Here is a 72,089-nt window from a genome sequence, read left to right as displayed (position 1 = left end):
TGAAGCCTTAAATGTCCATAAACACGTTCATTAGATTTAGCACGAGCCCTTATTAAACTCACTAAACATTTACAATATACTCATTATATAAAGGATTTTCATCATACAATATGATGAGCATTAGAAAAATACTGAACAAACATCCCGGAAATAAAACAATATTCTAAAACATTACAACTATTACAAACTATTACAGACCCAAATCCATATCATTATACACGTTCACATTTTAATAAAATATGCTGTTGCCAGAGAGTTTGGAAATGTTCCTTAGAGTTCATTGACTTCTACAAGTTAAGTTCATTTTTCACCTACCAAATTATATTTACAGAACACGCTTTTACACTAACTGGTACTGTTTTAGGGAGGTTTTTCCTAGTAATTCATGAAAGTCAGCTGTCTTGGGCAAAAACTGTCAATATTATATTAGCTAAATAAAAATAGTAACATAAAAGTGATGAGAAATTAGGTAATATTTAATTGTACTGAAAACTTAGAAAAGAGAAATTTCTCTAGCTTCCAAAATTAAGTCTCACATATATATTTAATCTGCTAAAATCTGCTAAAAATGTTTACCTGTGTTTTAATTCATTTGATAAAAAGGATGATATAAGTGATTTTCATTTCATCAAAGATGAACTGTAGGTAATATTATTTGATAAAACAAGCAAATTGTTAAAATGTGAACTTGTAAAACAATATACAATGCATACACATGTAAGTAAATATATAGATGATAAAATAAAAGGAGAAGAAAACAAAATAAAAAATCAGTAGCTTTTATATATATGCATAAATATTTTTTAATAAAAATATACAGGCAGATATCTGACAACCGAATGTGTAAGTTCTTGTTACACATAAAATATAAGTACTAGATTTGGCATATAATTTTTCAAAAGTCTTTTATAAGCACAAAATATAACAAAAGGTAAATTATAAACTGTGAATATACATGATAACAGCAAGAACAAAAGTTAATGTGCTTCACTTCTAAAGAACATTTTACAAATCAGTTAAAAGTCTTACTGTCACCTAAGCTTGGATGGATGGATGAGACAACAACAACAGCAACAAGTAGCAAAATGCAGGAATATAAATTAAGGAATAAATTTAAATTGTCATTATTTTTAAAAGTCAATGTCATTTGCTAAATATAAAAATACTCAAACATCACAGAACATTATTTTTAATATGAGATGGAAATCATAAAACTTAATCATTATGCCATCGAGGATGATAAATGAAAACCTGATTGCCCAGAGCAATGAGACTAAATTGTTGGATTTTTTTTCCTGAGGCAATTTAATGTTTCTTTGTAAATGTTCATGCTCACTAAACTTTTCAATTATATTTAAAATTTTTCTCGCAACTCATATTTCAGTATATAAAGAAAATTACAGCAGAAAGTATTATCAGTTTGATCCTTAAAAGAACCAAATTGAAAAGACCCTAATTGCTTTATAAGGAACATAAAGTTTTTTATAAAATTATTGAAATGAATTTAAAGTTAAAGTCTACATTTTGCTCAAATACACCAATAAGACTATAATTTTGACATGGAAAAACCATTAATTTTTCCATGAAAATAAAAATTGAAATTTAAAAAAAATGAAATAAAATTGAGGAAATTTTATAATGTTATTACTTCAATGTCCAGAAAGTTGTTCATCTAAATACTTATATTGTTTCTTGACCATAAGATGACTTTAGTAACTATTTCATTGTTTTTCACATCTTTATTGTAAATATATATATCTTTACTTATGTAAAAAGAAAAAGCAACCTAAAGTAAGTTGAAAAAGGGAAATTAGAATTTCATTAGAATGACATTATAAAAACTAAACCATCTTACCTTTGCAAGACCACTGATATTTTATAATACACTTTTCGTATGGGTAGACATTGTTGGAACAGATTTTTTAAATCAACTTTACAATGTGCAGCAAAAGCTTTATATTTATTTCACTTCTAGAAATCTCCTTTGTTATTGACTTTTTGGGTATATTGATGACATATGTATTATATTAATGAAAAAATGAAAATCCCCTAATATATTATCTAAGAAAAGCAAAAAAAATAGAAGGCATTGATTATACTCATGTTTGGAATATGTTTTAGTGTGTTTCATGCTGCAAGAAAAAAAATTACAGCTTGAATTAGTTTAAATAAACATACTGAGCCTGAAGTTACCAGGAAAGGAGGAAGACAGACACAATAAGAGACTCAGCTTGGTGTCTGTACCATTGACTATAGGTGGGGACATTTCACAGGGACAATGTGAGTAGAGTACTAGGGAGGCCAGGCAGGGCAGCTGCATTGTGGAATTGATTGTATGCATTAACATAAATTAGACGAAGTGTTACCGATTATGGTGTACAGTAAAAGAAGATAAGCTTCATTCTGTCTCGATGATACGTGATTCTAGTGGATATAATAGAAAACTTATTGAGCATTAACTTTATGCCAGGATATTTGTCTAGAAATTTCACATGAAGTTTTATTTCATTTATTCTCATATCAACCTTGTAAGACTTAAGAAATAGTTATACTGGATTTTAAGAGAATGGGATTAAAGTTTGTGGATAACTTGTCCAAATTCACACGTAGGAAGGAGAGGACTCCAGACTCAGACACAGTGGTCCAGTTCTAGAATTATGCCTTCACTTGGGAAAGGCTGGTGGGAATAGTGCCACCAGGTTTGCAGCACGCATTCAGGAGTGGCTTGATACATTATGCTATGTTTACTTTCTTCTTAATGGTTTTCTTTAACATAATTCTTCTGAAATAATGGAAATTATGCTGATTGTAGAAAAAGAAAGCTGTGATTTTAAGAAGAGGTAAATTGTCAAACTTCTGAGAAAATATTATATGATATGAACCATTGTCTAGATGACATATTTTGTGAACATTAAAAATGAGTCTATGTACTGCAGTTTGAGGGAATAAATTTTTATGACCATCTATAGCTTATACCATTTTTGTTATTGTTTGATGGTACTGGGATTTTAATTTAAGACCTTGCATTTGGTAGGAAGGTCCTTGAGCCAGACTTCCAGACTTTTATTTGTTTTGGTTATTTTAACATAGGGTTTTGCATTATGTCTGGGCTCACCTGGAATATGACCTTCCTATTTATGCTTCCCATGACTCAAACACAATCCTACTGATCTCTGCCTCTTGAGTAGCTGAGATTACACGTATAAGTAACTGCTCTGATCCTATAAACATGTCTTTAGGTGTTAGCAAATACAGAACTGAAATTATTATTAGTAAAATGGATTTATGAAGCTGACAGATGACTACTACTTTTATTGATTTAGTTTTAGGATAATAAGATGGAATACTTTAAACTTACTAGTTAACATAAAAGTGTAATTTTGTTTTAAAAAATTAGCAAAGAATCTATTGATTCCATGTATTTCATGAAGTTTTCAAAACTTACTCTTGATTTAGATGGTTTTCAAAGCTATTAATATACCATAAATTTCAGGTACTTAAAAAAGAAATTACAGCTAATGAAAGTAAAAAAAAACTATGATATAAAGATACAAAACAATAATGCCTGACACATGTTTTTAATCTGTAAATGCATTTTCCTTTTTCTATAATAACAGTTATGTTGTTAGAAAATATATTTCAATTACTGTGTTAATTACCTTAATTAACCTGACTCTTTTAATCTTTATGATAATATTGTGAAATATATATTCCCATTTTGTTTTTGGGAAAGTGAAATCTAGCATTTTCCTTCATTTGCTAAAAGTAACAAAGCCTCTGCTATGATGTTTCCTGCAAAATTCCTGTTCTAAATTAACCACCAATACATTAGTGTTAAGTGGTAGAGATTTAGAAGGAGAAGATTAAATCATGAACGCTCCTCCGTCCAAAATGGACTAAGGCCTTTATGAAAAAGGCTTCCTAGAACATTTTGCCTTTTAGCATTTCCATTCCTTCCACCATGTGAGGACATAGCATATGTACCCTCCACAGGATGTAGAAACAAGGCACTATCTCAGATACAGAAAAACATGATGCTAACAAGACAAGGTACCCACTAGTCCCTTTGTCTTAAATTTCCCATACTCCAAAACTGCGGGAAATAAATTTATAATATTGATAGATTACCTAGCATGTGGTGTTTATTATATTTGTATAAAAGGACTAAGGGAGCCTCTAAATTGTGTAGATGGAATGCACAGAGCAGAGGCCATTCAATCCTAATCTCTTTCCTTTCTCTTTTACATATGACAGACCTTTAAATTTAGCAACAATATAATAAACAACTTAATATAGAGATATTTCAGATTTGTAGTCATTCTCTCATTCCTAAAATAGCTAAAAACTTCTTTATTTAATAGCTTAATGACCAGGATATATTCGGAGAAATGTGTCAGTATGTAATTTTGTCAATGTGTGAACTTCAGAGTACACTTACAGAAATTTAGATGATATAGGTCAATCACTCCATGTAGCCTCTTGAAGCAAGCAAGACGTGAAGTAAACCCGATTGTATGAGGCTGGTGTCAGCGTAACAAGGCATACTTTTTTACACTACACCATTTTTGTTTGGTTGGATTTTGGGGTTTTTTTCTGAAGGTGTATGTACAACAATTTTTTAAATTGTTATTAGCATATATTTATTGCACAGTGGAGTATGTTATGATAGTTCTTAATATACACCAAACCTTTATAATAAATACAAGAAGTACACTCCAATATAATGATAAATTTTACCATTTATTACCATAAATCACAATAACAACATAGTAATTTATCATTACCAAGTACTCCCAACTTGCATTATTGTATGTACTATACTTTTACAAGACAGGCAGTGCAGTAGGTGTATTTACACCAACAGCCCACCAACACACGTGAGGCATGTGTAGCATTAGGACAGCTACAATGCCAGTGGACAATGACACTATTTCAGTTCTATACTGTCCCACCATTAACAAAGCATCATTAGATATTGCTTTACTATACTTACTATTAACTAACTAAATGTATCAATGTGTTTTAAAGAACAGTTTTCACAATTTAACCTGGAACTTTTTAAAACTATGATCCATCTGAGCTACATATGCTGGCTCCTTCCTGCAATCAATCCAGCATTAAAGAAAGCAAGGCAAGAGGATTCAAGAGGTCAAAAAGATCTTATGTCAGAAAAACAAGACAAAAACATGATCAGACAATCTAACAAAAGAGTGTGATCCATCTGTTACTTTGAAATAAGAATAACAATATAATTTATTTTAACTTCAAAGTACTAATTTCATACAAGTACTTAAAATTCATACGCATCTAATCTTACTTTCAGAACATTAAATTTTTTCTCCCAGTGTCATTTCATTTGCAAGTCTCTTTGTATTACCCCATGTTCGTATCTGGAAAAGAAAGAACAGGATTTTTTAATGTATCTGAAATAAATATTCTGCTTTAGCTGTAGTTAAAGTGGATATTTAATTATTGTAGTGATAAAGGAAAAGATACTGAATTCTGTTTTAGGTAGCAGAAAAGAGTGCACATGCTGCATTACTAAAACTTACTGTTTTTCAGGATGCATATTTATCACAATGGGACAATAACAAAAAAGCAAGCATATTTTCTTCCTGTCTGGGGGTTTGATGCCAATGGGAGGGGCAAAAATTCAAGGAAAAGGTGTAGGAGGGTGAATATAATGGAAATAATACATACACATGCATGTCAATGCAAAAATGAGACAATAATATTCTGTAAGGAGGAGGAGGGTGGATTGGGGAGAATGATGGAGGGGGTGAATTCAATTATGATATATTATAGAACTTTTGTAAATGTCACAATGTACCCCTGTACAATAATAAATGAAAAATAAACAAGAATAAAATGATATGTAAAGTTATTGAGAACATTGTACAAACAAGGAAACATGCATGTACTCTTTAGATGTCCATAGATTTAAGCTGAAATTGTTGTCTGTGGATGACTCCATGCACCCTCCATGAGGATCCAGAATAGAGGGAAGCTACCTTCATGTGACCATGAAACACACAAATACACACCTTACTTCTCTATATTCTCTGGCTTTGTTCTTCACTCTTTAACAGAATAAAAGTAATTGCAGTGACAAAAACACAATTCTCAGCACATTTGTAATAATTTCTATTCAAACCCAGAGACAGGTTTATTTTCCAGGCACATTCTTTATCAGGCTCAGTGTTTAGTTCTGTCTGTGATTTAGTCTTGTCCATCAAGAATTAGTATCAACAGTGGAAATTATTGTACAGTAATCAAGTTGAAAAGTAGCTACAAATTTGAATGACACCATAAGATTATGTTCCCTAGAAGAGTAAAAATAAACATTGTTAGTTCATGTCACCCAAAATTTCTACCTAGAATGATTTTCAGAAGCATGGGAGTACAAGTAGTGCACAATGGGGATATAAGCTTTCAACTCAGGGTGATGAAAATCTTTGAAGTGCAATTTGACTTTAATTTTCTATTTTACTTACTTGTATTTCATTTTAAAATATTTTTTGTTTTATTTTGTGTTATGAATAAAACCCAGAACTTTGCTGTAAATCATGGTCCTTCAATCCTTTATGTTATTCCTCATCATCCTTTTAAGAGTTTCTTCTAGAACGAAATGTTATCATTCGCTGGTAAATGGATGGAATTGGAGAACATCATTCTGAGTGAGGTTAGCCTGGCTCAAAAGACCAAAAATCGTATGTTCTCCCTCATATGTGGACATTAGATCAAGGGCAAACACAACAAGGGGATTGGACTATGAGCACATGATAAAAGCGAGAGCACACAAGGGAGGGGTGAGGATAGGTAAGACACCTAAAAAACTAGCTAGCATTTGTTGCCCTTAATGCAGAGAAACTAAAGCAGATACCTTAAAGCAACTGAGGCCAATAGGAAAAGGGGACCAGGAACTAGAGAAAAGGTTAGATCAAAAAGAATTAACCTAGAAGGTAACACCCACACACAGGAAATCAATGTGAGTCAATGCCCTGTATAGCTATCCTTATCTCAACCAGCAAAACCCCTTGTTCCTTCCTATTATTGCTTATACTCTCTCTACAACAAAATTAGAGATAAGGGCAAAATAGTTTCTGCTGGGTATTGAGGGGGGGAGCGGGAGGGGGTGGAGTGGGTGGTAAGGGAGGGGGTGGGGGCAGGGGGGAGAAATGAACCAAGCCTTGTATGCACATATGAATAATAAAAGAAAAATGAAAAAAAAAAAAAAAAAAAGAGTTTCTTCTAAAGAAAGTAATTAAAAATTCTGAGCTGAGATGGTAAAAGTTTCCTAAACTTTACAGCTTCACTTTTTGAAGAATTATATCACAGCCCTCCATTTATTATCTCATCTTGTCATCTACCTAGTCCCATTTTTATTTACTTACTTATTTTTATTTTTCTAACCTACATCTAGTAAATTATTAACATTATAAATCAACCTTCTGTAAATCAATGTCCAAATTTGGCTGTATTCCTTGCAAAAAATTTAGTCTTAATTTTAGCAAGTAGCTAAGATATATGTAAAGTAATATAATAACTCAGAATTTGAGCTCTGGGAATTTTCAACTTATAAATCCCTCATAGAGCCTTCTCTGATTTTGTTTCTGATAAAGTTTTATATTATGATTATCTAGTTAAATAACCAGAAACATTTAAAGGAATTCTTTACAGATTTGTATAGCTATTTTCTTTACCTAATTTCTTTCTTTTGGGAATTCTACCCCACAATTTCCCACTGTCTCATTAATTCAGTAAGACCATGGCCACTAATTGTACAGCCATGCTTCTGAAAATCATTCTAGGTAGAAATTTTGGGTGATATGAACTAACAATGTTAATTTTTACTTTTCTAGGGGACATAATCTTATGGTGTCTCATTCCCAATATTTTGAAACCAATTTTTCATTTACTTTGTCTAGTTTTATATTGTTAAAAGTTATATGGCTTCAGATTTTCATTATTTAATATTATTTGAAGAAAAACACCTATCTATTTTACTTACTTATATTTACATCTCACCTTTTACATCCAGACCTACCTTGCTCCACAAGGAGACCTTTATTTTCTTCCTCCACTTACATCACCTATTTCACAACCTTGGTTAAGACTGACTTGCACAGGACCAATGAATGACTTTTGAAATGGTAAAAAATCATATCCCTAGTTTTTACAACATTTATGCATCATCAATATTCTCACTTCATCCAATTGTAATATCTTACCTTTTTAATCTCTGTTTGATCACTAGTCATAATCTCTTCTATATTTACCCTAGATACTGTAGAATATTGACTTGCTTCTCTTTTTTTTTTGTCTTCCTTCCTTCCTTCCTTCCTAGGGCCAGATTCAAATGTGTACCTAATGAGCAAATGAAACTGAACAGTCCAAGATGAAAATCATCAGATTTCATCATTCAGCCAAATGAGTTTTATCTATGTATTTTCTGGAGGATGTTTTTACTTCATTAAATAGCACCAGGATCTATCTCAACTTCCTCCTTCCTTCCAACTTACCAAGTTTGGTCAATAGCATCTTCCAGATAACTTTGAATTCTGTATTTTACAGTCTATCACAATTCTCACAATTCCATGTCAAATAATTATTATCCCTAACCTGAATGACTATAGTATCCCCTCAAATTTTTTCCCTGCTTAATTTCAATCCATTTTCCATACCACAGTTAAAACACAAAATATTTTTCTTAAATATGCATTTAAAGATTATACCATATTACTTCTTCAGTTAAATCTATTAATAGCTTTCTCTCACCCTTCAAAGAAGGAAAACTACTACTATAGACTAAATGTTTGTGTTTCCTAAATATCAAATTTTAAAATTCTAAAACCCCAATGTAATGGTTTTAGTAGGTGTGGCTTTTGGTGGTAATTAGATCCTGCATGAATGGATTTAAAACCTGCATCATTTCAGTCCCAAAGCTATAGTAAAATATCTCTAACAGAGACCTTGTGATTTATGAATAATAGTAATTTTTTTCTCTTGGTACAGGAGAATGGGAATTCCAAAATCAAGGTCACAATATCTCTGCTGTCTAGTGAGGGCTGCTTTCTGCTTCCAGAATATCATCATGAACACTGTGCTCTCTCATGGCACAAGGCCAAATAGAAAACTACCTACTAGTTGAGTTCTGTCCTTTACAAGTTACTAACCACATTTTTCTCATGACTTAACTAGCTCATTAAAAAGCCCACCTGTTAATGTTGTCATATTGGAATTCCAGTTATTTGGAAGGATAAATACATTTAAATTATAGCAATGACCACATAAAAGTGGCTTTAGAGAGCTCTTTTACATTTTCTGCTATGCAAGGACACATTGAAAAAACATACATCCCTGATCCAGGAACTACGCCCTCATCAGACAGGAAGAATCCATAGATAGCTTGATCTTGACCTTTCCAGCCTATGTGAGAAATAGCTTTCTGTTGCTTTGAAACTACCAGTTAATTATACTGATATAGAAACCTGAATGGAGTGAGACAAACACATAACACACTTTGCATTTGGCCTCTATCTACTTCTGTTGCCTTGTTTTTCAAGCTCTGTAGTTTAACCTAAAGTCTGTCAAGCATTGATACTGATGATCTAAGCTGAAGTATTCAGATAAAATATGGAAAAGCAGTGCAGTGTTTAAAAGACAGATTACTTTGAAGTACCAGAATATTGGCATCATTTGATCAATAATTGGCAATCCTATAATATGTGACTTTTTTTTTTGCGCGACTGTGTCTATCTACTCAGCAAGTTTGCGCAGTTCAGGTTTGCATGATAAAGAAACCTCCAAATACAGATGTTCTGTATTTTTATCTCTTGATAGTCTTAGATAGATATCATTAATTAACCTTGTAGTTTAGCTCTGAAAAACTTTTTTCCCAATGTTTATTCATATCTAACTTAAAGGCCAAGAGAAATTTGACTTTCTCTGCAATTTCTAACACCAAAAAGACCTTGAAACTTCTGTTATTAATTCAGTTCACTCTCATTCATTCAATGAGTATTGATAATTTTCAAATATAATGAACAAATAAATGAAAAGATAATATATATTTAGATAATGAAAATTGTAAGAAAATAAAATATTAATGAGAGTTAGATAAGGTGGATCATGGGAACATTTTGAAAAACATAGTTAAGAAGAAAATCTATCTACTATGTATATTCATTCACAAAATGTGTCAACATGGATCTTTCTTTATCTTTTCACTTCAGTCTCACCATACAACTCTTAGATATAAGTGTCCAATGACATTCTTTCCATTTTCCTTCTTGTACCAGTTTTTTTCACAAAGTTCATCTCTTTTTCAAATATTTTTAAAACATTATTTAATTGTAAATACTTGTTGTTGACCTTTGGTTAATAATTCTGAGAAAGTAACATTAAGGGAATTTCTCTTAATAATAATAATTTGTTAGTTTGTTAATTTGTTAATAATTTGTTAGTTTCTCATTTTTGGAGAACTGCTCAGAATGTCTTTTTTTAATGCAGTAAGTTTTGATATTAATGAGGTTTCACAAAATATTCCAAACAAATTTTTCTCTTTGTCAGTCAAAAATGATTCTGGGGAATAGCATATTACTTACATTTATCATTGAGTGCATGAAAAAACAACTAAGTTTACTCTGTAACTATCTCACTGTCAGCATTATCCTTTATAAACTTTTGACCTACCTACCTATTTTCCAAAGTTTCACACAGGAAAATTTAAAAGAAAAATATAATGTGCTAACTGTAAATCATAAGACCAAATACCTGTTATGTATATATACATAGTATACATAATCTGTTGAAACAATGTTTTTAAAAGTCTCTGAATGTAGGAATTAGAAAAAAGTGGAAAATGGAAATCACAAATGCAAGCAGAAAATTAACATTTATATTACTCCCAGTGTTGTCTTCCAAAAAATATTCATAAACTTGTCCTATTTTAATTATTTTCCCTAGTGTTTTGGTACTCTCCACATGGATATGAAGACTTCTTATTCAGATTATCTTTCACAACACAATAGAATTCTATGTGTTAAATAATTTACATGAAGCCTGGAGCATACAGCTGTATCACCAGAAAGTCTGCCAAAACCAAAGATACCATGTTTTAACCAGAAATCATGCTTAAGTTGTTTTCACTAGCAGGCAGAATTCACAAGATCTACAAAACTTCTAATTACATAGATTAATGTTTTAAAATATATTTTTACTGTTTGGTGACCTCATCCTCTTGCAGCAGAATAGAGAGGTTGGTACCTCCTAATTATAGCTATTGGCATTTTGTGGCTATTTCCTTTTACTTCTTGAGGGAGGTGGTGTCTCTAAAAGCAGTGCGGCATATAGAGTAAACGGACAGAGCTTCCTGGCTAGTAGAATGCTGGATCCTTGATAAACAGTGTAAAATATTCATAAAAATCAAAACAAATAAGACACAAATATGTTCACTAAGTTTAATAATGACATCACTGGTGATATTTTTCCAAAACATATTAATTAAGAGAGGCAAATTTAAGCTAAAGAAAATTAAGATGATAAGAAAATCTATGGAGATGTATTACATGGAAGGGAAACTGATTATAGTTAAGGTTTCTAGCCATGAACTTGTAAAAATCAAACAAATTATGTGCTTCCAAAATACAAGGAAGAGATGAGCATAGGACAATCTTCTTCCAAAAGGCAGCAATAGGAAAGAAGAAATGAATGATAAGTTCTGAGAAATTCTAAAACCGAGGGAAAACATCATAAACTTTAAGCTCCAGAACAATCTTCTTTTGCCATCTAAGTCCACTGGTGAGGATGCTCCATCTTCTAGACACACAGGGGCAAGGCTTCTGCCTTTGGAAACAACTGGGGCAACTGTCCTGCTTCCACAACAGCACTGTCCTCAGCAGCTCTGTCCTTGTACCCTATCCCTGTACCAGTTTTCTGCCTATACCACAATGCTTTCCCACCCTTGAGTCTCCATCCTTTGAAATCTGGACGAAGATATCCATGAACCTAGGGATCTACGGCCACAGTATTTACAAATACCACCATTGAGAAATAGGTTTCAAAATATCAATTTTTGAGGAGACAAAAACACTCCAATCTATAGAAAATCTCAATAAACTGAAAAAAGTGTGAAAAGTTTCATGTATTAAGAAATTATTTGCAATTATCTTAGTGTAGATTTATCAGTTCTATGTATAGTCCTTTAGAGGTCTTGCAAAATTTTTTAATAAATTACATCACTTCAATTTTGAAAAAAAATCAGTAGCAGAATTAGTTTAAGAGGAGAAGAGTGATCCAAAACCTGAACATAAATATTTGCTTAAAAAACTTAATAAAAGTGAAAGGTGTTATAGAACATATGATAAAATAAAAAGAGAGTAAGGTCTGGTAGTTACTTGTGTTTAAAAATTTTCAGAATTTAATATAAGATAGAATAAAAAAAAATATATGTAATAGGTACTAACATAAGTTTTACTACAAGTTCAAAGAAATTTGGCAATTTCTCCTTTTTTTGTGATAAAAGCAATTTTTATAAATTATTTTTTGATGTTTTTCATTTCAGTTTTGGATCATAAAACAATCTGAAGTGATGACCAATGTAATCTAAGTTAATATTTGCTTTTATTCATATTATATAAGAAAAAACAGAATTATGACTATAATTAAAAACTGTGTTCTATGCATAGGGAACTTCATATTCATACAGCTGCATTCTCATTCATTTCTATGTCTGGAAGTAGTCATCTTTTATTATGAATTTAAGGTGTTTTAAATTTTCTTAAATCCTGCAATTCAAGATGATATTCTTTAAAATACACAAATATAGTGGTAATGACAGTAATGATAATTATAATAATTAATTGATGCAAGTTCCAAGACAATATCACTCTTAAACATTTACATATGCTGGTACTTACAGAATCTGTTGTGTGTTGTATTGGACCACATAGGTCAACTGTTTTCATTTCAACATTTTATTATTTTGGCTGCTATAATAAATGGTCATTAACTGCACATTATATAAATAGAAGCTTGATCTTCAACATTAAGGGTTTGAAAGAATCAGTCTGGTCTGAAGAAAGTGCGCTTCCTGGTTCTAAGAGGAAGACTTCTACCTTTCCGCTTAGGAGGCAGAGGGTGTAAGGGGTAGCCTCTTAAACAAAGGCATTATTCCCTTTTATGAGGTTTATGAGCATTTGGCCCTCACGAACAAATCATCCTTCAAAGGCTCTACTTCTTAATATATTTTTTTGATGGTTAAGATTTGAATATAGGCATTTCAAGAGTGCACAAATATTCAGACCATATAAAGTCCTAGGGAAAATACTGAACTATTTATAACAAAAGAGAAATTACTTTTTGGAATTGCAATTGCACCTAGATTATCAGGTATTTTATTTCTATTAATGTGTTTTCAATATCTCTTTCTCAAGTGATATTCAAAAATTTCTGCTCTACCTCAGCCACCTCCAAAAACTGTACTCTACAGAGCTCTCCCAGGCTCACAGCTCTGCACAGGGTCAGTGTAAACTTTCTTGGGACTGCATCACAGCTCAGTTTCTCTCTCTGCATTCCAGTTTCTTTCCACATAAAATGTTCTTGATCTTCAGTCTGATTCCCTAGGGAATCAAACCTTAAAAAAATAATAGAAAATGAGGTGTATCTAAAGCAACAGAATAATTCAAATATTTATCTTTGATTTATATGATATTTTAAGATAAATATGCCAGTATAAACAATGTCCAAGTGTGCTACATTTAATATATCAAGTAAAGGTAAAGACAAAGTGTCTAGCATTATGTCATTTTCCTACAAAGGAGAACACATTTAAATTACTAACATTAGTACTAGATATGTGACTCAAATGGTAGAGCCCCTGCTTTGCAAGTGAGAAGCCCTGAGTTCAAACCTCAGTCCCACTAAAAAAATAAATAACAAACATTAATGTCAAGTTTGGATAAACCCTTTTGATTTGCACATTTTTTTACAGAATATTATGTTCTAACAAATATTTAAATACTTTATTTAAAATTTTACTTACTTTATTTTACTTAAAATGTAAATTACATATAAAATAATACAGGAGCTGGTCATGGTGGTGCACTTATTATAATCCAAGCACTTACAAGGTTGAGGGGGGAGGATTGTGAGTTGAAGTCCAGATTGACATACATTGAAAGATATTTTCTAAATATACAAATGAATAACTAAATGTAGATACTAGTGTAAGCTACAGGTTAATGATATATCAAAGCATTTTGTTATATCATTATTGAGATTTTAAACAAAATTCTAGATATATTTTACCAAAATGCAAATACATTTGCAGCTACATTACATGCATATGACACAAAGATGAAAGAGAAAGGTTGAGTACATGGAAGAGGAAGTCAAGAATATGGATGATTTTTTTAGTTAAGAATTGTTCAGAGGGGGGTGTCAATTGCCCATGTCTGTAACCCTAGCTACTTGAGATCAGAAGGATAGCAGTTCAAGGATAGGCAAGACCAATAGTTCATGAGTCCCTCATCTTCAAAATAACCAGAGCAAAATGGACTGGAGGTGTGGCTAAACAGTAGACTACCTGCTTTGCTAGTAATGAAGTGCTGAGTTTAAACCCAAACCCAAGAAAAAGAAAAGAAAAAGGAGGATAAAGGAGGGATAAAGGATAATGATGATGGAAGTAAATTCAATTCTGATACATTGCAAGAAATTTTGTGAATATCACACTTTTCCCCCAGTACAATAAGAAGAAGAATAAAAGAAAAATATAAAGAGTGGGGAGAGAATGTTCTCTAAAGGTTTGAAACCATAGGTGAGCATCTTGGAAGGGTGAAAGCATGGAAAGTGAGAGAAGTCTAACCTGCCTGCCACTCAGTTATCACAAAGAAGAAAAGGGAGACAATTGCTGAATTGCTAAATTGCTGAACTCTGTCTGGACAAGCAGAACAAACTATTCAGCATTTGTTTAACTTTTGAGGTGCTAATTATTCATATAACTTTGTTTTAGATGAAATAATACAAATACATGCAGACAATTTAGTTGACTTTATATTATCAAAATCTAGAGAACCGATCTTTCATATGTAATAAAAGATAAGAAGGGTCTTACTGACATTCTTAGTCATTTCCTCTTTATGGTTCCCCAAAGCCTTCATACACAATAAAATTAGAATATGTCTTTTAAAATTATAAAAAAAGAATCTTCAGCTATGGAGTGAATGTAAAATATTAGCTGATGTGACATTTTTGTTGCTGTTACATGTTTTGTTCTTTATTTTAATAATAAGTAGATATTAAAAAGAAATTCTTTGCATATGGAGTTCTTTTCATTTTGAATTCATCATATCTAAAAGTCAACATGATATATTTTCTGAAGTAACACAATTTTAGCTCATGGAACCATAGCAAGATCATAGCATAGAAGTTTAATTTCACAGTGTCAGTGCTCATACTTCCAGTGATAAGAGAGGCTTGAACCTACTTTCCCCTTAAGTTACTTGTGAGAAAATGACTAAATTCACAAAAATGCTGGAGAGCTATATGGGACAATGTTTGTTTCAATCTAGTATAAAATTCTGGCCTTGAAACAAACAGCATGATCCAGACACCTGGCTATTTTAATACAGGCAGCAAAGAATTAATTTAGAAAGAAGATATTTGCTGCTTTTAATGCAGCAAAATACCTTCAAAAAATTTAAAACATTTTCTGGTGTGGGAGTTGTTAAAGACTACATGGCTCATTTTTCTTGCGTTGACTCATCCAAAAAAAATTTTTTTTATGAATAAAATCCATACTTTGAATTTACTTACTTGTTTGCTTCCCCACTATAAGAATTAAGTTACATTACTATAATACAAATGATATAAATCTTACTGTTTATAACAGCACGTACTGTTTCATACTTATGCCATATTTCTTTTATCATAAGGCACAGTATATTTACTTTTAATTAGCTGTGGACAAAATACCTGAGAAAAATCCTAAAGGAAGAAATGGTTTATTTTCTCTCATGTTTCAGAGGGTTCACTCTAGGGTTCTTTAGCCTCATGATGGCTATAAGAGTATATGGCAGAGACAAGCTCTTTCTTTCATGGTGGGCAAGAAGGAGAGAGTGACAGAAAGGAGCCAGTGACAAGGTACTTTCAAGGCTCTCACACAGTGACTTACTTCCTTCAGTTAAGGTACACCTCCCAAAATCCCCAGAACCTCCCAAATTAATGCCAACAGTTGGAGACCATATCCCCAATATGAGCTTTTTGAGGAGAAACTGCATATTCAAGCCATAACAGCCATCAAAATTTTAATCTCACTATTGTGTTATTATTTCAACATAACCAAGTTCATAGTTAGTTAGTTCAGAAACAATGAATAAACCAATATTTGATCTTAATTACATATCAGCAGATTTGTCTGTTAGTGTGTGTGTATGTGTGTGTGTGTGTGTGTATGTGAAGACAGTACATACACACACACACATGCACAAATAAGACAGGACACATGAGATCTTTGAGTTAGAAATAAACACATTTTTTGACTTTCTGAAAAAGTAGAGCAAAACCTTGATTAACTTCCCTCAGGAACAGTCAACACAGGATGATATGATCAGGCACAATTGATACCTATACATGCAGAGGGGTGCAATACAGGAGAAAAATGTCTAATTGAGAAATGTTGACCTTATGTAGAACTTCTGGTAACTCCCTAAAGTGTGAAAAAAATGAAGAGACCACAAGATAGAGATAAAAAGAGAGAAAGGCAGAGACAGAGAGAAATTATTTTTTACTCTGGAATATAAGCAATTTTTTTCAGGGGGGAGACAAAGATATACTTTGCTTTATTATGCAAGCTATTATGCTATTATCCAAATAGTAAGATATTTCTAAATTTCATTATCAAGAAGTATTTCAATATAAAACTTTTAAAATTGGCTTCAAACACGCTTGCTTCAAGTAACTGTATTTCAGGAATTCAGGAGATTGGAGAATATTTTCTAACATCTTCATTAAAATAGCCATATTCACAAATAACCGTGTTTGCTAAATCCAGTTTAGGCACTGATGTTTATTCTTGTCTAATGCCACTATTAGTGCCTCTACTGGTGCTTATAATATAAAAAGTCATGTGCTGTATTAATTTGACAATAGCTACAGTATGCTAGATACAGAGAGCATAAACACAAATTTAAACTGAGGGTAAGATCACAGCCTTATGGAAGACTAGAATAGTATATTTGCACATAGAGAAATAGCTAAAGAATTATGTCAATTAATTCCATGAAAAACTGAAAGGTCACAAGATGGATTTATAACTTCTATAACATTAGGAAACTCATTGTATTAGATGAGATGAAAAGGTTGTCATGAAGCAATTGGAACAGAATGATTTAATCTGTATTGCAACTTGTATATGACCATGTATGAAATGCACACAACACACAAACATGCAAAAACCTTTTCAAGTGCTTTGGAAATGGAAGAGGCCTGTTTATCTTAATGGATAGGAGTTACTACTGCCATTTAGCTGAGTTGGAATAGTAAATACCTCATGGTGAATGAATAGTTCCCAGTGCTGCAAATTTAGCACAATGACCTTGACCTTTTGTCCATTAGTGTTGGTGAAAGTCTGCTTATTAGTATCTAATCATGAAATCTGATTCTTTAAAAAATAGAAACACTATGTGCTGTATGAATGTGTGGTTTTCATGTAGAGTGGATATGGTTATAAACATAATTTCCTGATAAATTATGGTAAAATCATACTTGTTTTTCCAAACCTTACCTATTCTTATCCATTTACACTGAAATTCTCATGTTGATTACATGGTATATTCATGATTATAGCCTTTTTATGCCTGAAGGTTAAAATTTTAAAATAGGTAATTTAATACTGTAGGTTTAAATTTCTCCCTCTAAAGTTAAGGTGGTAAATATTGTTGATGTACTTCCTGTACAAGAGTAAATATGAACTTTTAAACCTATTCAAATCACTGTAAGAAGACAATTAAGCTAAAAAGGAGAAAAATAGAGAAGATGAACCAATTCAGGTCATAATACATATATACATGGAAATGTCACACAGAAACCAATGTACAGCTATTTTAAACAAACAAAAATGTCATGTTTTTACAAAAATGGAGAACAGGAGGGCAGAACAGGTCCTGTCTAGGGAAGTAGGGTGGGTACCAGTGGGAGTGAGGAGGATATGGGAAGAGGGTGTATAAGGGTGAATATGTTGCCAATACTGTGTACATGTGTATGCAAATGGAAAAATGATACCTGTTGACACTATTCCAGACTGGGGAGAGGACTGGAAAATGAGAATGATGAGGGGGTGAATTCAACTATGATACATTGTAAGAACTTTTGTAAATGTCACAATGTATCCATAGAACAACATTAATAAAAAAGAAAAAAATTTCCCCCAATATTTCAATAATAGTATCACATTGCTTTATTTATTAAGCATCCAGGCAAATTATTCTTTCAAATCACCTTCCTTTACAATTCCTTATTTACTGCATGTCTTATCACAAGCTTAAATTCATATAGTTATTTTAAAATTTATCTTATGTATGAGAGTTAAAGACATATGTGCTGAATTTGAACCATGTAATTGTCACTAATAGGCGACTTTAGCAAATTTGCGTCTGTTTTATTTTATTTCAAAGTCTGTTTGCTTGTTCTAAAAACTTGCAATAATGTCACAGTTGTTCGGCTGCTGTATTAAAGTAGTTCATATTCAGCACAGAGCATAAAACACAATTTCAAGCTGAGTTATCATCAATTATATGTATGTGAATATTCATATACATGTAAATAAATAAATTCATAATATTTCAATATTGTTGACAGGTTGCTGAAATATCCATTGTGTTATGGGAGACATCTCACTGCACACTGAAGCTCCAAATACTGTTTGGTGTGTGACTGCATTTATGTTAACTTCAAAAAGAAAAAAGACCTTGGCTGACTCTGGCTCATTGTGTTTCCATGTGTTAAGAATGCTAATTATTAATAGATCCTGGAATTTGGTGGTACTTAAAAATGATCCTGAAATATCCAGTATAGAGGAGTAAAAGTTTATTGACCAAAGTGTTTCTAAACTTTAAAATGTGGGGTAATGTTTTTCAATCAACTGAATAGTCAGAAATGATGCTGTCCTTTGACAAAGGCTGCTCTCATTAAATAGCAGTGTAGGGACAGCCCAGTAATGCTCAACAAGACTCACTGAAAGCACAGCCTGCAGATGAAAAAAGCAATTAGCATGCTGGATGGTGATAATTACCCACAGTATGGAGGCTGCTCCAAGATATAACTTCCACTGTGCCTAATAATAGAATTCTTTAAATGGTGATATATTGTCATAGGCACAAGAGTCTTCTCATTTCAACCTTGTCACTTGTATTGGATGGGGAAATAAATATCCTTCACACATATTTCCTTTCCTAAAATATGGAACACTGCTGTTTTGACAACTTGTAATGTCACCTGAATGTTACCTTGAATCATGATTTAATCGGCCAGAGTAAAGCAACTTCTCATTTGTTTCCACTGTTTCTTTGCCTTGCAATGCAATAATGGTCTTGGAAAAAAAAATCATATTGAGCTGTGATTAAAACTGAATGAGGAGATAGATGTAACAGTTGTCAGTCTGCAAAATTTGGTCTTTATTGCAAAACTCAAGGTGACACAAATTTCTGTTTACATGTGAGACAATTCTGGGACATAGCAGCTACTTGACATTTGTTTACTCAAAAAATTCTTTCAGGACAACTAACCCTAAATATTTTGTTCTACTTATGTTTTACCTCATTAAGTAGAAATTGTGTAGGTTAACAAATATGTATTTTCTCAATAAGTTTGAAAATATTTTATTACCCCACCATTTTGTTAAAGATGGCATCTTAGGAGAAAGGCACAGGGATTATTATAAATAAACAAGTCTAAAAGGATGCTTTTTTTTTTCAGAAAAGTTAGACTCTTGAAACATTTTAAAGTTCAAGTCCCCTCTGGGTTTATTTTTTCTTCTTTCTCATTTAGTTTAGGCCTCCAAAGGGATTTATACATGGCATTTGCTAATTGAGTTTTCATCCTGCTCTGTGACTCATGTGGTGTCAACCATCTACATTTTTCATCCCTCATTGATTCAAATTTCGATTGTCTAAATAAATGTATACATAAAGATCATTTAGATATATGTCTTGAAATATTTCCTGTAGGAAATCATTCAATAATATATTAGGGCTGGGGAAGACAGTTATGTATATTCAGAATTTAGCAATTCTGAATTCAAAAATGAGAACATGCTTATTTTTAAAATAAGTTACTACTTGAATATGAATATATGTTCAGTTGATTTATTTGCAAATACATTATTATAATGAGATTTCACCAATATATTTATTGTTTATGCAGTATGTTTCATTAAAAATTGCTATTCCTGACAACAAAATTATAATAGCATTCCTATTGCATTTTAAGCACTGTGTCTATTATTTATAAATTAATTTTCTTTATCTTTATAACCCAAACAGAGAGTGCTGTAGCAATCCTTATTCAAAGAGTTAGAAAGTACACTGCAAAGAGGTTCAGCAACAATCCTATCACCACAAAAGAGAATGGCAGAGTGAGGGTCTAAATACACGAAGACTATACTTTTCAAAAAGAAAGGTGGAGGGATGTGATCAGTACACCATGTGTGCATGTATGGGTATATCACAGTGAATCTTGTCGATTTCAGAAACTGATATATATTAATAATATTAATAATAATAAACTACCAGACTGTTCCAAAGTGATGTTTAATTAATTTCAGAATATTGAACATTTCATCCTCAGATTAAATGCTAATTAATAGAGATCAGAGGATAGTGAATGCTCACTTTCTTGAAACAATTTTGGTCCAGGTGGTACTAATAGTGTCATTTGTTCACACATGGAAATAGAGTGCTTTGTATCTTCAATTTTGTAGAAACATTTGTGTTAGCACACTGTGCTCTCTCTCCTCTGTGAATGTGAGAAGAAACGCATTATAAACTTGCTATGGGCAAAATACGTGAAAGCATGTCAGAAAGTAGAAGAAGGAAACATAAATTCACAGTGGTTGTAATGGGGATAAGAAGGACATATCTGTACATATCTGTAGCTCTTTGGAAACTATAGACAAAATGCAAATGCATTTACTTACGTTTCATCACTGCTCCTTAGACTATCAGATCCTTGAAGGTTTGTCAAATTAATTTTTAGATCTATTGTAGCATCCACATCTAGCAAATCACTTTTCCTTAGGAAAGAATTTATGTATACATATTAGATTCACATCAATGTAAAGGCTAATATTTAATAATAGTAACAGCACAGGTTCTGGAGACAGACACATGCGCATCAAATACCAACTTTACTCTTAGAACTAACTGACCTTCAGCAAAGCAATTCCCCTAACCCATACTCTTAGGTTCATAATATGAAGGTTAATTGAGCTAAATGTGTAGACCATTGTGGATGGTAAGTAATTAACAATATTATCTATTGCAGCATATGTAAAAACAAGTATTGATATCAAGTCTATAGCAATAAATTGCTCAAAATAGTTAATAAAATGAAAGTATTTAAAAATATGTAGCATATTTTCTTTCTATGAATTTTGTTTCTTTTTCTTTTAAAATACTTTGCTATCATAGACATATAAATAGTTGTATATATTTAATGTATATAATTTGATGAGTGTGGAGTTAAATGCCAAATCTTCCCTCCTCCATTTTATTTATTTATTTATGATCAGAACACTTCACATAAGATCTACTATTTTAGCAAAATTTCAAGTAAAGAATGCCATACTGTTAACTATAGAAAGTATATAGAAAGTATATAAAGATCTGAAGGATTATTCATCTTATATGACAGAAATATTGTACACTTTGGCTATTACTTCCCCATTTTTTCTTCCTTTCCCTTAGCAATTTGTAATGAGTGCCCCACTTTCTGCGTCAATGTCCTTAACTATTTAAAATTCATCATGTAAGCAATACAAAGAATCTCTCTGTATAGCTATCCTTAACTCAACTAGCAAAAATGCTTTGTCTTTCTTATTATGTTTATGTCTATCAAATGTCTATTTAATAGACATGGCATAATTAGTCTATTAAATTAGAGATAAGGGCAGAACAGGACCTGTCTGGAAGCAAGGGGGGATGAAGGGGAGAGGGTGGGAGCAGGGGGCAGGGGGGAGAAATGGCCAAATAATGTATGCATATGTGAATAAATGAATTTTAAAAATTACATTAAAAATTCAAAAAAATTAATCATTTATGTGATATTATGTAGATAGCATGGTCCTGTGTCTGGTTTATTTTATTTAACACAATGTCCTCCAAGCTTATCAATGTTGATAAAACATAGCAGGGTTTACTTAATTCTTAAAGAACAATAATATTCTGGTGCATGTATGTGCCATGTTTTCTTTTGGTGGACATTTATTTTTTTTTCTTGTCACTCTTAGCAAGAAGGTTTGCAAAAGTGGGAAATGTAGGAAGGGAGCAGAAGAATGCATGGTTCCGTAGTTGAAATCTGTTCTATGGTTGGTCCACCTTAGTGGCAGATTGCTACTACAAATGGAGGAAAATGAACACCATGACCACTGTCGTACATTAACAGCAGATTCCAAGAAAATATCAAGGACAGAACCTCACAAAATTACCTCTTAGGTATCAGCTATAGCACCTAGAATAACTGACCCAGATATGAAGCCACACAACTATAACCAACTTGTCTTTGACAAAGGAGCTAAAAATATATGATGGAGAAAAGACAGCCTCTTCAACAAAAACTGCTGGGAAAACTGGTTAGCAGTCTGCAAAAAACTGAAACTAGATCCATGTATATCACCCTATACCAATATTAACTCAAAATGGATCAAAGATCTTAATATCAGAACCCAAGCTCTAGAGTTGATACAGGAAAGAGTAGGAAATACTCTGGAATTAGTAGGTATAGGAAAGGACTTTCTCAATGGAATCCCAGCAGCACAGCAACTAAGAGATAGCATAGATAAATGGGACTCCATAAAACTAAAAAGCTTCTGCTCAACAAAAGAAATGGTCTCTAAACTGAAGAGAACACCCACAGAGTGGGAGAAAATATTTGCCAGCTACATACCAGACAAAGGACTGATAACCAGAACGTATAGGAAACTTAAAAAACTAAATTCTCCCAAAATTAATGAACCAATAAAGAAATGGGCAAGTGAACTAAACAGAACTTTCTCAAAAGAAGAAATTCAAATGGCCAAAAATCACATGAAAAAATGTTCACCATCTCTAACATTAAAGGAAATGCAAATTAAAACCACACTAAGATTCCACCTCACCACTGTTAAAATAGCCATCATTAGCAGCACCACTAACAAAAGGTGTTGGCGAGGATGCGGGGAAAAAGGAACCCTTGTACACTGCTGGTGGGAATGTAAACCACTCTGGAAAAAAATCTGGATGCTACTTAAAAAGCTAAACATTGATCTACCATTTGATCCAGCAATACCACTCTTGGAGATACACCCGAAAGACTGTGATACAGGTTACTCCAGAGGCACCTGCACATCCATGTTTATTGCGGCACTATTCACAATAGCCAAGTTATGGAAACAGCCAAGATGCCCCAGCACTGACGAATGGATTAAGAAAATGTGGTATCTATACACAATGGAATTTTATGCAGCCATGAAGAAGAACAAAATGTTGTCATTCGCTGGTAAGTGGATGGAATTGGAGAACATCATTCTGAGTGAGGTTAGCCTGGCTCAAAAAACCAAAAATCGTATGTTCTCCCTCATATGTGGACATTAGATCAAGGGCAAACACAACAAGGGGATTGGACTATGAGCACATGATAAAAGCGAGAGCACACAAGGGAGGGGTGAGGATAGGTAAGACACCTAAAAAACTAGCTAGCATTTGTTGCCCTTAACGCAGAGAAACTAAAGCAGATACCTTAAAGCAACTGAGGCCAATAGGAAAAGGGGAACAGGAACTAGAGAAAAGGTTAGATCAAAAAGAATTAACCTAGAAGGTAACACCCACGCACAGGAAATCAATGTGAGTCAATACCCTGTATAGCTATCCTTATCTCAACCAGCAAAAACCCTTGTTCCTTCCTATTATTGCTTATACTCTCTCTACAACAAAATTAGATATAAGGACAAAATAGTTTCTGCTGGGTATTGAGGGGGGGAGCGGGAGGGGGTGGAGTGGGTGGTAAGGGAGGGGGTGGGGGCAGGGGGGAGAAATGAACCAAGCCTTGTATGCACATATGAATAATAAAAGAAAAATGAAAAAAAAAAGAAACTGTTCTAAGAAGAGAAGGAGCAAAATAAAAGAGGAAGTTGGAGGGGATGAATTATACTATGGCATACTGTAATCACTTTTGTAAATGTCCAATTCAAGGTATATTTGTACCTTTAGTGCAACTATAATATGCTCATATGTAAATACAATTTAAAAAAAATTGACTTTAAGTATCATGTATCATTGCTTGATGGCTGTACAATGTAAGAGCAATGCTAATTAGGGATTTTCAAAGTCATATGGAAAGCAGCCTCTTCCCAACAGATAGAAGTCATTTGTTTTGTTATTTGTAAGTCATGAGGAAATTCAAAATTATATATATATGGAAAAAATAGACAATTAAGAAATGTTATTAATAAGAGATGTGTATTTTTCTTGATGAGCTTATTAGTATGCTAGTATACACATATGTGTGTATGTGTACAGAAGAAATTTAGACAGTTTGAAACAGTAACACAATATAACAAGTTTATTACCAGCAGTACAAAATCCTAAGGGAGTAAAATTAAAGGAGAAAACAAAATGTCTTCAGTTACCTTACTTACAGAATTGTTAGAGTTTCAAGAAAAAGACCACCTTGTATTTGATTATAAACTGTAATTAGCAGATTTGTAAATGAGCTTTAATATTTGGTTTATAGGTGATTAGTGTCAAGTCTGGGTACAGATGGTGCATTGTTAATCTGCAAAAGTTGAGACTGTCTTTCAAAGAATTAGAAAGTTCACGAATGTTGATTGCTATATAATTGAATATCTGCAATTTCATTTTCCACTAAATATGTTTGCTATGGCTAATGCTTATTGACAATTTTGTTATCAGCCTCTGACTTTGAGCCTCTGCAGCAATTTGAAGGACAGAATACCATCTGACAGTCTTACTAAAGATTGAAGGTGATTTTACCTGAACAAATGCAGTATTCTTGCAGAAAATAAATTGCTTACAGTGTTTCGATTTCCTTAGGCATTAAGGACTGAGATTATTTTCAAAAAACAGAAGTTCACTTAATAACTAAATGCAACATGCTTCTTGATTCCTATTTCCTCCTGCCTGTAAGTTTATAGTACATTAAAAAAGAGCTTGCTCTCTTTTTCATTTTATTTATTTTAAACATGGATTCTATTAATATCTTTTGGAACAAAAAAGTAACAGTTTATTTATAATAATCTTCAAATATATGTAGAGGGAAAATGCCTGTCGATATTTGGGAAGGCTGAACTGAATATGACAACAATGGGTTTCAAAAAATAATGCAGCAGAGTTAGCATTTTTTAGTGCCTTCACAATATTTAGGTAACTAAAAATTAACAAAAATTTACAAATAATTTGTATAACTGATGTGGTATATAGTGGTGTATAAGTTTATACTGAAGCATAAATAGTAAATTGCTTTTATCATTCATTTTACATCTATTCTAGCATCATTTTAAATTAAGTGAACATTGTTCTACCAGGAACCTGAAAGTAGTTAAGAACAAATCACTTCCAAGTTCAATGTTATGACCTAATTCTAGTTATTCACCAAAACTCCATGTATCAATGGCAATTTTGCTTTTGAGTGTAACTTTATAGGTGGAATGTTGCTACCCATGTTCAATAATATGAGACTTCTTGGATGTTTCTAGAAATAAATATTTCCATTTGCAAAGGTTTTTTCCTCTATCCATAATTTTGTATCAATGTATTGTGAAAGGAAAGTGAAGAACTAGTAAGAGAGACATACTGAGAAAGAATCTGCAACCTTCATAAGCAGCAGGTCTTTATGAGGGAGAGGAGATTTGAAAGGTATCCTCAACCACCAGAGTAACAGGGAAAGAGCATGCCTTTCTTACCGGCTGGGGGTTTTAAACATCCTGTGGCAGGAAAATGGAGGTTGGATGGGGATGGGCATTAGGTAAGATGATTGGGAAGGAGGATAGTGGGAGGTGCTGGACATTGGCTCTAAGGTCATTGGGGTTGGGAAGAAGGTATGCATGTTGTTTTCTCGACATTCCAGCATTTGCATTGTTTCAGTGTTTCTTAACATTCCAGCATTCCAGGCTGGAGTATATATATATATATATATATATACAGAAGTGGCACAGGGGCACTTCCTGGACTGTCTTCTGGATACTTCCTGCTGGCTGGGGGCAACATGGGGGTGGTCAAGCCTGGAGTGTTTGTAGAAGTGTGATGGTCTTGAAATATTCCACTGAGTAGCCCAAGAAATGGCAGTAATACGTTCTTGTAAAAATTTTTAGATGATATTAATGAGACATGATGGGAACATTACCACTAAACAAATAAGGATGAGAGGGACCCCCAGCAGGATGAACCATACGTACAAGGAGGAAAGAATATTAGTAGGCTGTGAGGATGTTAGCTGTTGTGCCCTATCCTTGAGATATTTTTTTATCCTGTCCCTAACTATACCAGACTTATTGGTGAAGAAACAATAATCCTTTCCTAGGAAAAGATATAGCAATGCTCTTTTGGTTGTGAGGAGATCTAATCCCATCCTATTTTGAAGGCAAGGTCTCAATGGAAAAAATAAGGGGCCCCAGTAGATGGAGGACCATGGCATCCACTTAGCCCCTAAAGATCACTGTTCTCAGTTCTCCATTGTTCATTGTAGGAGATTGGCATCAAGTTCCCCAAGTCTCTTAGCAGCATCATGAGCAACCCCTGGACTTGCTAAAACAAAAGCATTATTAACATAAAAACAGTATTCTTTGGAAATGATTTTGGGTGGCAGCCTTTACAAAGGAATGTAATTTTCAAGAAATAAAGTGAGACATGCAGTTAAATACACATAGGCCAATGGTTATCAGCATAAGGAAAACAAAAGGATCTTGGGGTACAGACATTGGCTATATGTTTAAGTAGACAAAAGAGCTGGGGGTAGGGGACAAAGGTACGTATAGTAAATGGTTCTAACCACAGGTGTGGCCTGTTTAGTCATTACCTCAGTCTTTGTTTTGGGAGAGTTTCCAGAGTTGTTATCTGGAGTTCTGCAAAAGCAGTTTAAGTTTAAAACTAGAAATGCCTTTATGAAGTAGAATACAGAGGAAGTAAAAGTCAGAATGCTTCCAGGTAAATAGCTTGCCTAAGGGAAAATAACTCCATGAGCATGGACTGCTAAAAAGATAAGTTTGGAGCCAGCAAAAATAATGTTTTTTTTTCTTTTTTTTTTACTTAAATGGCAGGCCTTGACCAAAAAATATGACTTTACTTTCTGTTAGAGGTGACTTCAAAGGCTTGAACGTCCAGTATCCCTGCATAAGATCACTTCTTTAAAACTTCTTTGCCTTAGTACATTTTCTGAGGTCTGGCACAGGTGAGTCCATCTGGATTGTGACAGCTTTCCCTTTTTGTCTCCAAACTGTCTCTGAAGAGTCTCCTCTGAAGATTTTACCAATTAACCATTCTGATTAATGAGAGTTCTTGGTACAGGAATACTTTTTCCTGGATGTTCCCAGCATTGGAAGGGTAAATGGCATCTATATTTAGTTCTGTCTGGACTATAGATGAGATCCTGACAATTTAAAAATGCTGTTGAATGTCAATAGACAATAGTTAAAGGTTTTGAAATAAGCCAACAAAAGTAAATATCTAGAAGACCAACTCAATTGAAAAATAGGTACTTTGTAGAGTCATTTTGGGTGTTTAATGGCAAATTCTTCAAAGAAGGACCCAGACTAAGAATGCAAAGCCTTAGAACAGCCTTGGTTAAAATACTGAAAAATAAGTTGGAAATTGTCAAAACATTTAGTTATTTCCATTGCAAACTGCACTGCAGACAGATAACATTAAAACAGCAATACTAAATATCCTTGTTACAATTAGGAACATATGGACAGAAGCTTGCAAAAGTCTAGTATCATTAACTTTAGATCTTTTAAAAGTTAAGGGGAGAATGCCTATGATCCCAAATAGCCTTGTTTTCTAATATTCAAGCACATTTCATACACGTACTGTAACACTTATTTGACTAAAACTAATATAGGCCAGGTTTTAATAGCAGGATTGCCAAAATGGCCAAGGTTTTTCTCAATGCTACTGATTACAAACAGCACACCTGCCAAAAGTTTTATGAATTGTTTTATATGTCAAAGATTTAGATGTAATGCTTTTGGATAAAGAGCTTTAGCTGGTCAGTTAAATGTAACATTTTTGGATAAAAGAGAGCTTTAGCTCATTATTTTACATAAACTGACACTTTTAACTTAAAACATTTGTACAATATTTAGATAAAGTCTAGACACAGAATAGTTATAAGGGGATCATTTAAGAGACCTTTGCATGAGCAAATATGTAAATGAACTCTGATTTAGTAGCACTTAAAGCTTGACAGGATCAACAGAAAACATGAGTAAACTGTGATAAAATCTTTCCCTATAACAGTTTTTTGCAGATGTTACTTAGAGCAGAACAATATTAAGATAGACTTGTTATTTTATGGACATAGAGAATTAGATTTTGGTTTGACATGCCCCTAAAAAATCTTATAGGCTACTCTGAGATTATAGTCAACTTTAACTTTATCTCACACCGAAGCTTATATTATACACTTTTAAGATTTACACATGATAAAGCGAGAACACACAAGGAAGGTATGAGGATAGATAAGACACTCAAAAAACTAGATAGCATTTGTTGTCCTCAACGCAGAGAAACTAAAGCAGCTACTTTAAAGCAACTGAGGCCAATAGAAGAAGGGGACCAGGAACTAGAGAAAAGGTTAGTATGAGAAGAATTAACTTAGAAGGTAACACACATGTATAGGAAAGCAATACAAGTCAACTCCCTGTATAGCTATCCTTATCTCAACTAGCAAAAACCCTTGGTCCTTCCTATTATTGCTTATACTCTGTCTTTAACAAAACTAGAGATAAGGGCAAAATAGTTTCTGCCTGGTAGGGAGAGGTTGGGCGGGTAAGGGAGGGAGCAGGGGAGGAAGGGAGGGCATAGGGTGGGGGGGTGGGAGGGGAGAAATGACCCAAACATTGTATGCACATATGAATAAGAAAAAAATAAAAGGACTTACTCAGAACCTTCATATAACATTCTGAACCCTCTGATGGTTTGTCCTTACCCCTCTTCTCCATATTTGGAACAATCTTTAGGATAAACTCATCTTTACAAAATCCTTTCCCATCCAAAAGCACTTCTTTTTCTCTTTAATTTTTTTCCCCCAAAATACACTCAATGCCTATCTACATCCTTTCTACTTATTCACTTTGCAACTTGTATTTTATAATAATTTTATAAGAATTTTAAATTTAAATAAAATTGTTTTTCCAATTAGCCTTATATTTTTATTTTATAGATCCATATAGAAAGGCAATTTTAAAATATTTTTATACAATAAGTAACTTATAAAGGCACCATTTATTAATAGATCAAATTATAAAAGAATTGAGTAAGTTACTTATAATGAAATGAAATAGATTATGATTATTGTATATATAACAATGTCTGTAATGTATTTAGACCTTATTGATATAACATTTAAAAAGCTGTTTTTTTAAAAAAGTATCATCAGAAGAGGTGAGGGAGAAGAGAATAGAAGATTTTCATTTCTTTACATTAACTCCATAGTAATCACCCTAAAGATGTTTAAACACACACATATGTAAACATTTTTAAATTAGGCATTCCATAAATGTCAGTTTAAGCTCAAGAACATGTAAAAATTAAGTGGCCACAAGTACATTCATTAGTTTTTTTTTTTAGGAGCAGATTGAGAGATTGAGATGTGTCCCATTCTGTTCTTTTAGGACTCATTTTGGGCAGCTTAACAGCTGAGGTAAAAGTCAATGCTAGGACAATGTTTTGAGTCAGTCTTACTTTCCAATAATATTTTTGTCTCTAATAAGCTAATCATACAATAGCCATATACAAAGTTTACACAATGAAACACAAAACAATTACATTAGTTTCAAGTGCACTTTTAGATAGTGAAGTCTTTAGATTTACCTCTAGAAGGTGTTTTTAATAATTCTTAAATAATAGTTTACCTTGGGTTGCAGTAACTTTGTTATAAGCCAAATCTTTAAAATAAATTTAAGGAGCCTAGTCTTGGTGTAGTGTTGGCATCCCATATCCTTGTCAGGACAAAAGATACAGGATGCATGATGGGATGTACAAGTTCATCCTCTTATTTTATATTAAAAAACTGTTTTTAAATTAGAATTTGTATGACAGCCTGGGAAAAGGACAGAGTATAAGGTAAAAAGGATTACATCTCCATTGAAACTGGTGATAGCAAGTATGGTAAAGGTAGAATGAATTAGCCCCTGAAGAGTTAAAATTTAAGTAAGGGACCTAATTAAACAAAAATCCAAATGCCTTATTGATTCTGTAACAGAATTCAAGAAGACTGCCCATTTTGTCTTTTAGTTCATGCCATAACCTAGAACACTGAGACTTTAATTTTAAATATTCGGGACATTTTAAATAGACAATTGAAATTTTGTCATTGGTTTTTCCAGCCTGTGCTCACATGAGCCAGAGGTAGTGGGTCCATCATCCCAACTGCATGGTGCATTGGCCAGGAGAAAAAATGGGCTAGCCCAGTGTAACTACCTGCAGTGACCTGGATATATCCTGATCCCTCTCCTGGTCTTGACATGTCCTCAATGGGAAAATTGCCCACCTCAAAAGCACGAGTTAGTGGAGTGTTTAGGCAGACTTAGAGGCTTAGTTTTTAGGTGGGAGACCAGGAGGTCAGGACAGAAAAGTGCCTCCAATCCTTGGCCAGATGTTATTTAGATTTCCAATTGATTTTATGTTTGTAGTCTCTGGGGAACATGCGAATCACTCAGGATGCTGAAAGAACTGACAATATCACTTGAGCAGGACTTTTCTTTCCCTTTCTTTCTGTCCATTTCTGTCTCTGTTGTCTTCTCTTGGATGGCCAGTCCAGGAGAGGAGACAGGGGCTGGACATGAAGTAGGAGGGGTGAAAGTTACCTCCATTATGGTGGAAACAGATTTAGAGAGAAGAGTTTTAAGGTTACATATTATTTATACCTTGTGAAATGAGAGAAAAGGAAAGGATGACATAGAGCTGGCTTGAAGTCAGAGGATGAGGTTTTTAATGATGATATAGATGCATGGTAAGGTGCTGGGTAGAAATCCAGTGATGGAAGATGGTCTCTGGTGGAGCTGTCAAGTAAAGGAAAGAAAGGAAAGGGTGGCAGTGTGTAGAAAAAAGGAGAGAGAAAGTGGGAATGGGGGGAGAAGACTATAGCCTCGGGGTCTTCAGGGCCTTCAGGGCCCAAGAGTGAACCTGGGAAGAGCTGCTGCTATCCACCACTTTTCAGGTTGTGACAGCTGAGAGCTGGACTCAAACCTATACCTCCCAGCAGTTTGATCTGAGGTATAAGAAAGCCTGGAGATAGCTTTTTGCCATTTGCTGTTTCTCACGATAAAGTTGCTAAGATCTCAGAAGACATTGATATTAAAAGTTTTGAATTTGTGCCATTTAGAGGAATTATGTAATTTGTATTGAGTCAAATTTTTGTAGAAAAATGGCTGAGGTTTTTTGGTTTAGATCGCCCTTTAGGCCCAGTTTGGTAAGATTGTATAAAAGACACTCCAGGGTGAATCAGAGGAAATCTTTGAGTGGGTACTACCCATGACCAAGGTTAGGAAGTTTTCCTTAGGGCATCCCCCAGAGAAAACTTGCAAAACTGGAAAAATGAAATTGGTGTTGTAGGTAGAAGCCTCTAACCTACATAGCCAGGGGCTAGACTCGTCCAGGGAAAAATGGCTGGAAGTTGAGAGGGAGAAATAGGAATACCAAAGGCAAGAAATGGCTGGATTCCAACACACCAAGGCACCACGGAGTGCTTGATAGAGAGGCCAGGTCTTACCTGTCCCTGTAGAAATCGGAGCCAATGTTGAGTGTGTAGAGTAGAATAGCTAAAGGGCCCTGCAGGAGGTCACAAAGGAATGGGAAGTTAGGGGCATATGTATGACCAAAAGATCAGGCCCCAGAGTAGTATGGCTATTATGTAGAAAAAGCTGACTAACAATATTTTTAGGGCTCGAGTCCAATCAGAGGGAGCAGTTGCCCCTAATCCTATGCCCAAAACAATTGTCAGTATGATTGGGAGGCTCAGCAGAAAATATAATAGTGTTAGAGTCATATAGAAGATATTGAGGTGGGAAAGTAGAGAGAGAGAGAGAGAGAGAGAGAGCGTTTCAAAGAGAGGAAAGGTAGTTTTGGGTGGGCACCAGCCACATCCCTCATGGGAACTTAGATGCCTCTTGGCCTTAGTGCATCCGTATCAAGTCCGGACTGGAGAACCCATGGGGATGCACCATTGGCCATATAAGGATCACCACAGAATCAAGGTAACCCAAGAAGGGCATTCCCCCACTTGAAATTATCTCCAGGATTTTGGTACCAGATGAAAGGAAAATGAAGAAGCTGATAAGAGACATGTACTGAGAAAGAATCTGCAAGCTTCATAAGCAGCACGTCTTTATTAGGGCAAGGAGACTTGAAAGGGACCCTTGGCCATCAGAGTAACACTCTGTAAGGGGTGAAAGCACCCCTTTCTTACAGGCTGGGGATTTTAAACATCCTGTGGGAGGAAAAGGGAGGTTGGAGGAGGATGGGAATCAGGTAAGATGGTTGGGGAGGAGGATGGGGAAGGTGCTGGACATTAGAGGGGAGGTCGCTGGGGCTGGGCAAGCATGTGTGTTGCTATCTTGACATTCCAGCATTTGCATTTTATCCGTGTTTCTCAACATTCCTGCATATTATGTACACAGATTTTTATTTCACTCAACATATTCTATTTTGTATGTTCAGAATTCACTCTGATGAAAAAATACCTAATAATATAAAGTGGGCCAAAAACATATTATGTATTGTTCATGATAGTGTGTAAGCAAACCAGGTTTGCATGTGCCGTGCAGACTGCCAAAATGACAGAAATGACCTTCCATCTTCAACATATGGCTTTCTAAATGAGTTTGGGCTCATTCATTCTCACTCCAGCAAGGTGGAAGGTATTATGAATCAGACCTGGAAGTGAAATTCTAAACTTCGGCTGACATGCACTAGGCTAAAATTTAGTTATGTATCCATACCCAAGTGAAGCACAAGTTAGGGGATGTAGGTTACCTATCTCTGGTAAAAAGAGGAGAGACCATTTCTATTTTTTTTGTTGTAGATGCCAGTCTCTTCCCTAAGTACTTTCTGTTTTCTCATTTAATCCTTTTAACAATTCTCTTACATTTTGACATGTTTATCAATTGAAACAGAAATTATATACCAATACAGTCAAGACCTGAATATTTTTGTTAAATGATACCCATTTTTTTGTCATTCTAATATTCACAAGTATAATTATCTACTGAATATTTATATTACACTTTTTAAAATAATAGAAATATAATATATGAATTGATTCTTGACAAGAATTTCCATTTCTAATAGAGACTGTGCTATTTATTCTATTTCACTTACCCATGTCTGTGTGAAGATTTGCCAATCATATAACCTCTCACACATCAAAGTCTTTATTACTTTAGTTAGAGAAAACTCATGTCTTGCTGTCTTTCTCAACATATTGTACCTTTCCCTTTTTGTGGGAGTTTTTTTCTATTTTTCCAACAATAACCTTAGTGTTTTAATTTATGACGTAAGAACTCACAAGGGGCAATGTTATCATAGATATTTATCCAAGAGCAATGGACATATTTTTAAAAATTTTATAGTGGGTATTTCATTTCTTCCCTCAAAAAATGTTCATGATGCTTTTATTATGCATCATTTTTTATACAAGTTACAGAACCCTTTAAATTCCCTACCTTCCTACCTTTAATGACCTTTAATTCCAGACAATTAAGCAATAAACAGATAAATGTTAGCTATGTTATATGACACCACATAACAGATCTGTTGAAACATAAATCCAGAAAAAGGTAATTGTTTAGTAGTTTTACTAAAAATATGCAATTTTAGATAGTTATCACTGCAGTCCTTTCAGTTTGGCATTTGAGCAGAATCTTGAATGAATATAGATAGACAGGAACAACTGATATTTTGCTAGTAATTTTAGTAGAGTTTTCTCCAGTAACACATAAGTAGTTGGGTATTTGGCTGAGTTTTGTGATAAATTACTAACTAGATGAAGTATAGGAAGCAGATTTGTAATGAAAGGTAGTTCTGAGTAATGGAAAATTTAAAGGAGTTTGTTGACATAGACACACCTGGTGTTTGCTACATTTCTAACTTGAGATAGAGATGAATAAAGTACATTTACAGGTGGTTACATTTTGCCTATGACTTAAGTTCTGAGGCTGGCTGTAGAATGCTATGTGTTATTTCCACAACCAATCAATTGATCATTTACTTGTTACTTTATGATATAACTAAAGCATATCTAATTGTCAAAGTTTTCTCTTTTTCAAATAAAGTGTTATATTCTGTAAATCACAAGTTTGATTAGATACTTTTATAATTATTATTAATTCACATTTTATACTATATAACCTCATTATCTCAAATAAATGTATTGGACTCATTGAATAAATTAAACAACATGGGCATATTGTTACATATAATATATAACATGTAAAAGCTTGCTATCAAGCTTTAGAGAAATTTCCTTATGTTGACTATCTCTGCAGAAAGACAGTGGCTCATAGAATTAATCATGATTTGTATTAAGAGCACTCAGATTTCTGCATGTTGGACTTAAGGAAACCTAGTAAAAAGGACTGGAGGCTGAGAATATCAATGGATTTCATGTCAAATGAATTTATTGGTTGTAAGAATTCAAGGTTAGAGGTAGAGAAACAGCATAAAACTCTAGTCTTTTGCGGGTGGCACATACAAAAGTCAGAAAAAACATGAAAGGCAAGACATCAGAAACCTGAATCGTTTTGAAGTAGAATTTAAAGTGAATTTTGAGTCATGAATAAAGCAAGAAGCACTAGAAATCCGATTTTATTGGTTGGTGTTGACATTTACAAGTAGAAGTATCAAAAGAAATAAAGTCCAGAAAGTGTTTATATTTTATATAACCTGTAATTCCCAGCAACTGGCAGTTTACAGAACGGAGAAAGTATTTGCATGTCTTTGCCAGAATGAATTAAATTGCCTCATTGACATCTACTATTGATATTTTTATTTTTACTTACCCAGAAAGAAAAGTAAATCATTCATAAAAATTTCTAGTCACTAACAGAGAAGAATAATAAAGCTCAAGTGTTGACTGAAGGATATTTTTAGATATCATAAGTTAAGGAAGGATATTATTTCCTTTCAGTCCTTGTGATAGCTCCACTGTAGTCATGTATTAATAAAATTTATTGATATTAGGAAAAAATTTAAATATGCACAAAAAACAGTAAATTGTGCCAAGCTGCGAGACTCAGAACAACCAACACTTTTTTCTTAAAATTGTTCCATTTTCTTTCTCACTTCCACTTTTATTTAGGTATTTTTAAATCATAGTCTATATATTAATTTATGTTTTTTATTAAAGTATAATTCTTTCATATCTGTATGGGATACATTATAGAAATTCAAAGCATGCATACAATGTGTAATAATCTAATCAGTGTAATAAACATTTCCACCTTTTCAAACATTGATTATTGTTAGATGTTTGGAGTTATTTTATTGTCATATTGAAAAACATCATACATTGTTTTCATCAATAGTTACCCTACTGTGCTACAGCAAAAACAGATCTAATTCTTCCTCTTACTTTTTTTTTCTTTCACTTATTGAACTTCCTTCTGTCCCCATGTTCTTTTGCCCTTCCCAGTCTCTGGTGATCACTATTCCAGTCCATTCTTCCATAACATCAACATAATACTTTCTAGAAATGAACAAGAATATGTGGCACTTGTTTTTCCACTTATGACTTGTTTTATTTAAGGTAATGACCTCCAGCTACATCCATTTTGCTGCACATAATAGGATTTCAATATTTTTAAGGTTGAATAATACTCCATTGTGCATATATACCACAGTTTTTTTAATCTGTTCATCTACCATTGACAATCTCACCTGATTCCATATTTTATCTTAGGTCAGGCATTTAAAGCAAATCTCTGACACTATCCTTTTTCCACCATAAATATTTAATTGTACATGCTTAATGTTGTAGTTTTATGATTTATTTATTTATTTATTTATTTGTAGATAGGGTTGGTAATTTAAGTCAGGGCGTTATGCTTACTAGGCAAGAATTCTACCACTTGAGTCACTCCTCTGTTCTGGCTTTATTACTTTCAAGCTTCTCCTTGCTTTTACTAAGCTAGTAAATTTGCAGCACATTCTTAATATCATCTGCTATCCCAAATAAGTGTGTTTATTTGTCTCCAAATTATTTTTTCAGTCATTTATTGTAAACCAGGGTCTAAGTAAATCACACACTGCAATTCTGTGTTGTCGTGTATTTTCTACTCTATATATGTCATCTCATTTTTATTATATAGTTTTATCTTTTTGAGAAACCAGGTAATTTGTCTTTTAATATAGCCCCAAGTTTAAATTTATGTGACTGATGAGATAGGTGGTAAACATTTTAGACTTTTTAGTGCTAATTTTGCCTTTGTATCATGAGAAGCATGTCTACACTTTTTGAATGTATGGCACTATATTCTAATGAGTTTCATTTATTTATGTGCATTTTTAAAGTTCCTATAACTTCACAATATCATGGAATATTATTCTTCTTTTGATATTTTTAAGCCATTTAAAATTTATATTAGTTTTTTATCTTTTACAACACAATGCACTAGGTAGTTGTTTTCCTTTTTCTTTTCTGTCCCTTATATATCCTATAAACTCATAATTGAATTGATAACCTGGATTAGATTTTGGTTTTATTTTAGCCAAGAGATCTTCATGGGTGGTACACAGTAATTATTGTTGAAACAAATCATAAACTGCTTAATGTTTTGTTCTCTACTTAGTTATGCTAATTGTAATCAATGACTTCGGGTTGTATTTGATTCTCAGTGCATTTGTTTCCTTTACTGACATTTGTTTCTATTGATTTTTGACTTCATTATTTCCTCTGGGTATATAAATTAGTCATTTTCTAATTTCACTCTTTTTCCTCATATTTGTTTTCAAGAACACATGCTAATAGAAGAACTCCTAATCAATTATTTCTTAGTTGTCACTGCTCCTGGGTTGTCATTATTTGTTTTTGAAGGTGTATTTTAACAATGTTTGTGGGTATAGGTTCAATGTCTGGTGGACTGGTATAATAAAATCATTCTATGAATATTATAATGAATACTTTAGGTTCCCACAAAGATTAACATGATAGTGTAAGATGCATTATTTTAACAAACTGAAAAATAAACAACCTGGGTCTATGTTAAATTTGTTTATACAGAGTTGTATAAAAAGCCTCTTATTTTTATTTAAAATGATACATATTGCTAAAGAATTCTATTAAGCAGCACTGAGATTTGAACTCAGGTCCTTACACTTGCTAGGCAGACACACTATCACTTGAGCCATGCTCCAGCACACATAATTTTAAATGTTTTAATTAATTATTGTGCTTTAATAGTCAGTACATCCTGATTTTTGCTGTATTCTATTAGTCTGTACTTCATGACATTGAATTGTTTAAAATGGAGGGTATAATTTCACAACTAGTAATGCTCATGGAGAGTATTTTGCTCACATTGAACATTCATTTAAACAGCTCAGGAGATTTTATATCTTTAATTAAAAAAAAATCATTCTAGGGGAGGATTCAAAGATGGCAGCTGAGGGATGCAGGAACCCTGAGTTCCATGACTTAAGAAAAATACTTCCAAATCATGATTCCAAGAATCAGGTAACTCTGATTCTTTTTTTAGCCAACAATATTACCTCCAACACACAGAGTGCACATAAGGTTCAACAACAAACACTTAAAACAGCATTTAATTTCACATAGCAGCCAGGAAAGTTCTGGTGTGCATTGGGGCTAAAAACCTGTGACACTGTGGCCCACATTATATGGGCACAGAATTTTGGACTCAAGCCTACCTACACCCCACCAGAGTTAACCCAATTCTACCTGTGTGAATGTGTAATCCTGCCATGTGAGCACGACACTTCACCTGTTCCGGAGAGCTACATTTTCCAGTGCAGCTGGTGGGAAGATTGCACAACCTGGACAAAATTAGTGGCCATATATGAAGAGTACCATTCACCTCTGAATGGAGGGGGTGGGGCAAAACTCTGAGCTGACTTCCCAAGTTGGGGCAGGGCATAACTATGAACATAACTTGCCTGAATGGTGGCGGGGCACAACACTGAGCTGTCTAAGCCTGTTAGAGGCAGGACTGAACTTTGACCTTCCAAAACCAGAGTAGCCATGGAGTGCCACAACTACCAAAATCAGCAACATATTCGACCACCTTGGAGAAACTGGTGGTGATCTGAAAATTGAGTGATCAAAAAGCTGGATTTCATCTTGCCCTGTGGGCAAAAGAGACATGTGATTGCTCACAAACCAGCTCCTGCGGGGAATATGTCAGAGAACCCACTTGCACCAAATGGTCCATCCCATCAAGGAGACCCTGGGCTCAAACATACTGAGCCAACTTCCCCCAAAGTTATCAAATGGGGAAGGACAACATCCATTGCCATGCAGTCCTGCACACCAACCATAAGTAGTAACAGTGACACAGAGAAAGCCCACATCAAAAGTGCCAGCATCTGAATTTGAAATCATAGGAAATGTACAGAACTTTCAGGCTTGATTTTTTTCTTTTTTATTTGGTATTTTTGCTTTCATTATTTTTTTCTTTATTTTTATTTTCACTTTCTTTCCTTTCTTTTTTGCTACAATCTATTGTTACCCACATCCCTCTTTCATTTTGTATGATTATCAATTTGTTTAGCCCTCTCTTGTCTCACTTTCCTTTCTTCCCACATTTTGTCTTCTCTATACTTCTTTTCTGTTCTTTCTTCACCATCCCCTACCTTTCTGACAACTTCCCTTACCACCAGCATACTTACCACTCACTGAAAAGTCTACTATACCAACTTTACAAGTTACCCCAATCTTTCCTATCCCCCTGCAATCCCTGACAATATCACCTTCCCCTCAATGACTGAACTACAAACCTGCAAATTGCAGTCATTGAATAAGGACAAGATGTCCAACCCAAAGGTAAACACACACACAAACCATTATGCAACAAAAACAACTAAATGGCAAGAATTACCACATAACTCACAATGTATGAACAATGAATGTCAATGACTTAATTACCTGTCAAAAGACAACAATTAGCAAACCAGATTAAAAAGGAAGACCCAACAATTTGCTGTTTCCAAGAAACACATTATTGACAGAAACAAACATTACATTACCTTATTTGAAAGGGTGGAAGAAGATTTGTTAAGCAAATGGTAGCAAAACAGACAGCAATAACAATACTTATATCAGATAAAGCTGACTTCAAACCTAAATTATTCACAAGAGACAAAGAAAGTCACTTCATACTAATAAAAGAAGCAATGTAACAAGAGGAAATAACAACCATAAACTTATATGTGCCCAATAATAGTATAGCCAACTTCATTTAATATACACTAATGAACTTAAAAAACACAGATAGACCCAATGCAGTGGTGGTAGGAGACTTCCACACTTCTCTATCACCAATAAATAGGACACATGAACAAAAAATCAACAAAGCAACTCTAGAATTGAATGACACCATAGAGCTGATGTACCTGACAGACATCTACAGAGTATTCCATCCTGCAACAGCACAGTGTGCATTTTTTTGGCAGCCCATGTAATCTTCTCCAAAATACACCATATTTTCAGTAGCAAAGCAAGCCTTAAAAGTATAAGAAAAGTGAAATAACCCCCTGAATTCTATCTGGTCACAATGCAGTAACACTGGAATTCAATAACAAAGAAACATCAGAAAATACTCAAACAACTGGAGGCTGAACAACATGTTGCTTTACATTGAGTGGGTCAATGAAGAAATAAGAGAAGAAATCAAAAAGTTCTTGGAACTCAAGGAGAATCAAAGTACAACCTACCAGAAACTATGGGACACAGTAAAGGATTCATAAGGCAAAAGTTTATAGCCATGAGTACCTATGTTAAAAACACAGAAAGTTCAAATAAATGGCCTATTGCTTTAACCTCAAACTTCTAGAAAAACAAAAACAAACTAAATTCAAAGCTAGCAGAAAGAGCATAGAAATAATGAACATATGGGCTGAAATCAATGAAATAGAAACAAAAAAATACAAGGAATCAATGAAAAAAAAGCTGTTTCTTTGAAAAGATAAGATCAACAAACTGCTGATAAATCTCATTAAAATGAGAAGGAAAGGACCCAAATGAATAAAATTAAAAATGAAAAAGGTGAGACAAGAACAAATATGAAGGAAATCCAGGAAATCATCAAGGAGTACTTTAAAAACCTATATTCAATTACAGTGGATAATATAGAAGAAATGGACAAATTTCTGAAACTTATGAGTATCCAAAACTGAACCAAAAGGATATTAAACACCTAAACAGATGTATAACACACAATGAAATTAAAGCTGCAATAAACAGTCTCCCAAAATACAAAAGTCCATGACCTGAAAGATTCACTGCAGACTTTTACCAGACCTTGAAAGAACTAACACCAATTCTTCTCAAACTTTTTCATGAACTAGAAAGGGAAGGAACACTACCAAACTTCACCAAAAAACTCCTAGACATGATAACCAGGTTCAGCAAAGTTGCAGGGCACAAAATCAATGTACACAAATCAGTAGCATTTCTATACATGAACAATGAAGAGATTGAGAAAGAATAAAAGAAAGCATTCTATGAAACTGGTATTACACTGATCCACAGGCAGACAAAAACACAGCAAAAAGAGAATTATAGGCCAATTTAATGACTATAAATGCAAAAATCCTCAATAAAATATTGCCAGACTGAATTCAAAACCATATCAAAAAGATATATCATGATCAAGTTGTTTTCATCTCAAATATGCAGGGATGTTTCAACATGTGCAAATCATAAAATGTAATACAACATTAAATATAATATAGAAACAAAGACAAAAGCAAATTGAATGTCTCAATAGATTCAGAAAAAGCCTTAAATAAAATTCAATGTCCTTTCATAATAAAAGCTAGGAATAGAAGGCATACATGATAAGCCTGTACCCAACATGATACAAAACTGGACAAAAACTGAAAATATTCCTTCTAAAGTGAGAATGAGACAAGGGTGTCCTTTCTCTGCACTCTTATTCAACATAATCTTAGAATTCCTAGACAGAGCAATAAAACACGAAGAAGAAATGAAAAGAATTCAAATTAGAAAGGAAGTAGTCAAACTATTTTTATTTGCAGGTGATATGATCTTCTACCTAAAAGATTCAACAAACTTCACCAAAAAACTCCTAGACATGATAATCAGGTTCAGCAGAGTTGCAGGGCACAAAATCATTGTACACAAATCAGTAGCATTTCTATACATGAACAATGAAGAGATTGAGAAAGAATAAAAGAAAGCATTCCATTTACAGTAGCAATAAAAAAATACTTAGAAATAAACTTAACAAAGGATGTGATAGACGTCTACAAGGAAAACTATAAACCATTGAAGAAAGAAATCAAAGGAAACTACAGAAGATGGAAAGATCTCCCATGTTTATGGATTGTTAGACTCAAACAGTGAAAATGCCTCTATTACCAAAAGCAATCACCACGTTCAATTTAATTCCCATCAACACTCCAATGTTTGAAGAATCAACCCTAAAGTTCATTTGAAAGCAGAAAAGATCTCAAATAGCCAAGACAACACTGAGAAAAAAGAATAGCAGTGGAGGTATCACAATACGTGACTTCAAACTATACTACAGGGCCATAGCAATAATAACTTCATGGTACCGGCACAAAAACAGAAATGAAGACCAGTGGAACAGAGTAAAAAGCCCAGATGTGAATCCATGTGGCTATGCCCACCTGATTTTTCACAAATGTACCAAAAACATACCATGGATAAAAGGGTCTCTTTAACAATTGATGCTGAGAAAACTGGATATCTGCCAGCATAAAACTGAAAGTAGATCTATGTCTTTCACCCTGTACAAATATCAACTCAAAGTCGATTAAGGACCTTAATATAAGACCTGGAATTTCAAAGGTATTGCAGGAAACAGCAAAGAATACATTGGAATTTATAGGCATAGATTAGAACTTCCTCAACAGAGCTCAAAAAGCTCAGCAACTAATAGAAAGGATTAAAAATGGGAAAATATGAAATCAAAAGCTCTGCATAACAAAAGAAATGGTCTCTAAATTGAAGAGGCTGCCCACAGAATGAGAAAAAAATCTTTGCCAGCTATACACCTGACAAGCATTTGATAAACTGAATATACATGGAACTCAAAAAAACTAAACTCCACCAAATTCTATGACCCAATGTAGAAATTAGCAAAAGAACTGAGCAGAAATTTATCAAAGGAGGAAGTCCAAATGGATAAAAAACACATGAAGAAATGCTCATCACCCTTGACCCTAAGGAAATGCAAATCTTCTCTCTATACATTTTTTCTTTCATTGATTTAAAAAATTGGAAACCATGTGTTTTTAACAAGTCCTTTGACTTTCCCTTCTGTTGTCATCCCTTCTTATAAATGAATTCATAGAGAATTCCAAGATGGCGGCTAGAGGTAGGAAGCAGAAAGCGACCCTCCTATACTGAAATCTTGGAGAGACGCTGGAGACACACACTGCAGGCATAATCACGGAGAAAAGGCCTAACTTTGACCCCTCCACATCTCCAGCCAGTGCAGAGAATCTCCACTTCACGTTAAACGGAGAAACGAGGAGGGCCCCCGGGGCCGCCAGTGGCCGGCGCCCATACGGCTTGGGAAGACACAGACCAGGTGAGCTTCACGGTACCGCATTCCCGCACAGACAAGCCTGGGCCAGAGCAGCATAGCCCCCTGGACAGATTGACCTCCACCCGGGAAAAAAAAAAAAGAGAAACTGAGTAATAAGCAATAAGAACAGTTAAGACACGCTGGAAAGAGGGTGGGGCGCCCCGAGCGCTGAAGATTGGGGGAAGGGAATCCCTCCCGGGACTGTAAATAAACAAGCCAGGTGGTCCGGAGAGGCTCTGGTGGGAGCGGGGAAGCTTGTGAGAGTGGAGGAGGAAAGACCCACTTCCCACGTGAACTGTAAACAAACATGGCGGCTGACAGGAGCAGCAGCACCGCCCAGTAAGCAGGAGCAGGAAAGCTTCTGAAAGTGGCAGTGGGAGGAAAACTTCAGAGGAGAGGGGGGAAGACCCACCTCCCACATGAACTGTAAATAAACATGCAGGCCTGACAACGCGGGGGCAGTGTCACCTTTCCCAGTGCTTGGGAAGGGGAAAGCCTGTAGCAGAGGCTCCCGCACAGGAGAACTCTGAGCAAACAAAGCCTGTGGGACCAGGTGAGTGCTAGCTCACCCCAGAGATCTGCATAAATAATGCGCCAGCTACAGGCTGAGAGCAGCAGGCAGGCAAGCCACAGTTACAGATACCACTCTCAGAACTGCCTCCAGACGCTTTTTTTTCTTTTTCTCCCTACCTTTGATGAGAGAACAACCGAATTACACCTGCAAGCCGAAAAACTTACTGAAACTGTATTGCATTTGAACTGGCGACACTTGGTGGGGCTTTATTTATTTATTTATTTTTTCTTGTGTGTGTGTGTGTGTGTGTGTGTGTGTGTGTGTGCAGTTTTGTTCTACTTTATGCATCCCCTTTGATGAGACAACTACAGAACAACATCTGAGGCACCAACTCCAGGACTGGAGATTGAGACGGACATCCAAATTATTAAGATTGAAACTGCATTGCATATAAACTTGGAAGTTTTTTGGGTTTTTTTTTTTTTAATTTTCTATTTTCCATTTTATTTTAATTCATTTTTATATATAGATATTACTTTCATTTACTTATTTTTTATTTTTTTTACCTTTGATTTTCATTCCTCTCTCTGTCTCTCTATTGTCTGTTCAGCTTACTGTCAATTAGTACACTAACACTCCCTGCTTATACCTTTGAAACTCTCTTGTCTGATACCTTGTTCTGCTTTCTCACTCTTGTCTGTATATTTGTTTTCCCCTTTTCTTTAACTTCTTGCTTTCCATCTCAGCTCACTCTTCCATTCTCAATATTACCATTGTTATTATTACAAGCTAGAAAATACTTAATTACACACAGTACAGAAACAGTAACAACACCAAAGACAATGATGGGAAGACAGAAAAAACATGGAAACCTGTTTCCCCACAGCAAAAAATTAGTACAGGAACCAGAGGGGAATGAAGAGAACAGAAACTCAGATCCAGACTCCAACAAAATGAAGATAAACTATGCCAAAGGACCCAATGAAGCCCACAAGAATAATTTAAAAGAAGACATACTACAAGTACTCAATGAGAATTTTATAGAGATGATACTGGATATGGTCAACTAAAATGTACAGAAGACACTCAAGAAATTCCAGACAATAAAAATAGAGAATTTGCAAAAGCAAAAGAAGAAATAAAGGAAACCACAGAAGCACTGTATAAACACCAAAGTGAAAGAGAGAACACAATGAATAAATGGATAAATGAACTCAGGACAAAAATAGACAACATTAAAGAAGAAAACTGCCAGGATATGGAAAACCTCAGAAAAAAGAACAAAACAGAACTGCAAAACAAAACGGAAGGCCACTCCAGCAGAATAGAAGAAACAGAAGACAGAATCTCAGAACTTGAAGATGAAATGGTAATTAAAGGAAAAACCGAAGAACTATTAATTAAACAACTCAAGATCTGTGAAAAGAAAATGCAAGAACTCACTGACTCCATCAAAAGACCAAACTTGAGAATCATGGGCATCGAAGAAGGAGAAGAGGTGCAAGCGAAAGGAATGCATAATATATTCAACAAAATAACAGAAAATTTCCTAAATCTAGAGAAAGATATTCCCATACAAATGCAAGAGGCCTCCAGGACACCAAACAGACCAGATCAAAATAGAACTACTCCACGACATATCATCATTAAAACAACAAGTACAGAAACTAAGGAAAGAATATTAAAGGCTGTAAGAGAGAAAAAACAAGTAACATACAAAGGTAAACCCATCAAAATCACAGCAGACTTCTCAACAGAAACATTAAAAGCAAGAAGAGTGTGGGGTGAGATCTTCCGGGCACTGAATGAAAATAACTTCAACCCCAGGATACTCTACCCAGCAAAGCTATCATTCAAAATAGATGGAGCAATAAAAGTCTTCCATGATAAGCAGAAACTAAAACAATATGTGACCACAAAGCCACCATTACAAAAGATTCTGCAAGGGATCCTGCACACAGAAAGTGACACCCAACTTAACCATGAAAAGGCAGGCAGCACCAAACCACAGGATAAGAAAAAGCAAGACAGTAGAGAGTAACCTCAAGTTAGGTACACACAATCAAACCTTCAAACAACTAAGATAACTAAATGGCAGGAATCACCACATACCTATCAGTACTAACGATTAATGTTAATGGACTTAATTCACCCATCAAAAGACACCGTTTGACAAACTGGATTAAAAAAGAAGATCCAACAATTTGTTGCTTACAGGAGACTCATCTCACCGACAGAAATAAGCATATGCTTAGGATGAAAGGCTGGAAGAAGATTTACCAAGCCAATGGCCCCATAAAATAAGCAGGAGTAGCAATACTTATCTCTGACAAAGTAGACTTCAAACCTACATTGATCAAACGAGATAAAGAAGGACATTCCATACTAATAAAAGGGGAAATAGACCAAAAGGAAATAATAATCATCAATCTGCATGCACCCAATGTCAACGCACCCAATTTCATCAAACATACCCTGAAAGACCTAAAAGCATATATAAACGCCAACACAGTGGTTGTGGGAGACTTTAACACTCCATTATCATCAATAGATAGGTCATCCAAACAAAAACTCAATAAAGAAATCCAAGATCTAAAATATGCAATAGATCAAGTGGACCTAGTAGATGTCTACAGAATATTTCATCCAACCTCTACACAATATACATTCTTCTCAGCAGCCCATGGAACCTTCTCCAAAATAGATCATATCCTAGGCACAAAGCAAGCCTCAGCAAATATAAGAAAATAGAAATAATACCATGCATACTATCTGACCACAATGCAGTAAAAGTAGAACTCAACAACAAAAGTAAAGACAAAAAATATGCAAACAGCTGGAAACTAAATAACTCATTACTTAATGAAGAGTGGATCATCGATGCAATAAAAGAGGAAATTAAAAAGTTCCTGGAAGTCAATGAAAATGAAAACACAACCTACCGGAACCTATGGGACACATCTAAGGCAGTCTTGAGAGGAAAGTTTATAGCCATGAGTGCATATATTAAAAAGATTGAAAGATCCCAAATCAATGACCTAATGATACATCTCAAACTCCTAGAAAAACAAGAACAAGCAAATCCCAAAACAAATAGAAGGAGAGAAATAATAAAAATAAAAGCTGAAATCAATGAAATAGAAACGAAAAAAACCATACAAAGAATTAATGAAACAAAAAGTTGGTTCTTTGAAAAAGTAAACAAGATCGATAGACCCCTGGGAAACCTGACTAATATGAGGAGAGAAAAAACCCAAATTAGTAGAATTAGGAATGCAAAAATAGAAAGGGAAGGAAAACTGCCAAACACATTTTATGAAGCCAGTATTACACTTATCCCAAAACCAGGCAAAGACACCTCCAAAAAGGAGAACTATAGGCCAATCTCCTTAATGAACATTGATGCAAAAATCCTCAACAAAATAATGGCAAACCGAATTCAGCAACACATCAAAAAGATTATTCACCACGACCAGGTAGGCTTCATCCCAGGGATGCAGGGGTGGTTCAACATACGAAAATCAATAAATGTAATAAACCACATTAACAGAAGCAAAGACAAAAACCACTTGATCATCTGAATAGATGCAGAAAAAGCCTTTGATAAGATCCAACATCATTTCATGATAAAAGCTCTAAGAAAACTAGGAATAGAAGGAAAGTTCCTCAACATTATAAAAGCTATATATGACAAACCTACAGCCAGCATTATACTTAATGGAGAAAAATTAAAACCATTCCCTCTAAAATCAGGAACCAGACAAGGATGCCCACTATCTCCACTCCTATTCAACATAGTACTGGAATTCCTAGCCAGAGCAATTAGGCAAGAAGAAGGAATAAAAGGAATACAAATAGGTAAAGAAACTGTCAAAATATCCCTATTTGCAGATGACATGATCCTATACCTTAAAGACCCAGAAAACTCTACTCAGAAGCTTCTAGACATCATCAATAGCTAAAGCAAGGTAGCAGGATATAAAATCAACATAGAAAAATCATAAGCATTTCTATACACTAACAATGAGCAAACGGAAAAAGAATGTATGAAAACAATTCCATTTACAATAGCCTCAAACAAAATCAAATACCTAGGTGTAAACCCAGCAAAAGATGTGAAAGAGCTCTACAAGGAAAACTATACACTTCTGTAGAAAGAGATTGAGGAAGACTATAGAAAGTGGAGAGATCTCCCATGCTCATGGATTGGTAGAATCAACATAGTAAAAATGTCTATACTCCCAAAAGTAATCTACATGTTTAATGCAATTCCCATCAAAATTCCAATGACATTCATTAAAGAGATTGAAAAATCTACTGTTAAATTTATATGGAAACACAAGAGGCCACGAATAGCCAAGGCAATACTCAGTCAAAAGAACAATGCAGGAGGTATCACAATACCTGACTTCAAACTATATTACAAAGCAATAACAATAAAAACAGCATGGTACTGGCACAAAAACAGATATGAAGACCACTGGAACAGAATAGAGGATCCAGATATGAAGCCACACAACTATGAGCAACTTATCTTTGACAAAGGAGCTAAAAATATACGATGGAGAAATAGCAGCCTCTTCAACAAAAACTGCTGGGAAAACTGGTTAGCAGTCTGCAAAAAACTGAAACTAGATCCATGTATATCACCCTATACCAAGATTAACTCAAAATGGATCAAGGATCTTAATATCAGACCCCAAACTCTTAAGTTGATACAAGAAAGAGTAGGAAATACTCTGGAGTTAGTAGGTATAGGTAAGAACTTTCTCAACGAAACCCCAGCAGCACAGCAACTAAGAGATAGCATAGATAAATGGGACCTCATAAAGCTGACAAGCTTCTGTTCATCAAAAGAAATGGTCTCTAAACTGAAGAGAACACCCACAGAGTGGGAGAAAATATTTGTCAATTATACATCAGACAAAGGACTGATAACCAGAATATACAGGGAACTTAAAAAACTAAATTCTCCCAAAACTAATGAACCAATAAAGAAATGGGCATGTGAACTAAACAGAACTTTCTCAAAAGAAGAAATTTAAATGGCCAGAAAACACATGAAAAAATGCTCACCATCTCTAGCAATAAAGGAAATGCAAATTAAAACCACACTAAGATTCCACCTCACCCCTGTTAGAATAGCCATCATCAGCAACACCACCAACAACAGGTGTTGGTGAGGATGCGGGGAAAAAGGAACCCTCTTACACTGTTGGTGGGAATGTAGACTAGTACAACCACTCTGGAAAAAAATTTGGAGGCTACTTAAAAAGCTAGACATTGATCTACCATTTGATCCAGCAATACCACTCTTGGGGATATACCCAAAAGACTATTACTCCAGAGGCACCTGCACATCCATGTTTATTGCGGCACTATTCACAATAGCCAAGTTAGGGAAACAGCCAAGATGCCCCAGCACTGATGAATGGATTAAGAAAATGTGGTATCTATACACAATGGAATTTTATGCAGCCATGAAGAGGAACGAAATGTCATCATTCGCTGGTAAATGGATGGAATTGGAGAACATCATTTTGAGTGAGGTTAGCCTGGCTCAAAACACCAAAAATCGTATGTTCTCCCTCATATGTGGACATTAGATCAAGGGCAAACACAACAAGGGGATTGGACTATGAGCACATGATAAAAGCGAGAGCACACAAGGGAGGGGTGAGGATAGGTAAGACATCTAAAAAACTAGCTAGCATTTGTTGCCCTTAACACAGAGAAACTAAAGCAGATACCTTAAAGCACCTGAGGCCAATAGGAAAAGGGGAACAGGTGCTAGAGAAAAGGTTAGATCAAAAAGAATTAACCTAGAAGGTAACACCCACGCACAGGAAATCAATGTGAGTCAATGCCCTGTATAGCTATCCTTATCTCAACCAGCAAAACCCCTTGTTCCTTCCTATTATTGCTTATACTCTCTCTACAACAAAATTAGAGATAAGGGCAAAATAGTTTCTGCTGGGTATTGGGGAGGAGAGGGAGTAGGCGGAGTGGGTGGTAAGGGAGGGGGTGGGGGCAGGGGAGAGAAATGACCCAAGCCTTGTATGCACATATGAATAATAAAAGAAAAATGAAAAAAAAAAATAAATTCATATTATTATTTTAAGGATTCAATTATCTTTATGAATGTATAATGTAAATAAGTATTTGAGTACATGCATATATTAACTGAAGTTACATATACGTAATTATTGCTCTCGTAATTGAAATTTTGCATGTTGTTTCTAATGTTTGTCTTACTGTATATTTTGGTTGATTATTTTCTATCCACTTTCCCCATGTTTTATTTTCCTTCTTTTTAATCTAGCTGTTTGGAATGCATAGTAATAGGCAAAATTATTATTAGTGTTTTCATGCAGCTATTTGCTTCTAAATTATTTGGCTTGTGGTGGATAAAGGGTGCATAGTACTCCTGAAGGGATTCTATATTAGAAGCTTAAGCTCCAGTTCTATTGCAGACATAGCAGGTATTCAGCAGAAGTAGTTCCTTTGAAACATTGGTGAGAGGAGCTGTAGTTTAAATGTGTTTCCCATAATTCATGTGTTGGAAATTTGAAATGGGTGATCTTGATTTTAAAAGGTGATTAGGTCCCAAGGGTTCTGGCCTCATGAAATTATTAAGGTGTATCACTGAAATGGGTTTCTGATAAAAGAACTGAACTAAGCCCCTTTCTTCTCTTACCCTCTTTCCCCTTCCAGCATGGGGTGACATAGCAAAAATGCCCTCAGAGGGTGCAAACTCTCTGCTCTGGACTTCCAAAGTCTTGAATGGTAAACAGGAAATATCTTTGCTTTGCAACCGCCTAGGTTCAGTGTTCTGTGGAAGTAGGTGGAAACAACACATCACTGGTCAACTTACAGCCTCCAATTCATACTACAAATTAAAGTACAACAGGAAGTCAGTGGTGAAGCTGAGGATATAGGCTGAAATCTACTGACTGTGTTTTCCTCGCTACTTATTGTTCATTTCTTCTTCTACAGATGATGGTATCCAAAGGCCATTAAATCCAATGCAAAAGTTCTCACATTTTATATCAATTATTATTTTGCCATCCATATGGCTCTTCTTTACATCTCTTTTCTGCCAGATTTCCGAACTTGAAATCTGAAGACCAAACCAACTAGCCATGCTCATTTTCCAATGCCCAAGATTCCTCTTTTATTTTTAATTTACTTAACTTCAAATTGAAAAATTATACTTTATAAATTATGAAAAAGTACACTTAATAATTTTAGTTCTGGGTTGGAGTCCTCTCATTAATGCCATTATTTGGTTCTTACTAGTACCGCCACGTTTCAATTTTTCATGATTTGGTAATAAGTACATTATGATGGGATATCCTAGCTACTTGGTCTCTTGATAGTTTATGATTCAGCACTTAGCTTTTCAATGGAGTCCATAGTTATCTGGTGTTGCTGGCCTTCCTAAACACTAGGGCTATAAACCGCATTTCTTTCTGTAGGATTTTTCCAGATTTAACCATTGTTTTCCTAAGGGTATCTGTCAGATCATAGGATCAAAGCAGCTGGGAGATTTAGTGGACCCACTCTAATGGCTTCATGTCAGCTCATTCAATTCTTTAAAAGCTCTTTTTTCACATACATTCACATTCTGTGGTGCTAACAATTTGTGCATTAACACAGGTTTTGGAGTGGCACAATTTCCCCATAGTACTGCACTCACTCATTTTTATATTGTAAGTAGGCTCTAAAGTTAGACCATTTGAATTCTATAATCATCATGAAGTAATATAAAATTTCTCTCTTATGTGCTGTTAGTAAATCTTACCCTAAAGTTCATGCATATGAACATATATATATATATAATAAATATACACACATATTCTTTACTCAAATTTGTAAAATGCCTAGGCTTAGTCATTTGCATAGCACATTAAAGATGCTCAGACATGAAAGAAATTCTTTTTATACTATAGTATGTATAGATCCAGCATGAATAACATTTGTCATGAACTTAATTCTTAATGTATAATTTCACATTGGGAAATGAATTTACTTTCTAAGGTTGTAAGAAGCAGAAATGAATGTTTTGCACTTGGTTCAAATTAATTTGTTTTCTTTATAGGAAGAAGAAGGAAATGAGTGCTTCTGTGATTTATCAAAGAATGCACCTTGTACTTATTAAGGTAAAATCAAAATTATACTAATCAACATTGGAAGGTGAAAATATTATAATCATAGCACAATCAGTTGGTAAAGCAATGTTCTTAGATTCTGAGGAGACTGAATACAATGGTTTAATTATGCTAATCTGAAAGTTACTTATTATCTGCATGTGAGTTTCAATTACTTTGTGGTACTGCCAACCAGACTGTGAACTAGAGGACTACTGGCATTTTGATAATTTTTTAAATATAAAACTTGCTATGTGATGATTTTTGTGAGTTTCTTTTATCACAGTCAATCCTTACATTCAGAAGATATAGTGACAGAAGTTTTCTAGGCAGAGTCAACATGAGAAGTGTAGTCGAATTACTGAAAGAAATTCCAGTAATAAAATGAATATTTTGCTAAAATTAGTAACTCAGAATAAAAGATCAGTTCTAGTGTATGCTTAAGGTATTAAAGTAAGCTTATTAGTTTGGCTTATTATAGTGAAATACAGCAAATGGTCATTTCTGACATCTTACTGATTCTTTTTCAAGGTAAAAAATAATTTATTAAATTCAGAATAATGACACATGATTACGTGAACCTACTGTATTCAAGTAAGTTTAGTTATATTATGACTGAATAGTGCTTTTGAAATATATTTCATGAATTAAATCATATCTCATGTCATCTCTCTCTCTCTCTCTCACACACACATACACACACACACACATTCACATATGACCAAAACACATATACATGCATAGGTATATTTGAAATATAATTCACAGGCCACAGAAATCAATCATTTAAAGTTTTAAAGTTTGTTATTTTATTCACAATTATGGAGTCATCACTATGATAAATTTTAGAGCAATTTTATTAACCCAAAAGAAACTCCACACCAATTGTCACCTCCATATCCAACCACTTGAACCTCACTCTTAGACAATCATATACCTTCTTTTCTTTCTGACTCTACAGGTTTGTCAAATATGACACCTTATATAAACAAAATCACACACCACACATTCCTTTGCAGTTGGTTTCTTTCATTCTACCATGTTTCCCAGACTCATTTGTCTTAGACATACATTCATCTATCAGTGTTCCTTACTGACAAATATTCCATTGCATGGAAATATCACATTATAAATCCATTCATCATTTGATAGACATTTGAGTTTTTCTTCTATTTTTGATTATTATGAATAGCATTGCTATGAAATTTGTATACATACGTATTTTTTTACTTCTGACTTATTTAACTAGAAACAGAATTGTGATATCTAGGTTGAATTGTGAAAGCATATGGTCACTATTTTTCAGAACCTGCCAGATGTTTACAAAGTAGCTTTATCTTTTTGTCTTCCTTACTCCCTACCTTCCTCCCACTCTCCCTTCCTCCCTCCCTCCCTTCCTTCATGCCTTCTTTCTTTTTGCCTTTCTCCCTTCCTCCCCTTTTATTCCTCCTTTCTCCCTTCCTTTCTCTCTCTCTCTTTCTCTCATTTCTCTCTGTCCTACTCCTCCTCCATCATCTTTACTTCTCTTCATCCACTTCCTCCACCTCCTCATCCTTCTTCCTCTTCATCTTCTCTCTTTTTGCATTTCTTGCTGATAGGGTCTCACAATGTATCCCAAGCTAACCTCAAACTCATCATCCTCGTGCTTCAGCCCCACAAATGTTGGAATTATAGTCCTTCACTACAACAGTTTGCTACCATTTTATATTTCTAACAGATATAATTCTTCAAGTTTCTCTTTTCATTCCTAATCTTGTTATCTGGTTCTTATTATTACTCTCCTAGTAGGTGTGAAATAATATGACATGATATAATTCCTTAATAACAAATCAATTAGTAACAAATGCCTTGAAGTTAGCACTGGTCAAAATGGATTCATGTATGTGTACTGGTTTTGCAAATTGCAAATAACCTGAAAGAACTGATTAAAATAATTAACAGATATCAATGAAAGAAAAACAAATAAAAGACAAGGAAGCAGGAAAATAATAAAGAGTATAATTGACAACATCCCATTTATTGGCTATACCACATTTTATTTATTCACTCATCTCATGGGATGGTAGACTTTTGAATGAGAAAAGAAGAGGTTAATAGGAATGGGAAGCAAACTAGTGTTAGTATGCAAACGTTTCTCAATTGAAAATGGAGCTTGTTATATAAAAGCTCTCAGAAAAATTAGTTTCAATCTTGTTCCCTGAACTCAGGAAAATAAAGAATTTAGAGAATAAAGATAGACATTAAAATAAGTAAATATAAACATGGTGACTTCATGTACCTTTTTTGTGGAAAATAAGCTGATTATTATTTTGTTTTTGAGCCTACAGGAAAAAGCTAAAGACAGCAAAGGAAGTCACTCACCAGAGCAGGTAATGTCCTCTAGAGCCAAAAGACAAGTCCTAACAGCAGGAAGGAGAGTTTGTAGTGTAAAGATGAGGTTACCAGGCTTGGAACTGTAAACTTCCTGACTTTTGCCTCCCAAAATGAGGTTACAAGACAAACATTTGTCAGTGTTGATATCTAACTGAGAGGTTGAAAAGGCTGTGTAGAAAATTAATTTGAAGATAGTAGGTGCTGGTTTCATGGATAATTTTCTAACAGAGAGGCATCACCCTGTTCTTCCTTTCTGTCTGAAGTTCTAATCTCAGGTTTTTCTTCTTTAAGGGCTGGTTTGTCACTCTCCATAAAAACCTTCTGTGTAGAAATAAAAGAAAAAACAGAATCCTCTGAGGAAAAGGAAGCTGGTATTATGAATACATTCTCTTTGTTATATTGTCAGGTTTTTGTCAGAAAATAATAGTATTCATGCATTAAAAAATTTCCAACTCCTAGGAGGGTATCATATGAATAATAATTCAAAATGTGAATATAAAATTTGAGTAAACTACTGTGCCCATTATTACTAAAATGTAAGTGAAGAATGTTTCAGTGACTTGAATTCAAAGCTAATTTCCCAAATCTTGGCTGATTACATTATTATCTTCCAATAACAATGTTGTTTGTCTTTCTATTATAAAACAGTATATATTTATTTAAAACATTTTAATAATGTATTTTTCTGTAACTCAATGAATTAAACAATTATTTGTAGAGTATACTTTATCTGTATATATATTCATAATTAGCAAGATCAAACATCAGAAAGATTTTCTGAGTTTTAATTTCAGAATATTTTTTTATATTTTTTTGCGAGCTTCAATTTAATCTAATTTCTTACTTCCACTGACTAGTTAATTGGATTATCATCTTTGAATGATATTTCCTTTTTAAACACTGAGGAAAGTCTGACCTGAAACACTACCAGGATATGCATTTTATGCAGGAAAATTACAATAAACTCAATTTCAAAACAACAAATTTTAGGGATATTGAGATGAAAAGGTTAAATTTAAAGTATGTGGTAAATATACTTTATATATTTACATGGAACAGAACAATGACAACTGTTGTAATTGTTTCAAGTAAGGGGAAGTGAGATGAATGAGATAGATGACATATTGTAATCATATGTGGAAATGTCACAACAAATTGCCCCTTTAACACTCATATATGGTAATCAAAATGTTTCTTAAAAAAGTTAATCTGGTTACAATAAGAATTTAGCAATGTTGTTGGAAAATAAAAAGTACATAGAAATAATTCTAAATATATGAGTACATATATAGTTCTATCTACATACCTATCCTCTCTCTCTGTCTCTCATATATATATATATACATTTATTTATACATAATATTGAATACATATGGATATATAATATTGAATATTGAATTTTCCTAACTCTTACTTCAATGGAAGAATTCTTTTTAAAAATATTTAATATCTAGTCTTCACTGGAAAGCTGCCATGAGACCTTATGAAAATATATTTTATTTTTGCATTATTGAGAGTTCTGGACAATTTAAATTTCCTCCATGGGTCTAGAACATAATAATTTTAGAGAATAAAAATAAGTATCTGTGATGATGAAGCACTGAGTCAAAGAAGATACCTTGGAGTCACAAGACTAGCTTGCTAATATTCTAGAATTGATGTTTTCACACTACTGTGGATTTCAGATACACCTAAACCTGTGCTAAAGAGAAACTTATTTGAAATAATACAGAAGCCTGGCTCTGGCACTAAACTTCAGTACAACTTAAAAATGTCAGAACTGTGTGGTTTTAGATCAAATTGGAAAGTATATAACTAATTAATTTTATCTTATGATAATTTTAGATGAACAATTCAATTCTCTCTAATGTTCTACTCAATTTCTGGATTGAAAACAAAAGATAAGTGCCCACTGCAGCTTATTAACGGCTTGGCCTGTGTGACTCTCTGGAACCATCTGTATCTACTATGACAGAAAGTGAAAATCACATCCTCACTCGGTGTGTTTCATAAACAGACATTTAAGTGGCAGATGAAATCTAAGATCGAGATACTTCAATACTGTCTAATTTATTTTCATTTAACAAAAATATGTTATTTTAGTTTTGCCAACGTATTTTATACTGAAATTATCTATTACGATTTTTTTTTAAAAACTTATACCAATGTTAATTTCTGGTAAACATTTACATTCTTTTTTTTTATTGTTTTATTATTCATATGTGCATACAAGGCTTGGGTCATTTCTCCCCCCTGCCCCCACCCCCTCCCTTACTACCCATCTGCCCCCTCCCTCTCCCTCCAACCCCCTCAATACCTGGCAGAAACTATTTTGCCCTTATTTCTAATTTTGTTGTAGAGAGAGTATAAGCAATAATAGGAAGGAACAAGGGTTTTTGCTAATTGAGATAAAGATAGCTATACAGGGAGTTGACTCACATTGATTTCCTGTGCATGTGTGTTACCTTCTAGGTTAATTCTTTCTGATCTAACCTTTTCTCTAGTTCCTGGTCCCCTTTTCCTATTGGCCTCAGTTGCTTTTAAGGTATCTGCTTTAGTTTTTCTGTGTTAAGGGCAACACATGCTAGCTAATTTTTTAGGTGTCTTACTTATCCTCACCCCTCCCTTGTGTGCTCTCGCTTTTATCATGTGCTCAAAGTCCAATCCCCTTGTTGTGTTTGCCTTTGATCTAATGTCCACATATGAGGAAGAACATACAATTTTTGGTTTTTTGGGCCAGGCTAACCTCACTCAGAATGATGTTCTCCAATTCCATCCATTTACCAGTGAATGATAACATTTTGTTCTTCTTCATGACTGCATAAAATTCCATTGTGTATAGATACCACATTTTCTTAATCCATTCGTCAGTGGTGGGGCATCTTGGCTGTTTCCATAACTTGGCTATTGTGAATAGTGCCTCAATAAACATGGGTGTGCAGGTGCCTCTGGAGTAACCTGTGTGACAGTCTTTTGGGTATATCTCCAAGAGTGGTATTGCTGGGTCAAATGGTAGACCAATGTTTAGCTTTTGAAGTAGCCTCCAAATTTTTTTCCAGAGTGGTTGTACTAGTCTACATTCCCACCAACAGTGTAAGAGGGTTCCTTTTTCCCTGCATCCTCGCCAACATCTGTTGGTGGTGGTGTTGCTAATGATGACTATTACAACAGGGATGAGGTGGAATCTTAGTGTGGTTTTAATTTGGTTTTCCTTTATTGCTAGAGATGGTGAGCATTCTTTCATGTGTTTTTTGGCCATTTGAATTTCTTCTTTTGAGAAAGTTCTGTTTAGTTCACTTGCCCATTTCTTTGTTGGTTCATTAGTTTTGGGAGAATTTAGTTTTTTAAGTTCCCTATATATTCTGGTTATCAGTCCTTTGTCTGATGTATAGCTGGCAAATATTTTCTCCCACTCTGTGGGTGTTCTCTTCAATTTAGAGACCACTTCTTTTGATGAACTGAAGCTTTTTAGTTTTATGAGGTCCCATTTATCTATGCTATCTCTTAGTTGCTGTGCTGCTGGGGTTTCGTTGAGAAAGTTCTTACCTATACCTACTAACTCCAGAGTATTTCCTACTCTTTCTTGTATCAACTTAAGAGTTTGGGGTCTGATATTAAGATCCTTGATCCATTTTGAGTTAATCTTGGTATAGGGTGATATACATGGATCTAGTTTCAGTTTTTTGCAGACTGCTAACCAGTTTTCCCAGCAGTTTTTGTTGAAGAGGTGCTATTTCTCCATCGTATATTTTTAGCTCCTTTGTCAAAGAGAAGTTGGTTATAGTCGTGTGGCTTCGTATCTGAGTTCTCTATTGTGTTTCACTGGTCTTCATGTCTGTTTTTGTGCCAGTACCATGCTGTTTTCATCGTTATTGCTTTGTAATATAGTTTGAAGTCAGGTATCGTGATACCTCCAGCATTGTTCTTTTGACAGAGTATTGTCTTGGCTATTCATGGCCTCTTGTGTTTCCATATAAATTTAACAGTAGATTTTTCAATCTCTTTAATGAATGTCATAGGAATTTTGATGGGAATTGCATTAAATGTGTAGATTACTTTTGGGAGTATAGACATTTTTACTATGTTGATTCTACCAATCCATGAGCATGGGAGATCTCTCCACTTTCTATAGCCTTCCTCAATCTCTTTCTTCAGAATTTTATATTTTTCCTTATAGAGGTCATTCACAAATTTTGTTAGGTTTACACCTAGGTATTTGATTTTGTTTGAGGCTATTGTAAATGGAATTGTTTTCATTCATTCTTTTTCAGTTTGTTCATTGTTAGTGTATAGAAATGCTAATGATTTTTCTGGTTTGATTTTATGTCCTGCTACCTTGCTGGTAGCTATTGATGATATCTAGAAGCTTCTGAGTAGAGTTTTTTGGGTATTTAAGGTACAAGATCATGTCGTCTGCAAATAGGGATATTTTGACAGTTTCTTTACCTATTTGTATTCCTTTTATTCCTTCTTCTTGCCTAACTGCTCTGGCTAGGAATTCCAGCACTATGTTGAATAGGAGTGGAGATAGTGGGCATCCTTGTCTGGTTCCTGATTTTAGAAGGAATGGTTTCAGTTGTTCTCCATTAAGTATAATGCTGGCTGTAGGTTTGTCATATATAGCTTTTATAATGTTGAGGTACTTTCCTTCTATTCCTAGTTTTCTTAGAGCTTTTATCATGAAATGATGTTGGATCTTATCAAAGGCTTTTTCTGCATCTATTGAGATGATCAAGTGGTTTTTGTCTTTGCTTCTGTTAATGTGGTTTATTACATTTATTGATTTTCATATGTTGAACCACCCCTGCATTCCTGGGATGAAGTGTACTTGGTTATGGTGAATAATCTTTTTGATGTGTTGTTGAATTTGGTTTGCCATTATTTTGTTGAGGATTTTTGCATCGATGTTCATTAAGGAGATTGGCCTATAGTTCTCCTTTTTGGAGGTGTCTTTGCCTGGTTTTGGAATAAGTGCAATACTGGCTTCATAAAATGTGTTTGGCAGTTTTCCTTCCCTTTCTATTTCCTGGAACAGTTTAAGGAGGGTTGGTATCAGTTCTTCTTTAAAGGTCTGATAGAATTCAGCAGAGAATCCATCAGGTCCTGGACTTTTCTTTTTGGGGAGACTCTTGATTCCTGCTTCATTTTCATTTTGCGTTATAGATCTATTCAGGTGATTAATTTCCTCTTGATACAGTTTTGGATGATCATATGTATCTAGAAATCTGTCCATTTCTTTAAGATTTTCAAATTTATTTGAATATAGGTTCTCAAAGTAGTCTCTGATGATTTCCTGGACTTCCATGGTGTTTGTTGTTATCTCCCCTTTTTCATTCCTGATTCTACAAATTTGGGTTTTTCCTCTCCTCATTTTAGTCAGGTTTCCTAGAGGTCTATTGATCTTGTTTATTTTTTCAAAGAACCAACTTTTGTTTTATTACTTCTTTGTATGATTTTTTTGGTTGCTATTTCGTTGATTTCAGCTCTTACTTTTATTATTTCTCTCCTTCTATTTGTTTTGGGATTTGCTTGTTCTTGTTTTTCTAGGAGTTTGAGATGTATCAACATTTACATTCTCAGAAAATGTTACAAACAGACTCAGCTTTTGAAGTTTATCATTCCTTGTTTTAGATAGTGACATAATATCACCTTATGAGTGAGGACTCTATTGTGTGTAAATGACTTAGTGTTATTTCTGTAATGCAAATTGCAAAAGATATCCTGATTTTTCTCTATCTCAATTCATAAAAGGTGTACTCCCAAATGATTTTCAGAGGTTTTAGTGAAAAAATAGTGTTATTGGTCAAAATATCAGTGCATATGCATTTACTATCATTTCACAATAATAGTACTATGTGGGTTGTCACAATCTCTCTGTCACTCAGGTTACTAACAAAAGCAAAAATAAATTCTTGCTAATGGAATGAGTTCATGTAAGTAATTCCTTTTGAAATTTATATAATTAAGTGTTATATTTCTTTCTAATGTAAATTTTTAAGTGTATGTTCTGTACATACAAGTATGTGTAAAACTTGAGACTTTCACATTTCTTTTTTATAACTTTCATTTGAGTACCATTGTTGTGGCCATTGTATTGACATTGAAAATTTTTCACAGAAACACTTGATTACTCTTGAAACAATTTATAATGTGTAATGAACTTATTCCACATAATAAAGCAATGTAAAAGTTATATTAAAAACAGCTAATGAAGTTAAAGTTAAATATCTACATTTTTAAAGTTATTTTACTTCATGAATTAATTTTAATTAAGTGTAGTTCTCTTCCTTACAATCAATATCACAATGCAATTGATTTGCATAATTCTGCCTAGAAAATAGGATATTTCATAACTTAATTTCTCAATTTCAATAAGGAACCAGGTATTAATGTAAGAAGAAATTTCACATTGCTCATGATTTGCTTAACAAAAAAAATAATTATACAGAATGCTTTTTCTAGCAATCTCTAATCAGGATGTCTCCTTTTTGAAGGTCAAAAGGAAGAAAATAATAGAAGTTAGCCAATCAGTCAATTCAGTAATGGTAGCCGCAAAGGTCAAATATAATTATAAAGTGATAGGGAAGAACACCAAGTAGAATTTTAATGTTTGGTTTTCTTTTTTTTTACATAAATTAAAAATATATTCACTATAATATTAGTGAATACAATAGCTAATTGCTTAATAATTGTTTAAAAGAGTTATGTGGAAAAAAAAAGAGTTATGTGGATATGTATGTTTGTATGCATGTTCTACCTTGTCTCCAAAACACTGCCCAAAGCAGATGGAGGTTTCTCTGTATGACCCCACTTGTACAGCACCTGGGAGACTTTGAAAATCAGCCCCTATCTTAAGTTATATGCAGACATCATGACTTGCAGTGTGACTGCATTTTGAAATAATGCTTTAAGAAGATAATTAATTTAAAAGCAGTTATAAAGATGGGACTCTTAGCCAATATGACTAGTTTCTTTTATAGGAAGGTGAAGAGATACCTGACATGTACACTCTCAGAGAAGTCACCATGGGGTAAGAGAGGAAGATGAAATCTGAAAGCCAAAGAAAGAAACCTAAGGAAAAACCAAATCCAGTCTCCAAAATTGTGAGACAATAAATTTCTGTCATTAAGTCACCCAGTATGCAATATTCTGTTACAGCAGCCCTACCAAATTATCACATCTATTTTCCTTTATTATTTTTGACATTACAATACACTACAAATGCTATTCTTAAATGAAAATACATCTTAGATACAGATGCCAAATTATTTTTTGAATAATTTTTGTTAGAGAACAAAAGTTTGAATTTGCTATAATATTTAAGTATAGTAGTGGTGAAAATCGTGAATTGTAGTTTTTTTATTATATCTCAGGTATGAAGTAATTATGCTACTACTTTGAACTTACAATGTACAATTCAATAATGTATTGTCTTCTTTTCAATCTGACACAGTTAACATTTTCTAAATCACTGATGTTTGTGATGGTAATTGGTACTCTTTTTAGTGATTTTTGTTGAAAATATATTTTTAAATTTATACCATATTGAAATTCTTAATTATAGAGCTAGTATAATATATTTTCTATTGATTAGTTGTATTTGCAAATATATGTATTTTTCCTCCCTAAGATTTTAGGAAAAATTGCTTTGAATTTAAGAATACAATTCCCATCATATTTTAATTTACTAACTTGTATTTATTTAATAAATCTTAAAATAGGACTTGAATCACAGGTCTAATATGTATGACTTTTCATTTCCCAATTATGTTTGCATTTCTACCAACAATCATCTTTCCTTTATGAAATATCCATTCAATCTATTAACATTAATGTTATGGAACTTGTCTGAACAGTTCAGCTTTGGAATCCGAATGAGTTAGCCCTGTGTAAGTTTGCTTTTCCTAGGCTGAGTTTTCATCCTACAATTTGAGGAAAGGAAAACCTGCTGGAAGGGAAAAATGTAGGACTTCATTGAAATTCTTGGCATTTTCCAAAGAACTCTTTGATGTGGCTTACCCAAAACTTATGTGATGTAGCTCAAGCAGTGGTTATAGGGAAATACAAAATGATCCAAACCCATGAGGAATATTCAATTACTATATAATACCTTTCTGGTTCTTAATCATATCTGAGTTATAGTGATAGGCTTCATATTGTTTAGTGCAACAATAGGGACTATGTTATTCTTATCTTCAGGACTCTGCATTAGAAAATTTTTATGTGAGCCTTTTGATCTTGTCAGCCTGTCCTGATGATTGGAATTAAAGTTTCATAGATGTACATACTTCATTTCTTTTATCTTCAACTTAATATCTCCGCTCCTTTATCAAAAAAATCCTGAAATTTATAGGTAAGTTGCCTTTTGATTGGAAGTCAGAAATTACTGAATTACATCATCCAGAAAACTGATGAAATCACCAATGAAAACCCATTTTTCCATAATTTTATGCTGGCACTTACCTAATCTTTTACAGGAACAAAAAGCAATTGACACCAGTCTTCTGAGATTCCTTAAGAAATCATTAACAAAATATTCACAATTCACTTGTTGTTTAAGACTAAGAAGATGGTTGTCAGATCCTGTTGTATGAACCATTTACTTTTAATATTTTCAAGACTATCTAATTATTTTGTTCTCTTGTCCCTCCTTATGGATACACTAGCCTCATCTTCAATTTACTCTGACACCATAAGGTACAGCAAGAACTTCTGGAATACTTGGCCATGCTTTGGCATCACTTCCATGGAGCACTTAGGAGCAAGCACCACAGCCAGAGAACAACTTCCACACACTTTTGTTTTAATTTTGACATTTTAAATGATTTATTTTTATAAAATATGAAGTTTTGTGCTCTTTGTATTTACTAACAAATTTTCTCAAGTTTTGTTTATGTGCTTCTGTTTCATACTAGAAAGCATTTTTATCAATTTCTTTGTAGTAAAGTTTTGTTAGAGATGAATTAATATTTTATGTCATACATACATTTATGTATAATATTGATTTATGGTCTTTACATTTTGGGGAAATCATCTTCATAGGAAATGGGCACAAGGTTGACTACTTTTATTAGCTCTTTAAGTATTTAAAAGTGTTGCTATCTGGTATTGTCTCAGTGAGAATTCATCTACCATTCTTATCATGAATCCATTCCATGTCTTTATTTTCTGTGGTATCAAAATTTCACCTTTATTTTAGTTTACAATAGTGTGATTATGATGTATCTGACTGCTAATTTTTGTTTTATATTAATATGTTTTAGGTACTCTGAATCTATGCTTTCATTTTGTTTTAATCATTTGTAAAATTCTAACTACTACTTTCTTTTGAAATAAATATCTAAGACCTATTCTCTTTTTTCTTATCTTTTTGAATCTCCATGTCTTATGTGTTTAAATGTCTTGATATATATAGTTCCTTACATGTGTTTCAAATAATATATTCCATTCTTCCTACTCTTTTGTGTTTCAATTAAGATAATTTTTTGTTATTATCCCAGCACTAAGAAGGCAGAGGGAAGAGAATCATAAGTTGAAGGTCTGTCTGTACTATGTAGAGTTCAGGCCAGCCTGAGCTACATAGTAAGAGCTTGTCTCAAAAAAACCAAAAAAAAAAAAAAAAAAAAAACCCAAAAAACAAGACTGGAGTTACATCAAACTCTTCATTTGGTTATTCGCATAGTATTGTTTTAGTGTGTTGTAAAATATTCCAGCAATTCATCCACATTACTTACCTTTCTACTTTTGATATATTATAATGTTAATTTTTACTTAATTATAAGTTCCTGATAATTTTAGAACTAATATAGTTATATTCCCACTTTGTGGTGGGTCATATAGTCTTGCTTTTCTCTATGGCTTATGTATTTTGAGTAGATATCACAGATTGTATGGGTAAAAGGAGAAAGAATCCAAGAAAAATATTATTTATGCCCAGAAGTAAGCACATTGCTTGTTACTGTGAGAGTTGAGGCTGTCTAGCTTGTAGTTAAGAGTAGGTTAGGCTTTATGGTTACTTTAGTGACATTCAGTATACCACAGGTTTGGAAAACCTTCCAGTGGTGGGCTGCTGCTACCTTGGTTTAGGATGAGGCCTAGAATGCTGATGAATTTCTGTGTGCGTACTGTTTCTCAGCCTTCAGCTTTCCAAAGGCCAAGAAATACTTTGCTAATGCTGATGTTCTCCTAGTGTTTTTGCTCCTCTTTCAGCAAAAGGACTTTGCTTACTTTTCAATGCAAACAAGATGTATAGTGGGAAAACGTTTTCAGTTTCCCAGCTTCCAATTAAGCATGGAACAGGCTCGGTTTCCTTAAGCCTCATGTGCTAGGTTTTCTGAACATTCCTACCTCCTCCATTGCAAACGAGTCTCTTCCTCCCATTTAGTCCAACTTTCTGAGACCAGAATTTTCCTGTCATTACCTTGGGTTGTGACAGGTGGTCTCCTCATGTCAATGAAAATTTAGTATGATTCCCTGGCCAAGCTTCTGCAAAACCAGCTCAATCTCAATTTGTTTGTTTTAAATAAGGCTATTTTTTAAAAATTTTGTTTGCCTTTATTGTTGTGCTGGCATACATTATGGCATTTACAAAAGTTCTTAAAATGTATTAAATGTATAATACTTTTGAATTCACCCCCCTCTATGTTTTTTTTTTGGGGGGGTGGGATTGGAATTTGAACTCAGGTGTTCATTCTTGCAAATCAGGTGCTCTACCACTTGAGCCACACTTCAGTCCATTTTGCTTTGGTTATTTTGGAGATGGAGTCTTGAGAACTATTTGACCAGGCAAGTCTCTGACTACTATACTTCCAATGTCAGCCTCCTGAATAGCTAGGATTACAGGCATGAGCCATTGTCACCCTGCTAATCTCAAGCCTTTGAAAAATAGGTGGACACATCTTTTGGACTTTTCATAGCAACACAGAGCTTTTTGCCTTTACCCAGGGGAGAATCTTGGGCAGACAGGCTGTCTTTTTCCTAGTAGTGAACAATGTTGACATTTCATATGTGTACGCAGTTAGGAAATTAATCATTCCATTTCTCCCCTATGTGGGAAAGTTTGTTTGATACTGCTGTGTCACAGGCCACGTACATATGTGCCCCATTTCTTCATGGAAACTGTGAAACCTAATGGAACTTTTTCAATATGCATTTTTGTGATTTTACTTTGTCAGTTTTTTTTAAGGAAGTAACAAAGTTTTCTTTCCAATTTGCACATCATGTGCCATAAAGGAAGTGCCCTTTTACCTTTTAAGTCTCAGAGCATGATTTTAGATCAATATAAGGTGTATATATATATATATATATATATATATATTAAAATTTGCCTACTTTGCATCTTTACTGAAGGTTCTTTCCATAACCACAATTTTAATCTTATTCTGTTTCTTATAATGATATAAAATGCAGATAGATATTTGATTTAGTTTCATGATGCAAATCCAGAACTTGATAAATTAGAAGAAATTTTGGCTAGATATGTGACTATTCTTGATTACCTCATTCAGGTTATATAATTCAAAAGGCTACAATATCAAGAAAAAGAACAATTCAAGCTATATATTTTTCTGGGGAAGAATTTTATCTAGTTACGTTCTCCTACACAAGGGTATACATACATCTACAGTTCTTACTTATTGGGTAGCATGGGTAACTTAGTTACTAATTCATTAATTTAGATATTAATATTAATGAAATAATATAGAGGCCCAGAAAATGAAAAATGGAATTATTATCAAACAGATCCTTGGAAAATGAAAAGTTCTCCCATGAGAGATGATAAAACATAATTGAAATGATATATTTTACTATTTGAATGATATACTATAAAGATATAAGCTATCTCATACTAGAAGTTAACTTCCACAATGTTATGTAATAGATTTAATAGCATCTTTGTTGATAAAGTCATCATGGTTAGTAGTTTGGCTGTAAGTGAATTATTTAGAGTGTTCTGCGTCTTTTTCTTTTCTTTGTCTTAAATTTCAGTGGATCCTTTATATGAAGGATTTAGTTTTTTTTAAGTTCCCTATATATTCTCGTTATCAGTCCTCTGTCTGATGTATAGTTGGCAAATATTTTCTCCCACTCTGTGGGTGGTCTCTTCAGTTTAGAGACCATTTCTCTTGAAGTAATTTTATATTATCAGTTACAAATAATTGTTTTTTTAGCATGTATATAATTAACTGTAGCAATTAATAAAATATAATATTTGGACATGAGTAGTGGAATGTGTGGTTCACATTACTGCACATAGAATCAAACTATGCACACTTGAATATATTAATAAGTATTCTTAGTATTTCTTAAGTATATACATATACACTTCCATAGAGGGTTGTTGTCATTTACTAACTCTGCTATCTTAAGAATTTATGATTAAATACTATTTATTTTCATATATAAATTCATAGTTGATTAAATATATGTTTGTATACACTCAGTGGAATATACATATCTCCAGTGAAATGTACATGTGTTAGAAAAAAGTTTAACACATGTAGGGATTTGTGGTCAAAACCATGATGAAAAAATAAAAGTATGTGTATATATTAAAATCTAATATGAATGAAACTGCAAATACAAATAAGTTTATTTAGTTCAGTTGTGGGATTCATTTTCTATATATGAACATAGTTATAAGGATTCAGCGTTATACACATGTGAGAGAACAAAAAGAAGTTTCCATTGAAACAAATCATTATAGGGAATGAGTTAAAAATAAATCATTCTAGTCACACTGGTCACTCTGACTCATATTAGAAAGAAAATAAAAATAAAATTATTTATGTTGCACTCTCAACAAACAACATGATAAAATAAGGATTTTTAGTTTGTGAACATAACTTCATTTTAAATATCCATAGTACATACATGCACATATATAATGAAATATTTGTGTGTGTGAGGTATACCAAATGCAGAATTCTTTTATATGCCTGCTATCTGTTGTCAAGACTCAGTTTATCTTTTGTCCTCATTTTAATTCTTTAAATGACAAAAATTCCCTTAACTCATGATTTTCTTCTTTCCCTTCCCTTCCTTCCTTCTTTTATTAAAAATATTTTCTGTCCTTCTATTTTATATTATATACTTATATTTCTTTTCAATTTCATGACCCTGTTGGCAGACATTTTAATATTACTCATTTCATTGAGTTTTTATAAATTTCTTGGTATAGTTTTGACTTCCATTTCTCTGAAGAAAATTATGCTGATCACTTTTTTTTATTGTTGTGTTGGGTGAATGTACATTGTGAAATTTACAAAGGTTCTTACAATTTATCAACTATATCATACTTGAATTCACTCTCTCCACTCACTATCCTTTATCCCCCCTTCCCCTACTTCATGGAACAGTTTCAACAGGTATCATTTTTGCATATACATGCATTTGCACACAGTTTTTGCTCTGTATTTGCTCTCCTACCCCCTTTCCTCACTATCTCCCCCCTCCCACTGGTTCCAACCCTACCCCCTGGGCAGAAGTTGTTCAGTCCTCTTGTTCTCTGATGTTACAGAAGAGAAAACAGTAAAAGAAAAACATGACATTTTTGGTAGTTTGAGATGATAAAGATAGATATGCAGTGAATTTCCTTGTGATATTTCCATGCATATATGTATTATACCCTCAACTGGTTTATCTCCTTTAATTATCTACATTTTGCCTAGTTCCTTTCTTATGGTGGTTTCAGCTGTTTTAAGATTTCTATATTCATCTTGTAGATGAGAGTATATCACCCATATTCAAGTTCTTAGTTTCCTTTTTTTAACCTACCTCTTCTATGTGTGACTTCTCCTTAGTGTGACCAGTATTTTATAATATTGCTTTGTTTATATTAGGTCTATATTCCACATATGAGAGAGAACATGCAACTTTTGGACTTCTGAGTCTAAATAACTTCAGGTAAGATGATGTTCTCCAGTTCCGATCATACATATAATGGAATTTTACTCAGCCACAAAGTATGTTGAACATTTTTATGTGCTCTTTTAGAAATGTATATACCTTCTTTATGAAGTGTTTGATGAAAGTGTGAAGAATTGTTTAAAAGTCTTTTTAATTAGCTATCACTTGTAATTTACTTTTTGAGGTCTGAATATTTTCCGTGTGTGTGTGTGTGTGTGTGTGTGTGTGTGTGTGTGTGTGTGTGTGTGTATGTGTGAGCTGGGTATCAAACTGAAGGCCTTGTGCATTCTGGGTAATCACTGTACCACTGAGCTACATCCCATAGACACAAAATTATGTCATGTTTCTTTATGAGTGTTACATTCTTTTGGCATGTATTTAATTTATCTAGAAAGAGTTTGAATATTTTTTTAATCTTCATCAATAAATATCACCATACTTTTTTATTTGCCATTCAGAAAAAAAAGGCTGTTAATTTATATTTTGGTTTTTCTTACAGAAGAGGATTTTTGTTCTTTTTTCTTTTTTTTTCCAATTTATTCATTTATGCATATGTTGTTTGGGCCATTTCTGACCCCTACTCCCTGCCCCTGCCTCCTTTCCCCCGCCCCCCCAACCCCCACTTGCAGGCAGAATCTGTTCTGCCCTTATCTCTAATTCTGTTGAAGAGAGAGTATAAACAATAATAAGAAAGACAAAGCATTTTTGCTTAAGTTCATTTTAAATCCTCTAAAAATGAGCACAGAACAGATTATAAGGCATTTTAGCTCCATTAGTAATATGGTAACCTTGTGAGGATTTTCTCTGGGGTTTGTATATTATGAATTCTTTTCAGTTTGGCTGCTGAGAACAAGTGTAATTCCCAGTACTAGGCAAGCTCTAAAAACCTTTAAGCTTGCTGTTTTTCATCTCCTCTTAGAATTTATTTCTATTAAGCAGTATTCAGCAAAACATTCAAGGAGAACTTCTTGAATAGCTGTAAAATTCTTTCACCATTTGACTCCCTTTATCAGGCATAGCATTCTCTTGCCTTATCTATAGATTTTCTTTCCATGGGATTCACTCATCTGCAATTTCAGTCACATGCAGTCAATCATGGTTGAAAACACTACATGGGAAGTTCTAGAAATTAATAGTGCATTAGTTTTAAATTCTGCACCACTGTAAGATGTGCACCACATGTTGTGTACTGAAACTGTTTTCTACACCACTCCATCTGTCCTGCAAAATGAATCATCCCCTTAGCCAGTGTGTTGGTGCTCTCTAGAATACCTGCCTGCCCGTCTGTCTCTTTGTGGATACTGTCAGTGTTAGGTCAGCTGCCTCAGCATTACAGTGCTTGTGTTCATGCTACCCTTAGTAGAATCTGAGTGCTGTATCAGGATGCCTACATCATTCATCTCATTTCATCTCATCACATAGGCATTCAATCATCTTACATCGTCACAAAAAGTAAAAAGCTGAGGACACAATAATTCATTGCAAGAGAAAGAGAGAGATCATTCATATAACTTTTATTGTAGATTAAAATTGTCCTATTTTATTAATAATAATTGCTAAGATCTTACTATGCTAAATTTACAAAATAAACGTTCTCATGTATGTATAGGAGAAAGCATTATGTAGTTTTTGGGTATTTTAAAACATGCACTTTATGGATAAGGGGGAATTACTGTATTATATCCTGTAAATTTAGCCATTTCAACATACTCAAAAGGTAATCTTTGTCTTTTCTAATTAGAAATCATGGCCCAGGTTGAGTTCTCTCTCCATTACTTGACTCCTAAAAACTGCCTCTAAAGAGCAAATAGATACAAAGGATTTCACTCATTTCATTCACCTCAGGTATCACACTCCTGGGCTGCTATTTTCCCATGCTTGATAAGATCTCTTATCTTGGTGTTCATAATCCTAGATGTACGTGATGGTGTTGGCAGGAAATATAATTCCTGTAGAAGTTGATCATCCATAGGCATAAGAATGAGTTTTTACATTTTTTCACATGTATTAACATTTGTAATCAACCCTCACATTCCTCCAATAAGGAGGTTGTATCAGATCATTCCACTGTTGACTTGGTTAAACTAGGGATTAAATTTTCTTCTCTGAATATTCATGGGTCAGAGGTGACCAAAGCAGGATGTAGGATGAGAAAGGAAAACTTGGTCATCACTCTCTGCAGGTTGTTATAGTCAGGTGATAAGAGGTGCTGAGGCATCTTGAAGTTTCCAGCTTGTGTCTCTGCCCTATCCCCCTTTGCCTAGATCTCCATGACAGTTGGTCCTGATGTCTAATAGTAGTCTGGGTTCACTAGTGGGTCTTAGATATATATCCACAGAGACAACAGACTCCCATGCTGTTCCCCATTAGCTCTGTCATTTACTTCCAGAATCACAGTTAAATATATGTTTGGCTTCCCATTTTGAGAAGAGAATTACTCAGTTGAATCTTTCACACTGCTATTCTGGTAATTTTCCCCTCTCTCTGCAATTATGAAAAGTCTAATTCTTATAACAAATTCCATTCCCCTAACTTACTACATTTAGTCTTCCATTATTCAACCTTTGCTTGTACATTAGATATTTAGATTATCTGTGTCTTGCAAATGAGAAACAGAAAAAATAAGTATCTAATGCTAAAAAACAGATTGGTGGTGAATGAAAATTTCTAAGTCAAGTAGTCTCTTTCCAAAAATCCATGTTTTTAATGACTATTACTATTTTATAGTCCCATACTTAAAAATGGCAGTAAAATACCTTTCTTTTTCAAATACAGCAATTTTGATTATACCAGTATTGAAACATTAGAGATTTTTATTTGCTAAAACTTGTTCCTGTTAGTATAATGACTAAGAGTCAAGAATAGATTTTGCTTCTGATATTTATGTCAAGGATAACACATACAAAGACATTCATTTTGTGCATAAAATATAAAGAAACAATATCTGGAAAAATATTTGAATAGGAAATAGAATAACTTTTCAGTTTAATATGTTTTTAATTAAAAAGTAAGTTTATATTACTTTAAATTTTCTTTTTTTACTTCTAAGAATTTACTTTCAAGTAACTGTAGTCATCTAGTATTGCCTGTGGAAGAGTAGCGACACTAGTACACATTGATTTCAAATGCCTAGAAATAGAGCCTATTGTAATGAATGCATTCCTTCATAATAAAGTAAAATAAATAATATATGATTGAATTTGAATGTTTAGTAAGGTATGTGCACAAAGTGCTTTTAATACAAAATTTTGTTCCTGAGCACAAAATACTTTTTACAGAGAAGAAAAATATTGTATTTAATGTTATATTTGCATATTTAGTATAAATGTGACTCCTTCTGTATTCTAAGATACTCATTGCTATGAGTAATACTTTTGAATAATATTTTGTAATATTAAATGTTAGAGTACATATTATATACAATTCATTGCACTGGGGATTTAACAATTTTGGATGTTTACAAAGCTTCAATTGAATTTTCAACTATTATAATAATTTTGGTTAAAATATTTTGTCACTTGCCAATCAGGTAGGTAATCTGCACAGTGCCTACTTCAAGTGACAGAATATAGGTAGAACTACACTAGTACTTTTCCTTTGTTTATTTGAAAAATATCCTCATATTTTTATGTTCAAATGAGTAGACATTTTGTTGTCATGTGCAAAGCTGTATATTTCTTTTATGTTAATGTAATATATATTGAATTTTATGTTGATAATAGTATAAGAATTAAATAATAAGAATGAACAATACAAAGAACTAATATTTTATAGGGTTTTTAATGGAGTGAAGAATGTCTTTTTACCCTGTGAATTTTTGAGCATTTGTTTTTGCATCTATAAAATGTAAAGAAAGAGAATGTAATATCCTCTAGCTATATAATTATATTATCTTTAATCTAAGACA

This window comes from Castor canadensis, chromosome 6 (assembly GCF_047511655.1).
Source record: "Castor canadensis chromosome 6, mCasCan1.hap1v2, whole genome shotgun sequence".
NCBI lineage: Eukaryota > Metazoa > Chordata > Mammalia > Rodentia > Castoridae > Castor > Castor canadensis.
The sequence above is the reverse complement of the archived record's forward strand: the minus strand, read 5'-3'. Positions refer to the sequence as shown.